The 71265-nt window shown below is 47.7% G+C and overlaps 1 protein-coding gene across 1 annotated transcript; it reads left to right on the forward strand.

Moving 5' to 3' along the window:
• Positions 1-17231: 17231 nt before the first annotated feature.
• On the forward strand, positions 17232-50117 carry DRGX (dorsal root ganglia homeobox). The gene is made up of 7 exons (XM_010382849.2): positions 17232-17386; positions 17803-17917; positions 22059-22156; positions 23083-23184; positions 26943-27121; positions 27211-27323; positions 47794-50117. The coding sequence occupies exons 2-7, from the start codon at positions 17884-17886 to the stop codon at positions 48057-48059; spliced, it is 792 nt and encodes a 263-aa protein (XP_010381151.1). The 5' UTR covers positions 17232-17386; positions 17803-17883; the 3' UTR covers positions 48060-50117.
• The last annotated feature ends 21148 nt before the right edge of the window (positions 50118-71265 follow it).

Consider the following 71265-nt stretch of genomic DNA (forward strand, 5'->3'; position numbering starts at 1 on the left):
GCCTGACTTCTGGTTGTGTTACTTGTGGCCATGAGGCAAGGAAAAGGTGGGACCACCTGGAAGGCAGGAGTCGTTCTTGGTTGGCCAGTAAAGCTTTGCCTGTGAGGCCAGGAGTGGTGTGCAAGGACTGGGGCACAGGCAGAGGGAGCTGGGGTGCAGGGCAGGGTCAAGTGCGGATGGTCATACTGAGCCCCCTCTGATGCTCTCCACTGCTGTGCAGCTGCCCTTGGGGCTGTAGCATCTGCCCCAGTGGGAGCCATCTCCAGACATCACCCCCAGCCATCCCGGATGTCTGAGGAGTGTGAGACACAAAGTGGACTTCCGGAACATTGGCTGAGTCTTCCTGCCACCCACCAAGCTACAAAGTCAATTACTGCAAGGGTCAGTGTGTCTTCCCAGTGGGCCACAAGAACAATGCCTCCCATCACACCTCCCTCGTGTCCTTCCTCTCTCACTTCAAGTGAACCCTGACATCTCCAACTCATCTTATGTCCCCACCAAGCTCCACTCCACCAGACTCCTTTACTTGGACTCACAGAAGACGGTCGTGCTGAGGCAGTGTGCAAACATGGCACTGGAGAGTGTGGCTGTGGTGACAGTCTCACCCTGGCATGAACTTCTCTTGACTTTTCATAACTGCTGAGTAGGGTGAGCAGTGAGAATGGTGTGGGAAGAAATGATATCCACTTGGGAGCTCAGAGCACCAGATCTCATTTAATGATGACATTGAGGTCCCTGTGTGATCTTGGGTGAGGTGTAGATTCTCCCTAAGCCTCAGTTTATCCATCCTGGAATTGTGCTAGCTGAGTGGAGGTATGGGGGCCAGTTTAGGCGGGACTGTTGCCTCCTGTATTATTCTATTCCATAAAAACTTACAGCTGGGTCCCCAGGGCAACACTGGCCCAGCACAGAGACAGCCCTTGGTATTTATTGAATGAATAATGAATGGATCAGAGGTTTCTCTTGTCATTCTTTTTCTTTTTAAGTTTTTTTTTTTCCACTTAAAGCCCAGTGTCATCATATCTAGCTATTCCTCTCACAAGGCTATGTCCTGTTTTTAAGACAGGAGGAAGAGTTTTATAGCTTTATTGCCTTCCCCAACCTCCTTCCCAGCTTAGGTACAGAAGTCCTGGTTAAGGGCGGAACATAAACTCTCCTGGCTGGCTGACTGGGAGATGGTGGAATTGGTCAGCTTTAGCAGGTGATCAGCAGTGGAATTTATAAAGCTTAGGGAAGCAGGTCACTGGCAGAGCTGAGACCCTGCACAGCTGGAGGCCAGTGGCACCTGTGTTTCTGTACCACTGGGACAGAGTGGTGGAGGGAAAATCCTTTTTAATCTTCACTCTGCTTGACCACCCCCCTGGAGCCCAAGTGAGAGCATTTGAGATCTAATGAAATCAGAACAAGAGCCCTGCCATGCCAGTAAGCTACCACTCTCAATCAGGTAGTGGAAAGAGGACAATTTCCTGTCATCTATTGTGGATGTGTGGTACTGCTTAGATTAAAATGAAACAAACCTATCCATCCATCCTTCCATCCATCCATCCTTCCATCCATCCATCCATCCATCCATCCATCCATCTATCCATCCAAATTATGGTGAAGACATTGAAGATGATGTTTATAGCAAGATGTTCAACAACATTGTTTGATTCAAAAAGCTGATCACAGAAGTCTTCACAATATGATCCTATTTTTGTTTACAACTATTTGCATAGAATAAACACCAGACAGAAATACATTACAGTCAACACTAGAAAGCTTTTCTCTTGTTAGTGAGATCTTGTGTGGTTTTTATTTTCTTCTTATTTAGCTATGTTTTCTACATTTTCTTCAGTGAAGATATATTAATTTTATTTGAAAGAAAAAACCCAACTGATTTAAAAAGAGAGCAGATGTGTTCTGTGTGTTCTTTGGATCTGACTGGGAGATGGGGTGTCCACGGCGGGAAGGTGGGGAGAGCCAGGCAGGGGCATCTTCAGGCTTCACTTGCCAGGTACTGGTGGGCTCCTACCTGGCATGAATGAGGTTCTGGTGACCTCTGAGGCCTCACCCAACTCAGGGTTCCTAGATCAGCCTAAGGTGCCATTCAAGGACAGCCTCTTGGTGCCCTGCAGACCTAAGGTGTGGAGAGGTGAAGGCAGTCCCATCCCAGCCCTCCGTGAACCGAGGATATGTTCAAAGTCCCACATTTGGACCTGGCTCTGTCCCTGGCCACCTATCTGTGTGACCTTAGGAAAATTCCCTCACCTCTGTGAGTGGCAGCCTTCTCATCTGCGAAGAATGGAGAATACCACATCTCTTAAAGGGCTTTTGGGGGAATAAATGGCACAGTAAGCAAATAGAAAGCAAGAGACACTCCTCCCTAGTGAGGAGATGAGATAAACACTAGTTCACGTAAAAGCCAGCCAAGAAGATTGTGTAGGGCTGGGATGGGGGCACCCGGGAGCTGATTTTGCCAGCCCTCCTTTGCAGTGCCCAGGCCTGGCAGAGAGCTGGTGTTAGGAACATGTCTGCTACTTAATGAAGATGAGGGGGAGGTAACAGGACCGCAGGAATGAATCTATAAAAGCACAGGCTGCTGGCAGCAGCAAAATGGGAATAAACTCCTTAGTGTACCTGCGGAGCCTGCTGTCCCATCACTACGCAGGTGCCCCACAGCAGGACAGCCCTGGGAACGCCTGGAACCCTCTGGCCTGGCAACAGTTTGTTGACTGAATAGATGGCAGCATGTGCAAGACCCACTTTCTTCCAATAATCCCAGGACCATAATTAGGAGTCAGATCAGCCCACTGCTCGCCTCAGCTCCCCTCTGGTTTTTTGTGCGCCCAGGACCAATCCCAGGCTGAGCCAGGGAATCCCAGAGAGGGGAGTCTGCCACTTCTTCCTGGGGCTCTCTGGGCTCTCTATGGTCAAGGGCAGTGAGTGAGGAGCCTGATGTGGGCCTGCAGAGCCCAGCTTCACTTGTGGCAGTCTCAAAGGTCCTTCCACCTTGTCTGCTGTTGGCATAGCCTCCCCCAGTCCTACTGTCTAGTGCTCCTTTGATAATGGTGAATTCTGGAAGGAGTCCCACCTGCAGACCTGGGGAGGGCCACAGGATTTAGAAGACTTTCTGAGAAAACACACAGATGAAGTCCAGCTGTGCTGCTGGATGCGCTCCTGAACTGTGTGGCTTTCTTACAGATTTCTTTCCCCCTTCTTCCTTCTTTGGTGTCCCAGGGTTGTTTCGTCCTCCCCTAGTCCCTTCCTAAGTAGAAACAAAGACTCAAAAGAGCCAGGAGCTGAATGCAAGGCAGGAATAAAGTGAGGCTGAAAAGCCAGGGATGCAGGAGGGCAGCAAGGAGGAGGGCCCCTGGGGGGCAGATGAGTGAGACGGGCCCTCCTGGGGGCTGGCAAGGAGGGGGTCTCTCTTCTTGGGTAGCCAGAGAATCAGTGCTGTGTGCTACCTTGCCCAACTGGTGGAGCTCTGATGTTCCTGCCGCAGGGACCTTGTGGGAGAATGGGGCCTTGGGGGCTGAATCTCACCCTCACCAAGACTAAAAGGGCCAAGGAAGTTGAGATTGTCATGTGAGTGGACACACAGCCACTGCCACACAAGAAACTAGGAAAAACATCTGTGTCATCGATGACAAATGGAAGATGAAAGCCTTATGACATTAAAAGCTCTCACAAGTCATGAACCTTTCAATAAGAAAACAAGCAGAGAAGAGAAAGTCCCCCCACCTTGCCCCGGCACAAACAACTTAAAAGAAATACAATATAGTCGATATACGTACGATAAACTGTTTTAGCCTGTAAGAACGGAAAAAAGAAAAAACCCTGAGATAAAACAAAATGCCTTTTTGTGTGGCTTGTCAAAGCCTGGCACCTGGCATGTGGGGAACTTCCACCATCCACAAGGTCCCTGGGTTTTGGATTGCTCTCCAGGAGGGCGGACATCCTGCCCCGGTGGTGGGCTCAGAGCCAAAGGCAAGGCGGATAAATAAGTGATGGGATTTCTGGGCACAGAGAGGCAGCTGGGATTACGGTAAATGAAACCTGAACATCGAGGCTCCCACTCACCACTGGCCCTGCACAGGTGGATACTCCAAATGATCTCCTTTTGTGCACCCTCACTATAGTTTCATTATGGTCCATTAAACAGCAATAATTAAAACAAAATATATTGGATTTGTTTATCCTGGACTTTGCAAGGAAATGAGATTTGCAATTGTGTTGGTGCACAGTTGAGGACTACAGGACTTGTAATTAGTAGGGCAATTAAGGAGATGTTGCCTTTTTACTGCGATGGTGTACTTCTCAGGGATAATGAACTCTCCTGTTGGAGGGGAGTCTGGCTGGGGGTAGCCACGGGGACCAGGGGCTGCCTATTGCTGGTCCAGCCAGTGGGGGAGCTGGGGCTCATTTATGTAACAAAATGCTGCATGCCAGATGCTGTTCTAGAAGCCAGGGTGCACTGTGGAGCTTGCATGTGAGCACCCAGACAGACACCAAGCATGTGCCAATAAAGCATTCGAGAAGGACTTAACAGCTAAGCAGGAAACCAAAGCAGGAATAAAGGTAGAGAGTGGTGGGGATGAGAAACGGGCTTCTATCGTCTCAGAAGTCTTCTCTTAAAGAGATGACTTTAAGCCGAGATTGGGATGAAGTGAGGGTAGAGTCTTGAAGGCCACCCAGGGGCAGCTTTCCAGACAAGGGGAAGGGCAAGGACTGGTGGGAAGGTGGGTGATGGTGTCTGGCCAGGCTGGGGTGGGAACTGGGTACAGACAGGAAGGGTTTTTTTCCCCGATTGCCCCTGGTGTGATGCAGAGTGTGAGGACACCCCAGTGACCTCTTGCTCTCTACCCCGTGACACAGAGGGCAGATCTTATCCCCACTAATTTGTTCAATAAAGGCCCTCTCGGCCGGGCGCGGTGGCTCAAGCCTGTAATCCCAGCACTTTGGGAGGCCGAGACGGGCGGATCACGAGGTCAGCAGATCGGGACCATCCTGGCTAACACGGTGAAACCCCGTCTCTACTAAAAAATACAAAAAACTAGCCGGGCGAGGTGGCGGGCGCCTGTAGTCCCAGCTACTCAGGAGGCTGAGGCTGGAGAATGGCGTAAACCCGGGAGGCGGAGCTTGCAGTGAGCTGAGATCCGGCCACTGCACTCCAGCCCGGGCGACAGAGCGAGACTCTATCTCAAAAAAAAAAAAAAAAAAAAGCCCTCTCTCCAGGCTGTGTACCTCAGCTGGAGGCAGAGGCACCTGGGAGGGCATATTCTTGAGTTGGAGTTCATTTTGAGGTCCAGGGCACATCTCCAGCTTTACCTGTGGTTTCCACTTAAAAGAGAAGGGGTGCCCGGCTCCTGTGGGGCTAGGGAGGTAGAATGAACTCCATCATCTGTCCCTTCATCCATCTATTTGTTCATTCCTCCTTCCTCTTTCCTCCTTCCATCCACCCACCTATCCATCCATTCTCCAACCAGCAGGCATTTGCAATTTCTGAGACCCCAGGCTGTTCCAGGGCCTTAGTAGGAGCAGGAACACCCAGATAGATCGGTCCTGGCTCCTGCTATCCACGTGAAGCTGTCTCTCCAGTGGAAAAGGAGCTACTCTGCAGTTTGGTGCCACCTGGTGGCAGCTGTTGGCTCTGGCTGAAATCAGTGAGGATGATTCTGGGCTGGGTAGCTCTGTGCAACTTCAGGACAGCAGCAGCTGTTTCAGAAAGTACCAAGTGGGTTAATGCCTCTTCTCATCCCAGTCTGAGGAAGTTGAGCTGGGAGAATGCTGGGAAGGCAGAGACCCCTCCCTGCCGTCACTTCCCTTTTCCCACGATTGGTGGCAGGTTACCTGGTTTCCCGCTGTTTACCCTGTTCTCCCTTGGAAGCAGTGGTTTCTACTCTGAATTTACATTTGTATGGAGTGTAAAGTTCTGTTCAGTGACCCAGAAAGTATGGTCACTGAGGAGTTTCTCTGTAGGGCTGTAGGCAGAGAGTCCCATCTGTTGCAGACAGCCGTCTGAGACTGTGGGTGGAGCCAAGTGGGTTCAGGGGAGGCTCTGAGGACCACCATATGCCACATGCTAGATGACCCTGCCTGGGAGAAACAGCCAGCGGCCTTGACCTTGACATCTTTACTATCTGAACTTGTGAGTATCTTTTTTCCTGGCCACGGAAAACAGACCCCTGACCTGATGCCTGATTGTCCCAGGACCTGCCTCTACAGCCTTCCAGCTCCACCCCAGAGACATTTGACCGTGGGCTACCTGCTTATGACCTCTTCCTCCAGCCAGCCTCTTTATTGAAGCATCTATCTGGAGGCTCAGGGCTTCCCTACAGACCTCTGTCCCTGGCCTGGGTCCTCACAAAAATGTCCAACATCTCAGGCCGTCCCTGAGACCCTGCCTGGCTCTAACTTTGCCACCACTGACTAGAGTGGCTGACTAGAGGCCTGTGGGATTTGCATGATGAATGTAGTTTTCCACTTGGGGCTATGCTCGTGGGTGTTTCACCATCCACAAGGATGGGCCACTTGGTTAAGGAGGGAACGTTGAAGGGTGCTCAAGGTGGACGTGAAGCTGAAGAGAAAAATACTTGCATGCCACTGGTCACGGATGGGCTTTCACAGAAATGGGAAGCAGTGTGAGTAAATTGAGGCATCTGCAATATGCTTATTCTTTGATCAAATCATTTATCTACTGAAAGTTTAAGAAAATAACGAAAATTAGCCCAGCGAATTTTTGTATTTTTCGTACAGATGGGGTTTTGCCATGTTATCCAGGCTGGTCTTGAACTCCTGGGCCTGCCTTAGCCTCCCAAAGTGCTGGGACTACAGGCATGAGCCACCACTCACTGCTAGTTTTAATTTTTTGTCTTATGTGCTTCCTTAAAATTTTTTTAAACATTTAATTCATTGATTGATTGATTTTCCTTTAGACAACTTTTTCTGAAGAGCATAATAAAAGGAAAGTCAGCCATAAACAAACCACTTAAAAAAATCCATTCAGGGATTGTAAGTTCAGCTGCCTTCAGACATGAGGCAGAAAGTATCCTGGTGTGAGGGGTGAGACGTTCCAACGGACCAGGACCTCGGCCAGATGCATTCCATGCAATTGTTTTCACATTTTAGAAAATATAAAACAACACTAATACTGACACTGGCCAAACAACACAACTCTCACCCTGGCTGGACAGCCAGAAGGTGGTAACCTTTGCCCAAAGTAAGAAATGAGGGTCCCCTCTCCTTCACCCCTTCTGCATTCCTACCCCCCAAACTCCAGACACAATTTTCTGGTTAAAGGGGTGAGGCCATGAGAGCCAAGGCAGGTGCACCTGGGAGAGCCATCGCAGGGAATGGGGAATAGACATTACTTGGACACAGCAGAGTTCAGCATAGGTGTTGCCAGACAGAGCCTGGACCTGGGTGGGGACAGGTAGGAGGAGAAGGAAAAGGAGGAAGAGGGACAGAAGGGAGGGGAGAGAGAAAGGGATGAGGAGAGAGGGAGAGGGAGTGGGAGGGAAGGGAAAGAGGAAGGGAAGGAGGGAGTGGAGGGGAGAGTAGGCAGAGAGGGTGGGAAGAAGGGAAGAGGAGGGAGAGGAGAAAGAAAAGGAGGGAGGGGAGAGAGAGAGAGAGAGGGGGGCATTTCAGGATTGAGGACAGATATGCAGATGTGGAAGGGCTACCCTGCCTCCTCTGTTTTCTGAAAGGCTGTCACACTTGCTAGTCACCACCACCAGCTGTGGAAAATGTTACCATTTCATACAGCAGTTCTTCCATGACGGGAATCCTTTTGGCTTTGCAGATGGGAAAAATGACGCTCAAAAAACTAAGACAACCCAAGAGCTGGAAAGCAGCAACACGGATTTGGGACATGAAGCCCCATATCCATTCTATGACTTTGGCTGCAGCATGCGGGGAGGGTAGCCATTGGGATGGTTTGTGGGTGCAGTCAAGAGAAGCAGGCTAGGGAGAAGTGCCTTCCCACTGCTGCAGCCTTTCCAGTAAGACTGGACAGGGTGTCCACCTGGCTCGCACACCCAATGACCATGTAGGAGGTGACTCTCCAAAGGCCCTTAGCAACCTTTAGTAACAGATACTGGAAAGAAGAGACGATTGATTGTCCCTCTTTAATTAATGCGATTATTCAAGGCCTGACTTTTTCCAGAGAGCACTGAAGGACACCAGCCCAGCACTGCAGGGAGGCACTGGCTTTGTTCGCTGTCTGAGGCACTTATCTCCAAATGCTTTGTTCACGGCTATGTCCTCTGTGACTTGAAGCTGTAGATCTTGTCTTATTAATGTATGCATTGAACAGATCTTTATTTTATGCCTACTAGGTGCCAGGCACTGCTAAGCCCATGCTGACCTGCTGTTTACAGTCAGCATTTACAATCTAGTTGGGGAAATAATATGGGTAAACACACATATACGAACACACACAAATATTATATTAAAAGTTTTAAACATCATGAAGGAAATGACATCTCTTTTCTTTTGTCCCCGTGTAAGGCTGGCACGAACAGGGTTCTCAGTGAGCGTCTATTGAAGAAATGAGTGGGGAAGGGAGAAGAAGAATATGCAGGCTACAGGAGGAGCCTCCATTCTCCAGCAAAAGGGAGGCCTGGTCCTGAGCTGGGCTGGTGCGGCTAGGGAGTGAAGACGCCATGGCCACCCTGGCTGGCTGGGACTCCCTGAGCCCAAGCTGCCAGGGCTGAGGGGCTGCCTTGAACAGCTGAGGTCCCCTTCAGGGCTGCATCCAGGGGACATGCTGCCTGTTGCTGGAGGTCTCGATTTGGCAAGCTTTGTTACAATGGCTGTATGAGGCCCTCCCAATACCCCAACCTCCCCAGGTCCCCAGGTACATCTGCTGAATGTTACCTGACCACAGAACCAGGGCTGCACAGCTGTTCGAATAATGGATGAGGAGGCGGATGGATCAGTGGGCAAAGGGGCATGCCCCCTGTGTATTACCTTGTCTCTTGCCAGGCTGGTCTGTGGAGGGTGTGGGCTGACTGGGGATGGGGCTGAAAGGTGGGAATTGCCTGAGCCAGCTTTGCTTAGACAACAGGCAATTTCATGCAATAAAAATTTCTGTTGGGATCTAAGAGTGCTCGGAGAGTCTGCTGTTGAGTGAGGCTGAGGCCATGGGGAGGAGAGGGAGGCAGTGCCCCACCCCTGGGAAATGTGCTGAGGAGTCCCTGTTATAGCCTGGCTATGCCAGGCAAGGTGATGGCCAACCAAGTCACTAAGAGCAGAGCAGTGAGACGTTGGGGAGGGCCAGAGGGCAGTCCTGGTGAGGTGGGACCAATGTGGATGGGAGTGGGCTGGTCAGGTGGGGAGACAGAGGGCCCTGCCGATCCAGGATTCCAAGAGCATGACAGTGAAGTCACAGCTGAGAAGTACTCACTGTGTGTGTCTTTGTGTGTATGAGAGAGTAGGAGAGAGAGAGAGAGAGGAGAGAGAGAAAGAAGGGAGGGAGAGAAAGAGAAAGGGAAAGAAAGAAGGAGAGAGAGAAAAGGAGAGAGAGAAAGAAGGAGAGAAAGGAGAGACAGAAGGGGAGAGAGAAAGAAGGAAAGAAAGGAGAGACAGAAGGGGAGAGAAAAAAGGGGAGAGAGAGAAAGGAGAGAGACAGAAAGAAGGAAGAGAAAGGAGAGAATGAGAGAGAAAGAAGGAGAGAAAGAAGAGAGGGAGAGGGAGAGGGACAGAAGGAGAGAAATAGCAAGAGAGAGAGGGAGAGAAAAAAGAGGAAGGGAGAGAGGGCTGGGAAGAGAAAGGAAGAAGTGGTGAAAGGAAGAGAGAGGGATGGGGATAGAGAAAGAGAGAAAGAAGAGAGAGTGGTGGGGAGCAGCAAGAATAACCTACTGATGCCTGGATCAAGTACTGACAGGCGGGCCTTGTCAACAGGGAGGTTTAAGAGGCCAGACTTGACCCCAAGTTCACCTGGTTGAAAACCTGTACCCCTCCTGCTGCAGCTATGTACATAATGCAAGTCTCAGAAATGGAAAAGATTCATTGTGTTTACTAATTATTCATGTAGCAAACTTACTTCATTCCTTCCATAGTCATTTCCATTAAATTCCGCACATTTATCGAGCACTTAATATGGGCAATCAAATGTGCATTTTGTTTGAGGGAAGCCACGTCCTATTTAGGAGGGAGCAGCCAGGGATGTTGTGCTGGGGATCAGTAGGACTGGCCGCCAACCCTGCCTCTGCTGTTTCCAGTCCCTTCTCCATGTGCCACAGCTCCATTCAAGTCGTATGAATGCACCCAAAGAGCTTTGCACCCAAGAGCTGACCTTGAAAGCTATTTTTTTGTCTAGAGATTTATTGGTGAAATGATTTAGACTTGGAGACTGAGATCTTTCTTCTATTTCTGGTGGGTCCCAATTTGAGATTTCCTTCGATTGATTTAGGTTTCTTATTAGCAATTCATTGCTACATGTTAATAATAGCTAGACTTACCAACTAAATACTTATAAAAGTATTTTGCTTCAAGTCAGTGACTCCAGTGAGTCAATTAGAGCAGTCTTGGATGCTGGGATCTTAGAAATTGAACCTGTGGGTGTACCCGGAGGAGGTCTCCCAGACCAATGTGGGGTCCAGCCCCTCAAGATTGTCCCATTAGGAGGCTGATGGCTGATGCTTAGCCCTGTCATGACCCCTTGACAAGACTCAGGTGAGAACTCTGGGACAGAGGAGATACTGTGTCTTTGGGCTCTTCTCCATTGGAAGCTGCAGGAGAGCACATAAGGACAGGAACTCCTCCCCAGGTGGAGGTGAGCTATGTTCTCAGAGCTGCCCATCCAGAAGTTCCTCTAGGGTGGTAGAGACAAGGTCCAGTGGATCTAATACTTTTGGGTATGGTTTCCATGTGGTACCAGTTTCCTTTCCCTCTGTGTCCCCATCTCTTTCCCTAGCCAGAATCCCTAGGGGCTGGTTCCCCAGGGCTGTGAGCTCAGATCTGCATCCCCTGGCATAGCACAGAGTAGGTGCTAGATATCCGAAAGGAGGGGAGAGAAAGAAGGAGAGACAGAGGAAGGAGAGAGAGAGAGAGAGAGAGAGAGAGAGAGAGAGAGAGAGAGAGAGAGAAAGAAAGAAAGAAAGAGAGAAAGGAGAGAGACAGAGAGTGAGAGAGAAAGAAGGAGAGAGAGAAAGCAAGAAGGGAGGAGAGAAGGGTTGAAATGGACTGAACGAGACCCTGAAATGCTAGAAGCTGAGGACTTGGCCTCCCTCAACACGCCCCTTTCTTATCCTAACACTTGACAAAAAGTCATTATCAGTCTGAAAATAATGATAGACTCACACAGAATTTATGTCAAGGGTTGGAAAGACAGATAACTGCAGGAGCCAGGGGGGTTACACAACCTGGAGAGAGGAAAGTAGTAGGGAATAGTGAGGTATGTGACCAAGTAAAGTTGACATGCCCAATCTAAAGTCAATGGATTTAAATTTCTAAAACATTTCTATTAACTGGATAAGATGCCTTTGATCCAGCTCAAAGGACCTTTGTTTAGGTTTTCTAGCAAAATAGGTGTTTTGAGTACAGTTCAACAAACCAGGCAATTAAGTGTGAAGAACAAAAAATGGTAAGGAAGTAAGTTAAGTGTGGCAGACAGGCAAGTGCGAGCTCTCCCAAGGATGTTGTGGCTTTGGCCTGGTGGGGGATGGGGCTAATTTAGGAGACCACCAGAAGATTCAGGTGCCATCTGTAAGTTCCCAAAACAGCTCACAAGAGCATCTCTCCAGGAACGTGGCCCTAGCAGCAAGACAATAATAATAATGATAATGCCACAGTTGCAGCTGATGTTCACAGGGCAGTTGCTACGTGCTGGGCATTGTGTTCAGCACTGTCTTTAAAATTTTTTAATTTTTAAAATAGACTTTATTTTGTAGAGGAGTTTTCTATGCACTGCAGAATTGAGCAGGAAGTGCAGCGAGTTCCCATATATCCACCCCCAGCCTCCTCAACTGTTAACATTAGCACCAGAGTGGCCCATTTATTACAGTGGGTGAACCTGCATTGACATGTCATGATCACCCAGAGGCCACCATTTACATTAGGGTTCATCTTGGTGTTGTGCATTCTATGAGTTTAGACAAATGTCAAATGACGTATATCTGCCATTAAAATAGTTTTAACTGTCCTAAAAGTCCTTTAGCACTTTTTTTTTTTTTTTTTTTTTTTTTTTTTTTTTGATACGGTGTCTTACTCTGTCAACAGGCTGGAGTCCAGTGGCGAAATCTTGGCTCACTGCAACCTCTGCCTCCCAGGTTCAAGTGATTCTTCTACCTCAGCCTCACAAGTAATTGGGACTAGAGGCATGCACCACCACGCCCAGCTAATTTTTGTATTTTTGTTAGAGACGGGGTTTCACCATGTTGGCCAGGATGGTCTCGATCTCTAGATCTTGTGATCTGCCTACCTCGGCCTCCCAAAGTGTTGGGATTACAGGCGTGAGCCACTGCACCAGGCCAGCACTGTCTTTTAATCCTCCCTCCAGCACTTGATGTGGCATTGTTGTCCCATGTCACACAATGAGACAGGGAGGTCCTGAGAGAATAAGTAACCTGCTCAAGCTCATTCTCCTGAGGACCTGAAGCCTGCTTGAATGGAGGCAGAGGTGAAGACTCCTCAGGTGGTGGGCCTTCCTCCTGGGCTGTGCTCTCTTTCTTTGTGAGAATTAGGAGGCCATGGGCAACCCTCCAAGCTCTGCAGCAAACACAGGGTCAAAGGTTGAAGCTGAGCTCTGAGATCCCTGGGAACCACATGGGAATATACTTTGTCCTGTGGTCACTGAACAGTAACAGGTGAAGTTATTGGAAGCTGGCTTGCATTTGAGGAGCTACCATGTTTTATATGACAGTAGAACTAGTGAATTACAGGGAATTTTCAGGATGATAAAAATGCATGTCTACCCCTTGTTGTATATATGCATTTTCTGTTTCCACGTCCCCAGGAAATCTGGAATTTCAATTAACTGCTATGTTCTTCACATATTCTCTCATGTTTAGCTTAGCTAAGCTAAGTTTTTTGGCAATTTCCAAAACTGCAATATAACAATAGATTTGCTGACAAGTAGAGAACATGCAATATTCACACTGAGATGTGTCCACCAGGGATTATGCTAGAGAGCCTTTAAAACATTTGTAAAAATATCAAAATGACAGCACAAATAACCTGAGCCCTTCCAAAACATATACTTAGAAATTCAGTGTGGTTTTTTCCTCCCTGATAATTTAAGTATTTTACCTGCTTTACCTTGTTGCTATGGGTTTGAGCCATGTGTACTGAAATCATTTCTGCTAAGTAAAGTTTTAAAAGGGAGGTTGTGAAAATCCCTTCTGAGCACAATTAAGATGTCAAATCCAACACATATTTTTGTATTTGGCCTCAAAAGATGAGGACAGTGGTGTCTCCAAATATTTTTCTAATTTTCCTAAAACAAACCAAACAGTAAGAAATGAATACTATGCATGGTATTTAAGACCTCAACTCGGAGCCTTCAAACCCCTACATTTTCTAAGGATTTGGAATTCTTTTCAGGAATCAATTTAAAATGATTCATAATTCAACCGAAAACAATTGAGGGCTTAGATAGACGCTCGCATTTCCAGCTTTTTATTGCTGCTCTTAGTGTTTCTGAGATGACAGTTTTCCTTTCATAGAACCAGCTTAAAATTAGAAAAATCAAACACCCGTTAGAGAAAGCAGATTTACTCTGCTATTAATTGATATAGAGATGTAAAGCTTCCATCACCTGGGCAGAAGTCTAGCGCATTCCTGCAGACAGTTGCAGTGGCTAGAACCTGGGGGGTCTGCATCCCACTCACTGGGCCTGAGTCGGAGCTGTCAGCCTTTAGGAGCCAAGCTTTGAATTTTCAGCACTAAGACATGCGACACTGGGGGAGCTGCCTCTGTAACAACATCTGCATGCCAGTCTTGAGGGGTGTGTGTTACTGTCTTCCCATTTTATTTTTAAAAACATGAACATCCTTGAAAGTTGAACTCCCCACCCTGAGCTGGCTTCTCTCTTTCCTATGGGACAGGAGGCAAATTAGCACACCCTGTTTAGCAACCAGGAAATGATTCTCGGGAATGCAGATGCTGTGGCTGCGGGTATGAGATGCGGAGACAAGGGGCACTGAGAACCCAGGATTGTGTCTCCCTACAGAGGCTGGAGGCAGCCTAGGTGAGGGCCGGGAGCGGGGGACTGTGAATCTGCTGAAATAAGACTCCCGCGGTTTTAACTTTAAATAAGCATTTCCATCCTAGTGGAAGCCCCTCTAATGTCTCCTGCAGCTTTGATTTTGGAACACGTCACATTCCTCATTAAAGCAATCACTGTTAAAACATAAAGCAACACAGGATTTATTTCTTCATTAAACTGATGATCCGTATATGAAGCCAATTAACATTATGAGTCTGGTGAACATCAAGTGTAAAGAGGTTAGAGAAAATTAAAAGCAGTCACCTTGGTCTTTAGATAAAGAAAGTACACTTTTAGATTGTAAATTATCAGAGTGTCCAAGCGGGACAGATAGGAGAATTTGGTTAATTGGAAAATGCATTTTACCGCACAAGAATTAAGGAAAAATAACCTTTTCGTTGCTAAAGCCCTTTTTTAGGGGGAGGGGGACCGTAGCGAACACCTATTAGTCACCTTCTCCCAGGTGTCGGAGACATTCGGAAAAAAAGGGGGCTAGCGTCATCAAAGTTTGCCGTAGCCTTTCGTTTCTAAGGTTGTTTGGTTGTTTGTTTAGTCGCTGTTTTGCCAAGAGGAAGGAGCCCAGCCTAGCGGCTCCGTGAGAGGGGCGCCGGGCGAGGTGAGGCCGAGGGTCCCGAGCCGGCTTGGAATCCCGCGAGCTGGGTGTGTTACCGGAGCTCGGCTGGTTATCTAGCAAGGGAAGCCGCCGGACTCGCCGTGGGGGCCGCGGGATGGTTTCCGGCTGCAGCCGCCGGGTAAGAGCGGCGCGTGGGACCGCGGAGAAGGGAGTTTTGTCCCTGTTGCCAGCACTGAGTGCGTGTCCGGAGTAACTTTCGCAGGTTTGGACTGGGAGAGGATTGGGGTCGGTCCCCGGACACCTGGGGTCCGGCCGGGCGGATCCCACTCCTGAGCAGAGAGGGGCCCCGACTGGGCTCCCCGGACCGGCTTCTTTCTCCGCAGCAGCCGGGGGTGGGCGGGGTGGGGAAACCGGCGCCGCTGTCCAGGGTTCTGACCTTGCCGGGAGGCTCGGCGAGCGCTCTGTCCTCAGACCCCGGACGCGCCTGTCTCGTCCCGGGGTCATCTCTGGGCCTTAATAGGAATCTGCCTCGGTCGATGTCAGGGACGGGGAGCTGAGACTGGCGTTTGGACCTCACTGGTTTCTGGGGCCAACGCAGCACCCTGCGCTGGTCTGCTGCCGCTGAGGGTTCCCGCACAGACCCCCAGGTGCGCCTGAATATCTTGGCCGGGGCGGCCCAGACGCTGTCCGCACCTCGCTTCACCGCCACCGGGCTCCCAGAGCGCACAGTCAGGGAACTGCTGCCTAGGGCAGGAGGGAACCCGAGGGGACTTTCGGCAGACCTAGGCAGCAAGAGGAGCTTCGGGCTCTTGTCAAGAGCTCCAGAGAGCAAGGGCCCTCTGAGGGAGACAGGGAGACAGACAGAGCGCGCGAGCCGGTCTCTTGACCTGGGATAAGGGAGGATCAGCGCCAGGGGCTCCCAACCCTCTTGGCATGTCGTATGGAAGACCCTCAGCTGCCATGCCGGCCCCCGCCTGTCACCGCACCCGCCTCCGGGACCTGCCAGCTGCTCCTCCCGGGCCGGCTGCCTGGACACTCGGAGTCCGTGGCCCCGGCGTCGCTGGCGTCGCCGGCGTCGGCGGCGTCGCGAGCTCTCTCCCCTCTGAACCTAGCGGGACTTTCCTGTGATTCTTTCCCCGAGGCAGAGCAGACTCTTCTCTGGAGCGACTGAGCCCAGGAAGGGCCGCTTCACTGAAATAGGTCCTGACTTGCCTCGGCCGGAGAGGGACTGGTCTTCCTCCAGGCTGTTTTCTAAGGGGCGTCGACGGCGGCCGGGACCCAGCGCTCTGTCCCGCAGCAAGATGCTCCTCGCCCAGCGCTGGTGTCCAGCGGCTGGCCTGCCAGGCCTTTTGTTTCCGAAGCGCTGTGTCTTTAAGATGAAGGCTGGATCCTGGGTCGTGCAGGGACCCGACCCACCACCTTGCCAAGGCTCCCTAACGCAGCATTAGAATGTTTATAAAATATTCAATTTATGTAGTCTGTCCAAGAAGCCATCGTCCCAAAATAAAATCAGCAGTCTAGACGGAGCACAGACACCAGAACTTATCAACAGTTGTCTGACTTGCATCTTCTGATGCATCTTGAGTGGGTCATAATACCAACTTTATTTTCAGTGGTGCATAAATTAATTACACGCATTTAATAACCAAAATATCATTATATTCCCCCTTTAATATCATAAAGGCTTTCCGCCAGGGAAGCACTTAATAGTGCAGGGGGCCGTAACGGGCTATTATCCTGGTGTAATGCTATTACAGAACCAATTATGCGCCATTAGACTTGCTTTTTTTGCAGTTTATGTGATTTGATCCAATCCCGCGCCCCTGACTTGAAAATTTCAGCCCGGTACTTTAGAGTTTAATTTTCACCCAGGCAGAGAGAAGGGCGGTCTCTCTCCGTTGAGTGTCTGCCTCCGATGCATTTTAAAAGTAATTGCAAAGGGTCCCACCGCATATCATTTGCATCGAGAAGCGAACATAAATTCAGGGACCCCTTGCTGAGAACAAAATCAAACTTTCCTTTTGTATGATCGCTTGGAAAGGGAAGCCGTGTGCAAAGAGTCCCCCCAAAACCCATCCGGCGGCGACAATTAGCAGCGCTTTGTCAATTTGCAGCCCGGGAGTCGCCAGGCCTTTGACAAGGGCAGCCCAAACCAGGCGCTCGCTCTCGGAGAAAGGTTTGCCTCTGAGGGGACATGAGGTGGGGGGTGGGGCCTAGTGTATTTTCGGAAAATGTATTTTTTGGGAGTGGTGGTGGTGGTTGTTGTATCGTTCTGTTTTAAAAGAGGAAAAAACATTCCTGATGTTTGCTGAGAAATGACGGATTTTTTTTTTAAAACACCACGTGGGCCATTTGTAAGGCCCAATAGACCTATCCAAGTTACTCGCTGTAGACAGCGCTGGAAATAATCAGATTAAGGCCAATTATGCGTGAGATTATAAAGGCGAGTGCTGAGCGGCGGCGCGCGCTGCAGACAGACAGCAAGACATCTGGCCACTTCCCGAGTCACTTCTTTGGTCCTGCGGGCGCCAGCCACGCCGAGCCCCGCCCGCCGCCAGCCAAGCAGGGCGTGCGGACCGGAGGCGGTCACGCTCCGGCCTCCTCTACCACCGCCCACCGAGGTATGCTCGGCTCCGGACCCACTCGCCAGTCCCCGAGCGCCGGGCCTTGGGGCTCGGCTGCCTTCCTGGCCTGAGCTGCAGCGCGCAGATGGCCTTGCGCGCTAGCCGGACCTGGCTGCGGTGGCCCGGGTGCAGGGCTTCTGGACGGGACCCCGGAGAGCCAGAAACTACGCCGCGAGGGTTTGGTGCTGGGTCTAGGGTGAGGGCACGGCACTTCAGGAGGTGGACACACCCGAAGGACTGCCCCGTGGGGTTGCCGCTTGCGACGTGGCTGACGCCTTCCCTCCTGTCTCCCGCAGTGAGGTGAAGGCATTGGGAAGGGTTTTCCAGGAGGGGAGCGCCCCGGGTGCGCCCTAGGGCAGGGCGGGAGCGCTGGCAGAGGGAGACTTGAGGCTCTATCGCTGTTTGCTTTGCAGCCAGGCAGGAGCAAGGCGCGCCGGTCCGTTCCGCTGCCACCCTCCCAGGTCTTGGCCGTCCAGCCGATCTGACAGCCGGCGATGTTTTATTTCCACTGCCCGCCACAGCTAGAGGGTAAGTAAGCGCCGCGCCCCAGGCTCTCCATGAAGCCAGAGCCGGCCAGAAAGGGCCGGAGCGGCAGCAGGGTTGGCGGGTGGCGGGGTCTCCGCCCTGCGGGGAGCGCAGCCCCCTGCCGGTGATTAGGGGTGCCCCTGTCCCCCTCCCTACACCCCACTGCAGCCTCGCTCCAGCTCCCCGCCCCGTCGCCACCTGCCTCCCACCTCCCTCCCCGCCTGGGCCAGGACGCCCCGGGCTATGCGTGCTGTGGGGACCGGCCGAATCCTCCCAGCACAGATGCTGGTGTCACGCCTCTAATTGGGGCTCCCCAACCCAGGGGGCCGCATCAATCTTTCACGGTGCTTTTGCAAACATCCCAGAAAACGAAGGCGAGTGAGCCCGCCGCGTCCTGGCCCCGATCACGAGCTGCGCGAGGCTAGAAGGGCCCATCGCTGGGCTGCTCTCACTGGGGCCGCTGGCGAGAGCGCTGTAGGGGCCTCGTCCGCCCTGGATTCTGGGCAGCTCAATTGGCTTGCTGGCCGCCTGGCTGTCCCTGGAACCAGGTGGCCCTGCCCACCACCTGCCGGGACTGACCTAGCGTGGCTCCTTCTCTGTGACTCACTAACCCTAAATGTCGAGCATTCCCCACTCCCCAGGGCCAGAATTTCCATCTTTGAGGGTCTCCAGGCCTGAGAAGAAATTTCCCTTCAGGATCCCCAGTCTGGCTTCCGCAGTCAGTTGTTAGGGGGGTGTGGGTTGGTGAGAAGGGGACAGTTGGGACCTCCTGCATGCCCCCTGCTCAGGACCCGGGGGATCCAAGATGGGGTCTTCACATCAGGGGGCCAATTAGTAGCCATCAGGTGAGCCACACTGTGGGTTTTAATGGGGCCTTCTGCAGAGCAGCAGTCTCAGCCCTGGGGTATTGGGACTTTTGTAACCGTGGGAGTGGCATTTGGCAACCTACTCCTTTGATTTATTATTGTGGTGGGAGAATTTGGGGAGCCAAGTAGTTGTGGGAGACAAGGGGCAAGGTAAATGTTGTGAGGCCCTGGGAGACCTGAGACTTCAGGTGATACTTGTCAGTCTTGCCACAGGCTGCCCTGAACAGTGGCTGAGCCTCAGAAAGTTTGTTTTTGTTATTCTCATAAAAGCTCTTAAGAGTCCAGTAGGATTTTCTAAAGGAAGCTAATGAGGACCAGTGTTTAAGCCCTGCTAGCTCTGTCAGCATTGCTAGGAAGGGAAGGCCACACATTTGCCTGCATTTCACCTCCTTTTATCCCCAAGGTCCCATGCAGGGTGAGTTTTATGGAAGGGTGGGAGATGTGCACCCCCTGACAGTGTACCCTAGGGGTTGAGGGAGTCTCTCTTATGCTGAGGGTGCCTTCTCTGTGCATCTGAACCAGGGGTCCAGACTAATTGCCAGCTAGTGTCCCACCCTTCTGGTCAAAGTTGGGGAAGGCAGAGGTTTGGGCATTTGGCAGGTAGGGGACATTATGAATGTCTGTGTGCAGGGTGGGCTGCAGGAGTGACTTAGGGAGAGTCCTGGCCTGGCCTGCCATGACCCCAGCTCTCAGCCCAGCTTAGCGGGCTTACTGTGCTCCCCACACCCTGGGCACATCCCACCTCAGTGCTGACTCTGTGATACAACCAGAAGAAGAGCAGATGGGTCTTTCAGAGTCTTTCTTCCCTTTGTAGATGTGTTTCTATGCCAGTTTTGCAGAAAGGAGTAATTTAGTTTAGTTGAGTGTTGCCGGGTGAAAGGGATCTCCTGAGAATGGAAAAGTTGAGAACAGACCTTTGGAACATGACGTAATTATAGTCTATCATCTTTTTTATTTTAATTTTTTTTTGCTAATCTAGAGAGACATAAAGAAGAAAAGACAGAAAGGCTCATAATCTTACTTGTCAGATAATTTTGCTGATGTTACATTAAAAAGTACCACTGGCACCTGCCTGAGAAGTTTGAATACAACAGAAACTTACACATTGAAAAGTAAAATCCTCCTTTTCCACTTCTTTTCCTAAAAGTATCTGTTATTTTTTTTGTGATTCCGTCAAGAAAACATGATTTAATTCTCATTTATGTATTTTTAAAATACATGTTTTGCCTTATTTGCACTGAAATTATGTTGCTACATCATTCTGTACTTTGCTTTTTTCAGTTTGTAATGTATCTTGGAGATTTGTTCATGTCAATATGTATCGATCTACTGATTTCTTTTAAACTGCTGTGTAGTATTCCATTCTATGTTGTGGAGAAAGTGTCTGCTGATGGGCATTTTGGTTGTTTTCCTTTTTTTTTCAACTATGGTGTTTCCAGAAACACATTTTTTTCTATTTTGGCACACGTTACAAATATATTCAGAGATTAAATACCTGTATGTGTACTTAAATGTTTGATGGATGTTGTCAAATTACCTTCTAATAAGGCTGCACCTGATTTGTACTCCTACAAATGGTGAATGCACCTGCACATCTTATGACACTCATATCTGTAATGGGTGTCTTTATTCACTTCATTATTTCACCAAAATGTTGAAAATAATATTTCATTGTTCTGTTGTGTTTGGTTGAATTATCTTTAAGGCTTAACATTTTCATAATATCGACTATCCTACTTATTTTTAAGTAAAATAGCTATTCTCATTTTTTCTTCTTTTCTATTAGCTTGTCAATCTTTTATTAATTTGGTGAACTGTCATCCTTTTTTAGGATTCAGTTTGACATGCAGTGTTTCACTTAAAGATTCTGCATGTACACGTTGTGAGCCACTTTGGGACCATGAGGTATAAATTAGAAGACTGAGGGAAATTGTGATTGGAGATCCTCAGAGATTGTATTCCATCCTCACCAGTCAAGTGCACTGTTTCAAAAAAAGACAATTTGTTTTCATGCAAAGTAATGAAAATAAGACTGCATTGAGGCCATTCCTTTTAAGTTTCCATTGAACTGGAGAGAAATAACTGTAACTAGGGTTTTGAGGAACAATGCAATTTGGATAGGAAGATAGAAGGAGAACACTTTAGCAGAGAGTCAGGGTGTTTGGCAAAGGATGTGGCCCTGGAGGGTGAAAGAATAACTAGAAGGAACTTCCTCTAGTAGACAGAATTTTAAGAAGCCCAAAGGACTTTCAATCTTTGAGACTGAGGCCCTTCTGAGGGTCCTTGTCTGGGACAGTGTAGCTCCTGAACCCCTAATGCCGTGATTCTGAGAACAGAGCCCATAGCAGGTAAAGTATTCACTGGTTAATGGCAAGTTGCTCATTTGTTTTCCTAAGAAGCCATTGTGGACTATCAAGTAAATAGAGCACATTTGGAAAATGATCTGAATGCACGTTTGGGGCCAAACTCTGTTCTGGGTTTATAGCGAGTTTTGAAGCCTGCTGGGGAGGACAACGTCTTTCTTTTGTGGGGAAGTAGAAGCAATAGGTGCTTTATAAGGCCTGGCCAGAGGGCGGGGTGCCCTTTGAGAGTGGCCTTGTTCAAGTCTGCTTGGCATTCAGGACAGTCACTATTGGTGCAGATCTCCTGTTAATTGACATCTATATAACAGATCCACTATGGTGCTGATGAGCTGTGACCAACAGTAATTAATATTCATTTATAAACTTCTTACCTCCTTGCGTTCTGCACTTCTAGGAGAAAAGTGCTGTGAAAAGCTCTTGGTGTTTTCTTTCCTCCCCCAGCCTCTTCCCACTCCCAGATTTTAATTCTTATTTATAGAAATAAGGGAAAGTAAACTACCAGATGAGCCAAAGGGAGACACACAGGCTTCTATTAAAGGATCTGGAGTAGGGGTGAGATAAAGGCACATTGAACAGGGGTGGAGCCGGGAGCTAGAGAGCAGGTGAAGGCTCTGCCTCAAGTCAGTGACCCTTCCTGGTTCAGAGTCCAGAATTTCACAAGAATTGAACTTGGCCATCTTGGGGATTAAGGTCACCACCTGCCCTGTGTAATAGGGATAACTGGGTTTAAAGTCAGAGGTTTTGGGGACAGAGTGGAAAAGAGGGGGATTTAATAGGAGGAACAGAAAAATATCCTTTGGGACAAACAGGGCTGCTTGTCTGGTGGGTCAGGTGTGTGCCCTCTGAACTGTGTCCGGGGGCGGTCTGAGGACTGGGGCCCCTTCCAGCCCAGGCTGATCACTTTGCTCTTGGTAGGCACTGCACCCTTTGGCAACCACTCTTCGGGGGATTTTGACGATGGGTTTCTACGCAGAAAACAGCGCCGGAACCGGACGACGTTCACTCTTCAGCAGGTACCAATGCTGATTCTCCTTTCAAACATCAGCTACTTCCTACCTCCCCCAAATCAGAGTTGAGCAACTCTTCTTTGTCTTTTAAAATAAGACCAATTGATTATGTTAACTGAATCTTTCTGTTTTCTTGAACAACTTACGTGCCAAGGAATCTGTTTAAGGGAGAGTGCAGATGACTAACCTTGTAATCCCAGATGAGAGAAGAAGCAACAATGTTCTCTCCCACTTGCCTTAGGTTGATAGTTTGGGGAACACTTCCATGTCAGCAATATCATTTGAACCTCACAGTGACCCTCTGAGGAAGGCAGGTCAGACATTCTCATTCTCAGTACAGAGATGAAAACCCAGATCCCTGGAAGTTGGCTGACTTGGACAAGGTATAGTTGCCCATAAGTGGAAGGGCTACAACTGGGACCTTGATACTGTGTTTCCCAGAGCTGGGCTCTTTCTCCTCAATCAGCCTGTGTCCCACTCTTGGAGTGAACTGGAGTGGTTGCGAAGGTGACCAAATATCCCTATGGCATTTTGTGGGATGACACCATGAGGGCTTCTGCAAGTTGTTTCTGTTCCCTGGCTTCCTATGGTGAAAGCGATACCAATTACTGTAACTGTTCATAAGGTGACCATTAGGTTTTTTTGATTCCTATGACAATACTTAAATGTAAAAGCATATAAATATTCACACCTCTCTTATTTCTACTTCTTGCCAGAGCACTGAGGTTGCCAGTAAGCTGTAGCTCCTAAGTCATCCGCGGTTGAAATTCTCATTCTGTGGGATCCTTCCAAAGAGCTCCTTTCTCCCTGTCCTTCCTTGATTTGATGTGTGAAACTGCTTCCTCACCACTCATAGGAGATTTGAAATATGCATCTGCTTCCCCTCACCTAGCCACAGCCTCTCACCAGTACATAATTTTTCCTTTTACCAGCTGGAAGCTCTCGAGGCCGTTTTTGCCCAAACACACTATCCAGATGTCTTCACCAGAGAAGAGCTCGCCATGAAAATAAACCTCACAGAAGCCAGAGTGCAGGTAAACCTTCTTTTTAATTATTTAACTCTCTAATATTAAAACTGGCAAACTTTTTTTTTGACATCATGACTGCAGAGTGCACATTTGGCCAAAGAAAGCAAATGAAGACTATCTGTCATTTTCATGATGCACTTTAATAACATCAACATAATGTGGAATATTAGATTAGGTTGATTAATCGGTCATTCATAATTAACTAGTGATAATGTTCTACACTAATTTGTCCGCGTCTCTAAGGTACTAAATTACATCAATGCACATCCATTTCCTTGCTTTGGAAAAAAAATAAAAAAAGAAAGAAAGAAAAGAGCTGAGATGCTATTCTCAAAGCAGCTCTGACCGCTCTGGGGTAAGGCCGGTCAATTGCACAGATGGGCCGCGTTTTCAGATGGGAAGCAGGGTAGGATCTGCTTTCCAGAAATTGCATCATGTCCAACTTTTCCCCTGCTCTCTGAATCTTTCAACAAAGTGGATCGGAGGAAGATGTGCAATTTAAAAATCTTGAAACAGCAAAAGTGATAGGGCTGCTTCAGAGATGAGCATGGCCCACGGTGGGCGTCTCTAAACAGGATTTCTGTTTAGCAGCTACACAGTGATTACGTTTAGGTGCACAAACCCGCCCGCCAAACCCAGCAGATGTGCTTGAGTGCGAGAGGAAGGGATTCACAGTGCTGCCTCTCTGGGCGAGCTGTTCTTGAGCACAATTATATATTCATTTTATTTATGGGGTTTCCTCCATGCTGTTTCTGTTCTTTTTTATGTAGGGGCTTGGGGTTAAGACTATGCAAAGATCTAATTGTAGGAAATATAATAGTTTGCTTTCGGTTCCCCTGGGTCATGTTAGTATCTCTTAAAAACCAATGGCTGAAGAGAGATAATGGAATTCTGAGCAGTAAATTGGGGGTTGTAAACAAATTATTTCCCCTATAATCAGATTATGTGATCCTGATTATTAAATCTGAACATGAATCATTGGTCATATGCAGGCAAATTAAACTGATTATTATTTGGAAATGAAAATCTCCTTTGGCCAGGATACCGTCTATCCTTTCTTTTTTTAATGCCAGCTTGCCAATAGCTGCCTAAAGACTGAACTGCAAATTGAGATAAATGACACAATTATTGAGCATTCAGAAGTGGAAGATCATAACTTCTCCCTGAAAGGTGCAAGGGTAAGATAGGGGTGGTGACAATTAAAGCCGGGAATTGTTGTTCAGGCTGTTGTTGGCTATTATGCAGAGAGACAATGGCTGTGAAGCGTTTGTTTAGTGAACCTCCGTGTGGGGACATGGGCTTCGGTGGCGGGAAGGGAGATGTGTTTACATTTATACCCCTTGCTCATTCAAATATGATTAATGTTCTATAAAGCAGGGTCTTAATCGAAGCTGATGTTGTCAAACAATAACTAAATAGGGAAATAAACGACTCCATCATGCTCTTTCCTCAGAAGCAGGAGAACTGTCAGTGCAAAGTCATTAAAATATGATAATGAAAAATAGCTCAATTAAATGTTGTTATAGCTGTGACCTTCATTCAATTAAGACGCAAGAAAGTGTCTGCATTTTGCTTTGCATTTAACTGCCCTAAATTTAGAATATAGATAAAATCATTATTCAATGGTTGCTGATATGTGCAATTAAAAGCCAAGTAGATTAGAAAAGGAAGAAAGAAACCCAGTTAAAAGAGAATGAAAATTAAGAGATAGGGTGGGCCAGCCCAGCAGAGGGCTCAGCCTCAAGGACCCTAGGCTCTCTCTGGGGCCAGCCTGCCAGCAGCCAGGGGAGGAGGAGAGGATGCGCTGGGGAATTGAAGGGAGGTCTCGTCAAGCATTTTTTTTTTTTTTTTTTTTTGTAGTCAGGAATTATCTCCCAGGAGGGGAGGGAAGAGGTTTTGCTGGAAGGAGTAAACAGAAGCAGGATTTCACTGACCTCTGGAAACTCCTTGAACCTGGGCTGCCCGGCTTCCATGAGGCTGTCCTGCAGAATATAGTTTTGGTTTCTAAGGCTTAAAGAACCCTGCACCTGACTCTAAGAACGTGCTTAGGTCAAGATGAATCACCAGCCTTTTTGTAACCTGAGGGTGATGGAGATGACATGAGTGCATGTTTACTGAGTGGTGGATGGCTATGCATCAGGCCCTGTGCTCAGTGTTTTGCAGGCATGCCAATCTTCCTAACAAGGCTTACGGGGTGGCCACAGTTATTACCCCCAAACAGTTTGAATCACAGTTCCCAGCCAAGCCAGTGGGCTTCAAACTATGGATCTGCCATTTACCACCTGGATGGCCTTAGGCAAGTTAATTAACCTCTCTGCACTTAATTTTCTCATCTGTAAAATAGGGATAGCAGGACTACTTACCTCATAGGGATGCAGTGGATTCTAAACCAGATTTACTGAGGTCCCAAATTCTATGCCATGGCTGGATCCAGAGTCAGTGTTTCTTTCCGTCCTTCCCTTTTTTCCTTCCCTCCCTTCCTTCCCTTCCTTCCCTTTTTTCCCTTCCTTCCTTCCTTCCTTCCTTCCTTCCTTCTTCCTTCCTTCCTTCCTTCCTCCTTCCTTCCTTCCTTCTTTCCTTCTTTCCTCCTTCTTTCCTTCTTTCCTTCTTTTCTTTCTTTCTTCTTTCTTTCTTTCTTCTTTCTTTCTTTCTTTCTTTCTTTCTTTCTTTCTTTCTTTCTTTCTTCTTCTTTCTTTTCTCCTTCCTTCCTTCCTTCCTTCCTTCCTTCCTTCCTTCCTTCCTTCCTTCCTTCCTTCCTTCCTTCCTTCCTTCCTTCCTTCCTTCCTTCCTTCCTTCCTTCCTTCCTTCCTTCCTTCCTTCCTTTCTTTCTTTCTTTCTTTCTTTCTTTCTTTCTTTCTTTCTTTCTTTCTTTCTTTCTTTCTTTCTTTCTTTCTTTCTTTCTTTCTTTCTTTCTTTCTTTCTTTCTTTCTTTCTTTCTTTCTTTCTTTCTTTCCTTCTTTCCTGGAGTCTCACTGTGTCACCCAGCCTGAAGTGCTGTGGCATGATCTCAGTTCACTGCAATCTCTGCCTCCCAGGTTCAAGTGATTATCTTGCCTCCACCTCCTGAGTAGCTGGGATTACAGGCATGTACCACCACACCCAGCTAACTTTTTGTATTTTTACAAAAAGAGACGGGGTTTCGCCATGTTGGCCAGGCTGGTCTCAAACTCCCAACCTCAAGTGATCCACCCACCTCGGCCTCCCAAACTGCTGGGACTGCAGGCCTGAGCCACCACACCTGACCCAGAGTCAATGTTTCTAATGGGTACACTGGGCTGCTGATCACGAATATGTCATGATGTGTATCCAGATGATATCATAGATGTGAGGCCAGACCAGACACACCCAGGTACCCAGACCACAGCTGTCGGAAGAGCTAGTGAGTCTTTGTGATGAGGAAGCCCCGGGTTAGGTTTCATTAGCTGCTTTGCTGGTGATCCTCCACCTCCAGTAGGAAATACATTTCACATCAAATAAATGAACTTGCGTGTGACTCAACGTTAAGGATTTCCACAAGACAGTGCTTTTACCCTTATTATGGGCATTCGGATACTTTCTATTATTTAACGTTCATTAAAAAATGTCTGTCCTAACCTCTTCAGTGGATCTTCTGACCCCTCTGTGGGCCTGACACTGCAGTTCAGAGGGCGTGGTGTGGAGAGGAGGCTGCAGGGTGAGCTGTGAGTGCCAGCACTGTGTCCAGGGTTCTGGCTCCCTCCTCCTGTCTGATTTTCACTGGGTGCATGTTTCCATCGGGGATTCAGGTTTGGTTCCAGAACAGAAGAGCCAAATGGAGGAAGACAGAGAGAGGGGCCTCGGACCAGGAGCCAGGAGCCAAGGAGCCCACGGCAGAGGTGACGCCTCCTCCAGTGAGAAACATCAACTCCCCGCCCCCTGGGGACCAAGCCCGGAGCAAGAAGGAGGTGCTGGAGGCCCAGCAGAGGTGAGACTGTGGGTCTCTAGGCCCGGTGGGCCATGGGCAGCACTGCAGACATAGGGTGAGACCTCAATGTGATCTCCTTCCTTTGCCAGCCTAGGGCGAACGGTAGGTCCTGCAGGGCCTTTCTTCCCCTCCTGCTTGCCGGGGACTCTCCTGAACACAGCCACCTACGCCCAGGCCTTGTCCCATGTGGCCTCCCTCAAAGGTGAGTTTGGGTTCGGCTGGGCTGGTGGGCATGACCTTGTGGGGGTGGTGGAGGTTGTGTGACCAGCCTGGGTCTCAGCTTGGCCATCCTTGCACCTGGGCCTGTGCAGCTTCCTCGCCTCCTGTCAGTCACAGCCAGGGCCACTGGTGCTGTCCAGTGCTATCTTGATTGCTTCCTACATGCGGCCTGAGCATGGAGAGAATGTCCTAAGCATCATTCCACCCACAGAGAGCTGGTCCTAGAGGAGACTGCCCCACAGTGACTTCCATGTTCGCAGCTTTCTCCTGCTCCCTGGTAACAGTGTTAGGTGCCAACCTGCAGCTCATGGGTGGGGCCTGGGTGGGGCAATCATCCCTGCTCCCAGCTCTCTCTCCATGTGTGCAGCCGGCCCACTTGCTTTCCTCAGGTCTCCTGATGCTAGAGGTCTGAGCTATTAGGATTTGTGGTTTTCCAGGATGTACTCTCTTCTCAGTAGCTGTTGTCTCGTCTGAAGGATGGAAATTGTTAGGGACATTTTGTCAGACTCAGAGAAAGGAGTTCCTATGGGGTTGGCCCTTGGGATTTCTGAGCAGCCTCACTGGAATGGGCTCATCCAGTGTTTCTCAGATACTGGCCCCAAACCTATTCCTTCAGTGATCAGGCTATGCAGCTGTGTTGGCCAGGAGCAGAGCTGGGTCCCAACGTGGGTCTGGGGGAGTGTTAGGGGGCTCGTTTGTCACAGGGGGTCTGGGAGGTGGGGGCACAGGGGTAGGCTATAGGCTTTTTTTCTGATAATAGGAAGTAGGAGACACACCCTTAGGGTGTCCCCTGCATGTTCTGCTAAGGCCTGAGGTCTCCCTGCTCTCGAGGAGGGTCCCTCTCCAGCAGGTGGGACACACACACACACACACACACACACACACACACACACACACAGTGTGGCAATCTGTGTTGCAAAGGCGGTTTCTGGAGACAGAAGGAGAATATGATGGAGTCTCCCTAGACAGTGTCCAGGAAGAAGGAGGGAAGGTATTCTGGGTGTAGGGAACAGCATATGCAAAGAGTTCCAGGGGCAAGGAGGGTGCCCATGGGAGAGTGCCCAGAGATCGGGTGAGGGTGCCTAGCGGGGGCCAGAGCTTGATGGCCCTGGATGCCAGGATCCTGAGTCTGGACTTCCCACTGCAGGAGGTGGAGCCCTTTTAGCCTGGGACTGCTTCTGAGTGGTCCAGGCAGCTGGGTGCATCCCCTGGCTCAGTTGGCTGATGTCGACAAGACTTAGCTCAGTACCTTCTCCTGGTACTTCCTTCAGCTCCAGGGTCCAGGTGCTCGGGGGGCCACATAGAACCCACCCCCACTCCCCAACCCCATAGAGAAAACTTGGGACATGTTTACAAGACACAGTGGGCTGCTCGGGGGCTAGAGGGGTGCAGGCAACCAATTAGAAGGGGAATCCAGAAGATTACCAGTGGGATGCGGGCATCATCCAAGGGGCTGGGGCTTGGCAAAGGAGCAGTCAATCCTGTGTCCACCCAGCACTGTCTGCTTCGGCAAGGGCCAGGTCAGGAAAGTCATCTTCTCTTTTACAAATGAGGGTTGCTCACCCTACTCTGGCCTCATGAATAGGAATTGATTCCCACAGCATCTCTGATAGGCTGAGCTGAGTCCCCATTGGACGCCAGCAGTGGCTGAATGGGGCTTGAGGACTAGACTGCAGCCAGGACAGTGGGGAGGCTGAGGGCAGTGTGTGAGAGGGGGACAGAGCTGGGCTTGTGGCTCCCACACCCTGGGGGTGCTCCCAGCTCAGCACCAACCTACGACAGAGGCTGGTGCAGACAGGAGGGGGTGGTGCTGAACTGGACCAACTGGCCCGAGTGAACGTGGCCACAAACATCTGTCCACTCTCCTCCTCTCCCCTCCACCCCTTTCCTAAGCCCTTCTGGCTGGGCTGTGATCTGCCCCCACCTTCCCCGGAGCCTGCCCCATGCCTGCCTTGCTGGAGATGGACTTTCCTGTGTTGCTGCCTTTCTTGCTAGACCTTGGGGACTACAGGGCCCTGTGGAGGTGGCAGGAATCACAGTGTGCTCATCAAACTTGGACGTGTCTTTGTGCACTGTAGGGGCCCTTCAGGGGCAGACAGCACACCCCTGTGAGATCCCCTTCATGTCTAATCAGGGGCGTGGCGGGCCCTTGAGGTCGGCGATATACCGTGTTTCCAGAGCCAGGCAAGGTGGGCGCAAAGTGAGCATGTGCAGGTGTTGTCTTTTTTTCCCCAGTTACAAATGAGCTCTTGCTCCCTTTTCTTGAAACAGGAGGCCCTCTGGGTCTGTTTGTCATTTTCCCACTCTGAGAGAGGCCTGGGTAAAATGCACATGTCGCTACCACCAGAAGCAGCTATGCGAGGAGCCTTGCTGGGGGCACCCTCAGATTAGGGTTGGGCAGAGGCAGAATGGGGGGCCTTTGCCCACTCAAGGGGCAGCTGTTGCTCTGCCAGCTGATTGTGGCTGTGTGGGAATGTGGATTCTGTGTTGCCAGAATTGCTGCATTTTCCAGAGAAGCTGGAGATTTGTATTTACATTCAAAGTATTCCTGTCTTAGTTGGTTCAGGCTGCTATAACGCACTGCCCTATGCTGAGTGGCTTAGACACAGAAGTTTATGTCTCACAGTGCTGGAGGCTGGAAGTCTGCGATCAGGATGCCAGCAGGGTTGGGTTCTGGTGAGGGCCCTCTTTGGGGGCTGCAGGCTTCTGACTGCTCCTTGTGGAAAGAGAGCAAGGTCCTCTAGGACTCTTCTTAAGAGGGCATGAGTCCCATTCACGAAGGCTCCGCCCTCATAGCCGAAGTCCTCCCAAAGGCCCTGCTTCTGAACACCATCACAAGATTTCAACCTACGAATTTTGAGGGGGACACAAGCATTCAGTCCATAACAATTTCCATCTTTTAAATGTTGCCTCCAAGTCTTTGGGCCAAATTGGCAGGTCCTTGGTTCGACCTGCCATGGCCCTGCCATTTTGTGACACCCCCTGGGCTGTGAGGGGATGTCCCATTTCTGCTTTCTGAGTTCTCTCTGCATACCTGCCTCCTGTCCCCAGCAAAGCTCTGCTCCCTGGGCTCATCCTGACACCTTTCCCTTCCATGGCCCACTCCTGCCTGGTCTCTCTGAGCAGTGGCTTTTAAATCTCCGACAAGCTAAGTTGTGTTGGAAAGGGAGGCAAGTGACTGATTATGGAAACTTCTCCTGTGCTCTACCAGGCAACCTGCCACTCAATTCTCACAGTAGTGTGGTCAGCATTATAGCAAGAGGGGGTCTGTAGTTGTACAACCAGTGGGTGAAGCTGGGCTTGCTTATGTGGGTCGTGGCAGCTTTGCATTCTAAAAGCGCCTGGCTCCAACGTGGGACACTTCTGGAAGTGAGGTCTTCTGAGCTGCCAGTCCCTGGGGCTGCCTTGGAGTCAGCAGGTCAGCACTGACTCACTCTTGGAAGTGTGTGGGGATCTCTGTTCCAGGACCCTGGATGGGGGTGGGAGGTGTGTGCCTGCAGCACGGTCAGCTTCTAACACCCCCGGGGTTCAATTATCCCCGGGGTCCCTCTCCAGTAGGTGGGACACACACGTACACACACACAGTGTGTTTCAAAGGTGGTTTCTGGAGACAGAAGGAGAATATGATAGAGTCTCCCTAGATAGTGTCCAGGAAGAAAGAGGGAAGGGATTCTGGGTGTAGGAAATGGCATAGGCAAAGCATTCCAGGGGCCAGTAGAAGAACCAGATCCCTCTGGAGAATGGTTGGTGTGTTGGGTGCCCATGGGAGGGTGCCCAGAGATAGAGTGAGGGTGGAACACGTGGTATGTGGCTTGGGGCCGCACAGGTTTCTGGCTTTTGCAGCCCAGTCTTCTCCTTCTTTTAGGTTTCCCCAAGCTGCAGAAATTAAGCACACAGCCCAATGTAAGCCTGGGCAAGGAATGACCCCAATTTTTTAGGTCCTAGCTCAGTTTGAGGAGCTCTGAGCTATGACATAACCTCCCTCATCTTCCTGCATCCCCAGAGGTGGCTGGGCACAGCTATTGGCTGAACCAGTTCTCCTTTTCTCAGGCCTGAATCCTGCTCCCTAGGGGCTGCTAGTCAACTAGGGGACTAGCACAGCATGCATGCCCGTGCTAGAAGGCACCTGACTGAGCTCTTTTTATAAATGAGAAACCAAGGCTTGGGGAGGGGAAGTCGCTTGCTCACACATCACTGATTTGGGTGGGTCACCCCCTTGGGATGGAGGCTGCTGTCCTCGGGTTCCCGATGTGTCCCTCCCTCCCTGCCTGGCACTACCAGACACCACTTTTTCATTCATTCCTCTGGATGAGCACCGCTGGTTGGGGGACAATGAGAGGACTTGGACATCCCCCTTTGCTGCTCCCCAGCAAGTGAGAACAGTCATAAGTCTACTGGGGGAGGGGCTGGACTTGCCCAGTACCACAGAGACCAGAACCAATGTGGGCTGAGCCCTGGGGCCCCTTCTAGCCCAGACATCCCAACCACTTCTCCAAGCAGCTTGCAATTCACCCAGAAGAAATGAATCAAAGTTATTTTCAGCTACCAGACCCAAATCAGTGCTAGTCTCTTTCCCCAGGCTTTGTGGTCTTACTGGTATCACACAGCCCTGGACCAAAGACAACAAATGTCTCTGGGTAGGCCACGGAGGTTTGGGCCCAGCCCTGGATACCCTCTGAGTGCTGCTCTCCTGTGACTGAGGATCCACGCAAAGGCTGTTCCGTGCTGCACCAGCCCCCAGCTAGAACGTGAGGTCGATGCAGGGCTCCGAATGCCCCAGGGCAAGACCTGTTTTCCCAGTGAGCAATTGGGGTACCGCTGAGAGCATTATGTGTGGTTACACATCAGAGGACTCTGAACTGACGGTCCTGGTCTTTTGGTTCTGGGCATGGTTGCCATGGATGTGAAGTCCTTGTCTTGCACATATTGAGAGACCCTCCACATACTGAGAGAGCTGGCGATGCTAGCCCAGCAGGGTTGGTGCTGGGGCCTGTGGGGCAGCAAGTGCACGAGAAAGATGTGGCTGCCAAGGTCAGCAGGGCTGCTTGGGCCAGAGGGAGCCGGGCAAGGGTTGGAGGTGGGATGTGGGAGATGGCAGCCCTTTTTGGGAAGGAATTCCTGGCTGCTCCAGTGAGGCTGGCCAGGTGGAGTGTCCACGGGTGCAGGTGTGGCAGACCAGCCTGCAGTGTTACCAGGAGGGTGCCTGGATGGCCATCGGGCTGACCCCATCAGGCAGTGAGGCAACTGGTTGCCTCGAGTCAGGAAGCTGCCCACCAGAGACAGAGCTAGGCAATCAGAAACCAGACTCTTGCGGGTATTTCCTCCTTTAATTCTGAAGCAGCTGACTAGCACAGTGGCTTCCAGCAAGGGCCTGCTGGTGTGAACCGTAGTTCTCCCATTCTGTAGCCATGCACATCTTGAGTAAATCACCGAAACACTCTGTGCTTCTGCCCGCTCATCTGCAGAATGGGGATCTAGATCACGATAGCACTGAATTCGTAAGACTGAATGAGGAGAACACGAGCTAGAGCATTTGAGGCCTTCAGGACAGTGTGTAGCATGTGGGAGGCAACACTATCACTAACCATCATTGAACACCAGCTACTATTGCTGACCAGTCCTCCATTCTCATGTCCAGCTGCAGTCCCTAGACCCCATTCACTTTTAAAGGACTCAGTAAAGTATCTTCTTCTCTAAAACTTCTCCCATTTCTGAAACTTTATTGCTACTGAAATTTACCCTTTCCTTGTAACCCTTGTTGCTCCAATTTTTGACCCTGTTGAGATGTCCTTTGTAGGATTTCGTGGTTGGGCCTCCCTAGGGCTTCATGCAGTGATGTGCTTTGTCCTCTGGGATGGCCAGGCAGGCTTGCTGGGCTCACTGTGGGCATGTTTTATTTTATGGAAACTCTCAAATAAGAAGAGAGCTGGACCCTACTCCTGTGCAGAGAGGATTAACATGACAATAATGGGTGTCTAGAAAAAAATCTGTCCCAATACAAATAATTTTCTTAGGCTGTCTTAATGGCCAGGATTGCATTCACAATTCATTAATGCAGAGGAGGTTATTAATGGCCAGGGAGGCGCTTGGGTTTGTTCCGGGGAAGTGCTGGCCACAGGCCGGGTGGGAGCAGCTGGGGCTGGAGAGTCACAGTGGAGGAGGTGCTCTCCCCACTTAGCTGGTCTGCCTCTAACCTGTGATTCACAGAGCTGGGTGTGAGGTGGGACATAATTACAGCTGCCAGGGGAAAGCTTTCATAACTCACTGCATGCTCATGCTGCAGGAGTCACAGCAACCCCCTGTACCCGGCAGGGCAGCCTGCTGAGTGGCAGCATCATAGCTGAACTTCCCAGGTGGGAGGGGTCAGCCTTCTGGGCAAGGTGGACATGATGGGGACCCTTGTCCTCAGTGTGGTTGCCTAGAGTCAGAGCCCGAGGCCAGAGAACAGCGGCAGGACAATGGAGTAAGATCTGACTCCTTCTTGCCTTCCTCCTCATCCCCTCTGGAGAGGTGAGATGGTTCCAGCCAGTTGCAGGTAAGGCCCAGGCTGGGAGGAAGTCTGGGGACAGAAAGGCTGGAGTCTGGCCCCATCTTCCCCGCAGACACCTTGGACGCTGTGAGGACTGAAGGAGCTGCTGTAGGTCATGTGCCCCGCGTTGTGCAGGCATGCAATGGCACTCACTAGACACGAGCAATTGAGCGGCAGTCCTGGTCCTGCACAGAGTACGTGAGGATGAGGGGAAGGATGTGCAGGGGAAGGGAGTGCTAGCAGAGGTCTGGCCATGGCCTTCCTAAGGGTATGGCCCCTGCATTAGTTAAGAATGTTTTGCTTTGCTTTGGTCTTTGCCCTTGGGCTTCCAGGCTGAAATGTCCAGCTTCTGAGGGCTGTATTGGCCGTAGCATTTGTCCACAAAGGCTGATGTAAGAGTCAGAAGTGACCTCTTCCTCCTCTGAGGCCCCCTGAAACCATCTTTCCCCTTTTCTTCTTTAATGATGTTTTCCTTTTTTAAGAAATTGTGATGTTTTAAAAAATTTTTTAATTTTTTAATAATGGTTGTATTGTAAAATAGGATATTCATTAGAAAAATGCAAGAAGCATGCACCTAGGACTTCATTAATGGTTTCAAGCATCCAGATTACCTTGCTTGCACTCCACACTCCCAACTCCATGTGACTTGTTTTACTCACGTCACTTTTCCTCTTAGCAAAAGACACCACTCTGCTGACTTTAATGATGATATAACTTTACCACTGAAGTAGGCACTGAAACACTGTACCGGTTAGTATCCCTTATCCACAGTGCTTGGACCAGAAGTGTTTGTGATTTTTTTTTTTTTTTTTGGATTTCAGAATATTTGCATTTTACTTAGTGGTTGAGCATCCCAAGTCTAAAAATCCTAAATCTGAAACACTCCAATGAGCATTTTATTTGGGTGTCGTGTTGGCATGCAAAAGCTTTAGATTTACAGCATTTCAAATTTTGGACTCGGGGAGCTCAATCTATAGTCTTGACTTTTTTGAACTTCACATATACATACATGTACTTATATATATTAAATATATAGCACACAAAAATATATACACACATATACATGGAGTCCTACAGTATGTATTTTTTTGTGTCTGAGTTCTTTGGCTGAGCATTATGTTTACCAGATTTGTTGCAATTAGGTTTAGTCATAGATTCTTTATGATGTTGTATGTACACAAGCATGTCTATAAAGATTGTTTGTCTATTCTTTTCCAAGCTTATACTTTTCAATTTCTTTTTCTTGTGGGACTGTGCTGGCTAGAACCTCTAGTACAGTATTGAACAGAAGTGGTGAAAACAGGCATCTGGCCTTATTCTTTTTTTTTTTAAGCTTTATTGAGATGTAATTCACATTCTATATGATTCATCCATTAAAGTGTACAATTCAATAACTTTTAGAATATTCACCATTTGAGTGTTCACCATCGCTACAATCAATTTTAGAACATTTTCACCACTCTGTATCCATTATCAGTCACTGGCACTTTCTCCATTTTGCACAGCCCAGGGCAACCCTGACCCTGCCCTCTGTCTCTGTAGATTGTGGACATCTCATGTGAATGGAATCATGTCATACGTGGTGTGTGTGACCTGCTGTTGCTTTATTGATTTCATGAGGAAGCTCTTAGGGTTTGACAGTTGTGTTTGCTGCCTGCTTTTTTTTTTAAATATACTCTTTATCAATTAAATATATTTTCTTCTTGTCCTAGTTTTCTAAGAATTTTTTCTTGATTATCATTTTTAAAAATTGCTAATATTAATGAATATTGAATTTCATCACTTCTTCTGTAGCTGTTGAGCTGATTGTATGATTTTTTTCTTTCTCAATATATTAGTAGGATGAATTATATATTTGTTTTTTTTTTTTTTTTGAGACGGAGTCTCGCTCTGTTGCCCAGGCTGGAGTGCAGTGGCCGGATCTCGGCTCACTGCAAGCTCCGCCTCCCAGGTTTATGCCAGTTCTCCTGCCTCAGCCTCCTGAGTAGCTGGGACTACAGGCGCCCGCCACCTCGCCCGGCTAGTTTTTTTGCATTTTTTTTTTTTAGTAGAGACGGGGCTTCAACGTGTTAGCCAGGATGGTCTCGATCTCCTGACCTCGTGATCCGCCCGTCTCGGCCTCCCAAAGTGCTGGGATTACAGGCTTGAGCCACCGCGCCCGGTGGATGAATTATATTGATTCTTTTTTGTAAATGTTAAAACAACTGCACATTCCTGGAATAGACCCAAATTAGATGTGACATGCTATTCTTTTTACATATTACTGAATTTGGTTTGCTAATGTTTTCTTTAGGGTGTTTGCAGCTATGATCATGAGGAGATGGACTTTTTTTTTTTTTTTTCTTATAACCTCCATTCCAGGTTTTGGTATGGTTTTACTTAACTGTGGTTGCCCCAAAGGTTAGTATTATAAAATAGCAACTGTTTTGTTATCTCTCATCATTCTGAGGACTGGCTGGGCTCAACTGGTCAGTTCTTCGGCTGCTTTTCCTTAGGATCTTTTGTGAGGTTGCAGTCAGATGGCAGCTAGGCCTGGTATATACAAGATGGCATTACTTAGGTGTCTGGTGCTTTTACAGAGATGCTGGGAGGCTGAACCTCTCCCTCTTTCTCCACATGGTCTCTCCTATGGTTAGCTTGGGGTGGGGTTGAGTGGTGGTTGGGTACCAAGAGTATAAAGCAGAAGATGCCAGGCCTTCTTAAGGGTCACACCCAGAATGCGTATAGTGTCACTGCTGCTGCATCCTATTAAAGCCAATCGCTGGGCCAGTCCAGACTCAGGCAGAGGGGACTGCATGTGGGCGTGAGTCCTGGGAGGTGTGGTCCATTGAGACTGACTGTAGACACTAACTGCCACAAGTATCAAGGTTATGCTGGCCCCTGCCATGAGTTGGGGTGTTTGTTTTTGATCACCCGTACTTCCAGTTGTGACTATTTACACTTTAAGGGCACTGGTCACATCCAACGCACCTCTGGATCCTTCCACCTACCTCTGCCCCAGCACAGAGTCTGGTGCAGAGTAAAATGTAATGCAGTCTGGGAAAAGAAGGAAAGAATCTTGTGCTGCTCTGGGCCTGAGAGAAGGTCCTCTCTTAGGAGATTCCAAAGATATTGGCACCTGGCTTTGCACTGCTGGCCACCTGCTGGACTCCAGAGATGAGGCTTTCCTGTTCTTCATTCAGCACCCACTGAGTAGCTACACTTTGCCAGACTCTGAACCACAGGTTGAGCACTTAGCAATGAATTAGACCAATGAATTAGACTATCCCTACCCAAAGGGTCTGGCGGTTTCAGGAGGTAGGCTTGGAGAAACAGACAGGTCCACCAAGAATCCCAGTTCAGGTGACAGTCATGTACTCTCATAGAAGCAAACAAGGGCATACAAGGTATGGGGAAGCCCAGAGGAGGGAGGAACTTTCTTCACAGGAAGAAGTCTTTCCAGAGAAGATGCTTAAGCTGTGAGTGGGTGAGAGACCGCAGGCAGAGAGAAACATGAACACAGGGAAGGAACCTGGCAGTGCTGCCTCTTTCTTGACACTGGGTCACCTTGGGGTGGATGCTAGGCTCCTCACCTGTGAAACAAAGACTGTAATGGCCATACCTAATGGTGCCCATGTATCCGGCACATCCAAATCCACCTAAGTGCTTGTAATTGTTGTTAGAGTCAGGATGTTGAGGCCAAAAAGTCACTTGGAATCTGATTAGGGCTTGGGTTTGGATCACCGGGGCAGAGGTTTCTGCTTCCTGCAAGCATTTACTCTCCCATGGGAGGGTCTCCCAGTACCCAGTGCATGGTGACTGGGCTTCGTGGTGTGTGGGCAGCACATGGGGCTCCAGGAAAACAACACAGTCTCCCAGGGCCCTTGGCTCGTTTCTGAGGATACAGGCATTTGGGGAGCAGAGGACTCAAGGGACAGAAGTGGTCATTCCTCATGGGGAAAATGACTAGGTCAACTCTGGCCCCTCCATGCCTAGCTGATGTCAGGAAGACAGGTGGAGAATCCTGGCACTTAAGATTTGTAAGGAATCTCTTTGACAAGCATGTTACCACTGCTTCTGCAGAATATAGTGGGGGAACCTGAAGGCCTGGAGAAGAGATAGAACTGTCCAAGGTCACATAGCATGAATGTCAGAGGCACAACAATTCAGGGACCTGGGTGTGCCACCTTCCAGCCCCCTACACCCTGTATTGATTCTGTTCCTTTGACAGGCACCTTCTGTCATCTTCTGACTTGAAAACCTGCAACTCACTTTCCAGAAGCCATTTCCTATGGGTGCTGATGGGTTTGCCCTTCCTGCTAATCAATGGGGCCCTGGAGTGCACAGAGCTGAGCAGAAGGCTCTGGCTGGTGCCAGAGGCAGCAGGAGAAGCAGCCTGCCCATGCCGAGCTCTGGCTGCCACTGAAAGGAGGGAGGGTTGTGTGAATTGGCATCTGACTGCCAGGAACATGTGTCCCTGTGGCTGTTCTGGCTGTGCTGAGGGTCCTTAGATCTGGGGGCCACTGTCATTATTTGTTTGACCCTGCGGAGACATCCAAGCAGAAATAGAACATGTGCACTGGCCCTGAGACTGTGTCAGAACACAAAGCTCTGGTTGGAATGGTCAGGTGAGTTGGCCCCCATCAATGAATGTTTGCTGAGTGCATAAGTAATTGTCGAGACAAAGGCCTTACATGTAATAGGTGAAATTAAGGGACAAGTGGGATTTAGAGCTGATTCCACCAAAACCCCTTCCAAATTAGCCCAGGGATTTTGACATTAATCAGATTGGGTAACTTTGTTAAGAATACAGTTTTTCTTTCCATGGGGTATTGAGGAAGCTTAGAACTCAGGAGATGGCAACTTTGAAGAACTAAAATATGCCAACTCGGTCAAGAAAGATAGATTCTCTCTCCTTTTCTCCCTTCACTAAATATTCACGGAATGTTTACTTTGTACCAAAATGGGACAGTTTTGTTCTGCAATCAGGGCTGTGAGATTGGATGGGGGAGGCACATACATCAAGCTTGGGAGGTGAGGTGTGTACGAAAACAAACACGGCTCATGGTGAAAAGACAGGAAATAAGCCATAAAACAAGAGGAGGAGAAAGTACTTCAGGAGTTCCATTAGGAGAAGACAGTGTGTCCAGGTGTGAATTTGGCCTTGTTTTTTGTTTGATTATTGGTGACTGCACTTAAACACAGCAGCTAAAAATACGCTTAAATATTGTAGACATCTACCAATATTCCCACTTAAACTCTCCATGTGAGCTATAAGGAAATGGTGTGATGACTCACAGAATGTTTATCAGTTCATTTATTTTACTATAAAGTGAAAAGAAGTGAACTATGCTGTTTACACTAGATGTCTCATAAATCCATGCATTCATTTTCTGTTCAACTCTTGTTACCCTAACCTGAATGTTCAACAGGAAAACGGGGTGTGAGAGCTCTCCTTGTCACCAGCATTGGAGTCCACATACCTTTATGATGAAAATGTGCTATTGGCAGAGACGAGACAGAGCTAACTTAATTTTTCCTGTCAGTCTTGGTAGTAGATCAATTAAACTGCCAAGGAGATCAAATATTTCAGACTGTATTTATTACATTAAGTATTTATATTCAGACCAAACCTTTAAAGCATGATGTCATATAGGAATGGAGGCCGATTAGATCAATTCAGCAGAATTTGCTGTAAGTTAATGGAAATCAAATTGTGTGTTTTAATTTAGTGTCCAGGAGGTAGTAGCATGTTCTCAGACTGCATTTAAGGACCAGAGGGCTCTTGCATAGACTTTTGTGATGGCACAAGTCTGCCAGGGGGAGGGAGGGAGTCATGGCCTTTTAGGGGTTTCATGGGGTGGGGGCGGGCAGGAAGGGACTCACTGACTTTGGTCCACACAAATGAGAGGGGAGATGAATAGAAGGTTGCTGGTGAATCTCGTGGCACACCCTCAGCCCTGTGTTTGCTGTCAATACCCTGAGTACAGACGGATGCCATTAGTCATCTTGGAGTCTTCACTGGGTGGTGAAGACATGGTCTTTATCCCTTAGCAACCTATGGGGGACTCTGTGCTGAAGGAGAACATCTGTCACCATCTCTGAATGAGAGAAGACAGGAAATCACAAACCCCAAGGAGATTACTCCTTCTATGAGAGTAATACCTGGTCAGTTTAGAAAGAGCAAAACTTACAATAAAACACAAATAAAAAAATTCATAGCCTCAACACCCAGAACCAGATACTGTGAATATTTTGGTATTGGAACATTTTAAGATGTCACTTATGAATATATATATATATATATATATATATATCTAATAAACATATATTTAATAACTTACAAATTAAAAAGTTTAAATTAAGAATTGAAATTTATACATTTTTCTATTTCTAAGTAAATTTATATTTACATACATATACCTATGATGCTAGATTGATGTGGTCTATGGCTATACATATATATATGTACACTATGTGCATATATGTGTGTTAGTATATGTGGATATGGATCATCTTAGTCGGTTTGGGCTGCTATAACTAAATATCATAAACCCAGGGGCTTATAAACAATGGAAATTTATTTCTCACAGTTCTGGAGGCTGGGAAGTCTAAGATCAAGGTGCTGGCAGACTCAGTGTCTTGTGAGGGCACTGGATTCATAGATGGTGTCTTGTTGCTGTGTCCTTGTATAGTGGAAGAGGAAGAGACAGGGCGACCCTCTGGGGTCTCTTATGTAAGGACATTAGTCCCTGAGAGATCTATACTCATGACTTAATCATCTTCCAAAAGCCCCACCTCCCAAACCTTGGGGTTTAGGATTTCAACATATGAATTTTGGGGTGGGGGGACATCAACATTCAGTCTATCACATGTGTATGTATTATACACATGCATATGTATTCCAAAATGTATGCATGTTGACTTATTGATGACTTGTTGTTTATTTACTGCTCCTTTACTGATTCTTTAAATGTCTTATTTCATTAGTATCTTTTTCATGGTACTAAATATCCTCCTTTAATATAATTTGTCATAGTTCTAGTGTGTTCTATATGGGTATAACTTATTCAGCTAGTTCCCTATTATTGGACCATTGGTAGATTCATGTTTTTTGTTGTTGTTATATGCACACAAGTATGACTTCCTTAGTAGCTAATTCAATTTTTAGCCCATTAATACTAGCTTAAACTTTTTTATTTAAATTTTTATCTTTAAAAAATATTATTTGCTTATCTTCTCTTTATTGTTCCAATTTTAGTGTATGCGCTGCTGAAGTGAGCACGTGATAGCTTTTTGACAAATTAAAAAAAACAAAAACAAAAAGTACTCTTCTATTCCCTTCTAGAGCCCCATGTGTAGAAATCAAGTAATGAAGAAGGGGGTTTTGAAAGTTTGTTTGGCTCACTCTTCAAAATTCTCTTGGCAGTATAAATTACTTTTTGGCCAGATGGGAAGATTTCACTGAGGAACAAATACAGCTGTGAAAAGGCGTTCGGCTTGTGCCAAAGGCAGGGTAGCCACGCAGTGCCGGTGAGCGCAGTCACTGCATATACCCTATGTGCACGTATGTAGTGTTACGTGTGTGTGCATGAGTATGGTTGCAGGTCTCGTGTCCATCATGGCGTCCTCTGGGGGATACTCGGGACAACTTGGGTTCTTCAGCTGGTCATGGAATTGAACCAGAAATTGGAATAAGCTGTGGATTGTGACTTAGAATTGTCCTTTCATTTGTATGGGGTTGAGGAAATAATTGTTTGAGGATTAAGTACCAGTTGCTTTATAGGATTTATCACCAAAGTAGGTGTGCTAAGGCGCAGAAGCTGAAGCTTGAGTGGATGAAGGCGGGTCCTGTGTCTGGTTAACAGTGGGGTCAGGGGTCAGACTTCTTCCGACCACCTTCTTCTGACCACCTTCTTCTGACCACCTTCTTCTTTTCATCACCTTCTTCTGCCCTACACAGATGCACTGGGCTTTCTGGCCCCAGAGACGTCCTATTGCCACTTGTTTATAGGGTTTCCATAATGATGACTTGGTTTTAGGGTAGACTTTTTCTAAGTGTGTTTGTCACTTTATGATGTAATAAAGAGGCAGAGTCTAGCTCCTCTCATGACCAACTCAGTGGCCCCATGACTAATAGTCACAGGCTTGGTGCAGTTTTCAAAGCCCTGTCAAACATCATACCTTGAGACCCACAGTGGCCACTGCGATGGCTTTGGGCCATCCCAGGATTCTGCTCTGCTTGCCTCTGTGCAAATGGCTCCAGTTTATTGTGCATTTGGAGGGTTTTTGGCTGTTTTATAACATTTTGTCTCTTTTCTCAGTATTAACCATCAATGGGTCTGCCACTAGTAGCCACATTTCTTTCCAGTTTGTGGCAGTCTTGGAAATCATACAACTTATGTTAGAAATAGAAATGCACTTTGCACATAGGAGAATCTTTAAGCATTTGGTGAAGGTCCTAGTAGCTGGGACTACAGCAGTGTGCTACCACACCCGGCTTTTTTTTTTTTTTTTTTTTTTTTTTTTTTTTTTAGATGGAGTCTCATTCTGTTGTCCGGGCTGGAGTACAGTGGCATGATCTCAGTTCACTGCAACCTCCACCTCCTGGGTTCAAGCAATTCCCCTGCCTTAGCCTCCAGAGCACCTGGGATTACAGGCACACACCATCATGCCTGGCTAATTTTTGTATTTTCAGTGGAGATGGGGTTTCGCCATGTTGGCCAGGCTGGTCTTGAACTTCTGAACTCAGGTGATCCACCTGCCTTGGCCTTCCAAAGTGCTGGGATTACAGGCATCTGCCACCACACCTGGCTAATTTTTTTGTATATTTTGTAGAGACAGGGTTTTGCTATGTTGCCCAGGCTGGTCTCAAACTCCTGGGCTCAAGTGATTCCACCTGCCTCAGCCTCCCAAAGTGCTGGGATTACAGGTGCGAGCCACTGTACCCGGCCTCTACTTGAGCACATGTTTCATGGCCAAAGTGCAGTGAGCTTTGGGTCTGGATTTTTACTCAGTAACTATTTACTAATGAATCACCCTGGGAACTAAATATCCTCCTTTAATATAATTTGTCATAGTCGCAGTGTGTTCTATATGGAGGATGAAGCTCCATCATGTTATTTCAAGTTCTCAAAAGTGTTCAGGGTCCATGAAGTTGTTTGTGCAGGCAGCATATTGGTACTGTCAGATCACTGAGAAATCAAAATCATTTTTTTCCTTTGCAAAAAATGGCTATAGAATTCAAGGGAGATGCTGGTTGTTGGACAATTTAAGTTAACATGTGTATGTGCCCAGATCACTGTATTTCCTATCCCCTCAACTGCTTTTCTCTTTAGGGTGATGACAGAAGTGTCTGTTGATGGGAGACATAAGGCAGGGTGTGACCATCACACAAGATAGAAGGACTTTACCTTTCCTTTTTCTGCAGGTTCTGCCTCTGTTAAGGCAACCCACAACCCTGTGGGATGGCCGTGAAGTTACTGTGAAGTCGTATTGACCACACATGATTGATCACTGAGCCATGTCTCCTTTGTGCAGATGGATCCTTGGATGCAGATTATAGACTTTATACTTTTCCTTGTTAACCATCTCACCAGATTTGTCCCCTGTTTGCTTTTAATCTTGTTTCTTACATAGTGGCCTCTTTCAATCTTGTCCATACCTCTGTCTTGGATCCACACATCTTCCCAGTTCTCATTCAGGTATGGGCAAGTTCAGGGGAAGCCCCTTTGGCAGCCTCTGAGGACTTCCCTTCAGATGGCCAGGGCTCATTTGCCACATTCCTGGGTGTGGCTGTTACTGTGTTTTTGTGTCCACCTGCAGGCTTCCGCCCCCTTTGACGGACGCTTTAGCTGCAGTTCAGGCTTGGGGTGCAGATGAAGAAAGGGTGCAGATGAGGAAAGGGAGTGATGGCACGTGTCGGGCTGTGTGCCCAAGGCTCTTTTTTTTTTTCTTTGAGAAGGAGTCTCACTCTTTCACCCAGACTGGAGTGCAGTGGCACGATCTTGGCTCACCGCAACCTCCGCCTCCTGGGTTCAAGCAATTCTCCTGTCTCAGCCTCCGGAGTAGCTGGGACTACAAGTGCATGCCACCACATCCGGCTAATTTTTGTATTAGTAGAGACGGGGTTTCACCATATTGGTCAGGCTGGTCTCGAACTCATGACCACAGGTGATCCACTCTCCTAGGCCTCCCAAAGTGCTGGTTTTACAGGTGTGAGCCACTGTGCTGGGCCCCAAGACTCTTGTTGGTCAGTGCGCACCTATCGGAGTCAGCTGCCTGCTGAGGAATTCCACTCCCCCCTGCCCCTGCCACCAATGGTCAGGAACTGGAGGGATGTGTGAAAACTCTGCAAAGCTTCCTTAGGCAAAGGCCCAGTGAGTGCAGTCGGTTGAGAGTGCCAGCCCCATGGACATGGGACTGGGTGTGGCTGGGTGAGTGTTTGGCAGCTGGAGGGGCTTTGGAGATTCTTGCTCACTGAAGGAGTAAAAACAGACCTGGCTACCCTGTGCACACTTCACCTTCCTGGATCACTTTGCCCTCAACTCACCTCTGGCCAAAAAACAAACAAACAAAAACTATCTTATTTTCTTTTTGATTATGGTAAAATACGCTAACATAAAATTTACCATCTTAACCATTTTTAAGTGTGTGACTCAGTTGTATTAAGCACATTCCTGTTGATGTGCAGCCAATCTCCTGAACCCTTCATCTTGCAAACTTCCCACTTCCCCCATCTTCCCACTTCCCCTCCCCCGCCCCAGGTCTGTGTCATTCTACTTCTGTCTCTGGGAATTGGAGTACTCTGGGGACCTCACAGAAGAGGACTCCTGCAGGATTTTTTCTTTTAGTGACTGGCTTATTTCACTTAGCATAATTTCTTCAAGGTTGACCCCTGTTGGAGCCAGTGTCAAAATTCCCTTCCTTTTGAGTCATATTCCAAGGTATGTACAGTCCTTAACGTTTTTTTAACTACAGGGTCCTTGGCTTCACTTGGTCCTCAGTTTCCCATCAATCCAGTGCTGTGTGTGTATGTGCGTAGGGGGTGAGCTAGGCACACATAGACTCTTTACCCTGCTGCAGCCTTGGTTCTGTGAGTTAATTTATTCCTCTTAACTTCTAAGTTTGGGTTTTGAGGGCCAGCAGTATAGTTACGGGTGGCTTTCTTGGGGTCCGCTGCAGGTGTGACCTAGCGGCTGTAAGCTATGGCTCCAGGGGAAGGAGGTTCTGTCACTTATACGTCTGGTACATGGCTAGATTTCCCACTGAGTTACAGAACATTGAACTCACCATTGATGCTTACATTGAAGCAAGGCCTTGGCTGGGTTAATACCAGCCTGAGATGGATTGAGCCCATCTTTCTCATCTGGCCTGACCCAGGACCGGCTACCCAGGGCTAAGCCTGAGGACGGTGGCCCCTTCCAGGTCCTTGAGAGCCTATAGCCCTAACCAATCTCTGCTCTCAGATGTGCCTGCTGGGTCTGTCTTCAATCTTCCTTCTTTTTAACATTCATTTAAAATTAACATTATGTTTCTAAACTTAAATTCATTTTCACTGTAGAAAAACAAAAAAAATTCTAAATAGACATAGAGAGGAAAATACAAATCTACAGCATACCCGCTCCAAGGGGGACCACCATTCTTAATAACTTGGTGTCTTCACACCTTAGGTGCTCCTCACCAATGAGTGCCCTTGGGCAGGGAGACTTGGAGGAAGACAAGGGCCCCTGGGGGTGGGTTCTAACCATCAGGAAGGCCTGAGACTCATAGAAGGCATTGTTCCCAGCAAAAGCTGTCATTCCCTCTAACAGTCTCTCAGTGACTGGTGTCAGGGTGTGGCTATGCCTGTGTAAGAGCCCCTAGGGGAAGTGGAGCAGCCAGGCCCTAGGGTTTGACTAAACACATGACAGGCTGGAGGCCAGTGGGCCTGCAGGGCAGTGGGGCTGGTCCTAGAGCTCCCTTGCACACTCTGCATGTGTGCTGCCTCACACTCATTTTGGGATCTGCTGCCTACTGGATCAGCCACTCAGTCAAACTTGAGGCAGGAGGTGAAGCTGCATTTAAACCTCCCATTATGATACAGGAGAGGGAAAGGTCACCAGGAGGTTCTGGTCCCTTCTGTACAATAAACTGCAAATTTGGAGACTCAGTTTCCTTACCTGGAGAGGGGGATGAGCCACGCTTACAGTATGGGTGACCATAATGTGATAAGAGGAGCAGTGGGTGGTAAAGGTGAGCTTCCCTTTGTCTCTCAGCGGCTTGGCAAGGAAGAGGAGGATTCGTGAATGTGCTTGAGGGGAGCAGAAGGTACCCTGGCTTTGGCATTAGGAATGCTGTCTTGGGAAGGGAGGGTGGGGACGTCCCAGCTGCTGGAAAAGCTGGTGCAGCTGCAGCTGCCCCTGAGGTTAATCTCTAAAAGTGGATGCCGGGCCTGAGTGGCCTTCCAGGCTCCAGAGAGCATAGGCATTTGTCTCACGATTACTGCCCCTTGGTGGTTCGAGGAAGGACTCCAGAGCATGCTTAGAAAGGCAGGACAGCAGCTCAAGGCTCACTCGCAGCCTGTGGACATGTCCAGGACTGCAAGGGAGGTGGGACACAAGGGTGCTGACCTTGGTGCTGACCTTGCTGCAGACCTCAGCCTTGGCTGGGACCACATGAAGAAATTCCATCTTCTCCATGTTTTCCATTATCACCAGCCAAGAGGCAACACATGGGTGAGAAAGATTGACCTGGGCTTGAACCCACACTAAGCACTTTCCAAATTGGTTCCCTCTGAGGTTCTCAAACCTCAGTTCACGACACCCCCTGGACCATAAGCAATATATAACAGTTAACAGTTCTGTTAATTCAATGGTTAGGTCCAAGCAGCTCACTAAGTATGTCCTGACAACTTAGTAGCTATTTGAAAAATAATACTTATAAAATGAAAGAAAAATAATGTTTTTCTTTTCTTTTTCTTTTTATTATTATTGTTTTTAGAGACAGGGACTTGCTCTGTTGCCCAGGCTAGAGTGCACTGATGCAATCATGGCTCACTGCACCCTTGAACTCCTAGGCTCAAGTGATCTTCCTGCCTCAGCCTCCCGAATAGCTAGGACTATCGGCACATATGACTGTGCTTGGTTAATTTATTTTTTATTTTTATTTTGTAGCGATAGAGTCTCACTATGTTGCCCATGCTGGTCTTGAACTCTTGGGCTTAAGCGATCCTCCTACCTCAGACTCCCAAACTGTTGGGATTATAGGTGTGAGCCACTGCACCTGACTGCTTTCATTTTTAAATAGCCACTATTCCTTTCTAAGGGGCTTATGTGCCTTATAAGCTTTGTACAGCTTCTCTAATCTTGGAATTCTTTTAGACTCTGCCACCCACATTTTATATTCCAATGTGGAATTTTGTGTGGTACTTGCAAATCCAGCTTCACAAAGCGATAACATTCTTGACAGGAATGCAGCAGGATCTCGTGGTTAAGCCGGGAACTGCCTGCAGCCAGCAGCTTGCCTGGCACCTGACACGTGTGGCTGGGTTTCCCTCCATTTAAGGTATCCCCCAGTACCCCAGTGAGTTCTTAGGGGTGCTTGACACAGTTTGGGAATGTGGAATGACTTAATGGGATCCTCCTTATAATCCTGCGATGTAGGTATTACCCCATTTTACAGAAGTAGAGACTGAAGCTCAGAGAAGCCAAGATATTGGCCTAAGGCCACACAGCTCCTTGGCAAGGGAGCCAGGACTGACCGGGTGTTCCTGATGCTCTGACAAACCTTTGAACGATTAACTAGGTCCCTTTGAGGTTCTGAGCACTTGTCTTTCTCCCTTTAGTATCTGGCGCCAGAGGGAATCAATCTTTCTGTCCTTCAGAACTCAGACCGTTCCCTGTCACCCAGCCCTGAGAGGCAGAAAGTAGACAGTGATGGGAGCCTGTTGTTTTTCCTTTTCCAGGGGGCCCACTGTGCTCTTGCTGCGTCCCAGACCCCATGGGACTCTCTTTCCTTCCCACCTACGGCTGCCAGAGTAACCGCACGGCCAGCGTGGCCGCCCTGCGCATGAAAGCCCGTGAGCACTCAGAAGCCGTCCTGCAGTCAGCCAACCTCCTGCCTTCCACCAGCAGCAGCCCCGGCCCTGTCGCCAAGCCGGCGCCCCCAGATGGCAGCCAGGACAAGATCTCTCCCACCAAGGAACAGAGCGAGGCAGAGAAGAGTGTATGAGGGTCTACAGTGCCCTGTCTGGCGTGCCCTCCTCCCGCCCCTGCTTCTCCCAGCCTCAGACCCTACAGAAAACTCTCCAAATAGCAAGGAGAAGCCTGCAGCCCCAGGGCCTCTGCATGGACCCAGGACGGGCAAGTGAGACCCACAGCTCCCTTGGCACCTGGAGGGTCCCTCTGGAGTCCCACCAGCGCAGCTGTATTGTGGTGGCTTCTTTGGCAACAGATCCCGATGGCACTTGGTGGCAGCAGAGCCCTCTCTGTGAGGAGCCTCCCTGGGATTTCCATCCAGGCCCAGAGTCTCAGAGGGAGGTAGATTCCTCATCCATTACCCTTCCTATTTCCCCCCTGGGCTGCCTTTGAAGGTCTTGTCAACCCCAGGAACTGTGGCATGGGCTGAAGTTTCATGATAAGAAAAGGGCCTGTCCCCCTTACATTGTTTGATAACTGGGGAACCAGTGGAATCCCAAGCGGCTCTTGCTCCCCTGGGCCAAGACAAGCAGTAGTGCCCTTTCTCTTGTTGGAGAATATTGGTTGTGGGCTTGGTTAGAAAGTGAGAAGATGTAGCGTAGGGAGGGGCCAACACGACACAGCCTGTCCCAGAGGTCCACGGTGGCTCTGACCCAGGAGATTTCACTGGCACATCTGGCCAGGGGTACTGGGCTAATCACCCAGACCATCTGCTCCATGAACTGGGGTCTGCCGTCTTGACACTGTGGGTGTGGAACCAGTGTGGCCCCGGTACCTGAAGCACTCACCTGCAAGCCCTTCCTCTCTCCCAAATAGACCTGTGGGTTAATGGGAAGTGAAGCAACTGAAAAGCAGCTCTTTGGTCCAGGGGGCCTAAGGGCCCTTGGAGAGGGAAGAAGCCCTTCAGGAACGCCTCTGAAATAATTGCGCATATGGATGAACTACCTTTCCCCAGGTACCTGGCATGTAGAGGGGGCTCTTCAGTGCTGGTGTTTTTTACTGAGGGAAAAAAAGTAGGAAAGGAGACAGGAACGGCGTATGTGCAGAAATGGAGCATGGGGAAGACAGCTTTCTCATGGTGTGCAGAGCATTAATTCCAAAGGGCCAAATTTCACAGAGATTTCTGTTTTGGTCTAGTGTGGCTGTTTTCTCTGGTGTGGATGGTGACCTGGAGGAGATCCAAGGGGAACGTGCAATAGCATAAGCTCTGCCGCTTTCTGGCAGGGGCGCCCAGCACCTGAAAGGTTGCAGTCTTTGGTGGCTTTTGCTGATGGTGTTTCCATGCGGATAGTTATTGCCTTCATGATGGTTATTTTGGTTTCAGTTATTATCATCGAAAGATTCTACTTTCACATTTCCTGTTCCCTTTTTACCTTCCCCCACTCCATGACCCCCAAATAATACTCCTGAGTGTATCATGCCTCGTCTATGATCACCATGAAGCATTTGATAAAACACACTGTCTCCTTTAAAGAAAAAAAAAATCAAATCCTTCTTCCTGCTGTATTTTGCTTGTTGAGTATAAAGATGAAACGATTTGCCAAAAAGCGGCAAAGTTGCTTCCGTTTCCCTGTAATTACGAATGTTTGGTTGAAGGATGTGAGCTCAAGCCCTTATGTACACTAACTCTTCAATCTAATTGTTTGATTAAACTCGTATTTCCTCCAGAAAGGTACATAAATAAGTGAACTGTTGAGCAAATTAAGAATACTTAACAGCATTGCATCTGAAAAGTAGTTATGCTGATTAAATTTTGTGTCCTTGAGGACTTTCAGGAAATTACTTTTGATCGTCAATAACACAATTAAGTAAACTACACACACATTAGCATGAATAATTGATAAGAAATTATGTATTACCACGAAGCACTGATTTAATAATTCATGATGCGACACTCTAGTGACTGTGCAAAACTGGATCATATCGAAAAGTCTGCCTGATGTTACTGAAAGAAAGGAAAAAAAAAGGAGCACCAAACCTCTGCAGAGATATTGAGTACTTAGTTTTGTTGTACAAAGGCAAAAAGTAACGATGCATGATGTAGTTTCTGTTTGTTTAAATACCCAAATAAATTTAGAGGAGTTAAAAGAAAGACCGGAAAAGCTCAGGTCCTCTCTTTGTTCCTCCCAGCCCTGAGGCTACAGGGCTGGGTGGAGTCTGCGCTCTTCAATCTTCCACTTTGGCCAATGTGCAAATGGAAACCTGGAAACTTCCAGGAGGAGGGCATTGAGGCCTTGGCTCAGGAACCTTTTAGTGGATGCTGGGACAAGATAGGGTCCTCTGTGCAGATCAGAGTCCTCCCCAAGTCATTGACAAGCACTGTCTTGCAGGGTCGTTCTTCCTGGAGCCCCCCATAGGTTGCCCTGTCTGCAGGAGTTCATCACGTGACTGTAAAAGGCAGCTGGGCTTCAGTGTGGGAAGGAGGCTGGGGCCCCAGGGATTGATTGATTAATTAATTATTATTATTCATTTATTAGTTGAGGCACAATGAAGTCCATTCCTTAATGCATTCTAGGTTAGGGTAGAAACCACTCAAGTTGTGACTGTGACTGGGGCAGCAGCCTGGCCTTGTTGGGGATGACAGCCTGCCCAGAGGAGGAGCAACTGTGGCATGGCAGGGAGTCAGGGCAGGCATCCCTGGCATAGGACTTGGGGGACTTGGGGGCTCCTCCTCCATTTCTCGGTGGGTGCCCAGTGTCTGATCTCTCAGTTGGGTAGAAAGAACTTCCTTTGACTCTGCCACTGTCTCATTTCCTGGAAACTTTACATAGGTTAGCATATTTAATTCCAATGATGAACCCACAATGTAAGTCCTACTATTCCCGTTTCACAGTTAAGGAAACCGAGGCACAGTTAGATCGGACAACTTCTGTGAAGCTACATAGTTGATAGCCTTTGATAGGAAGAGGGAAAGCTCGACTTCATTGGCTGTCACACAGAGAGTGGTTAATAAATGACTTGATGAGATCAACTGGGCTCAGTCTTCAAGGCCAGGAGCACCATGGAGGCATATGAGGACCCATTGGTCCCAGCAGGTTTCACAGATGGTGAGTCATGGTTTGCCTTTGCTCACTGTCTTTTGGGTTCTGTCCTGGGTGGGCCTGTGGGAGGGGAGGATGAACCACCCCAGCACCCTGTCAGATGTCTCCCTCCCCTGGGTCCCGCCTGGCTGGGGCAGGGGCCAGCCTGCCCCCGTTTTATCTGCACCTGGCCTTCAGGTGTGTGCCTGTCTAAGAGCAGGCCCAGCAACAATCCCTGAACTCAGTGGTGACCAGAGCTTCTGGGCCCCTCCAATGGATATAGCAAGACAGGACACCAAGAAGGTGCCTGAGACTCAACCAGTCCACTTAATGGAAACTCTCTTTCTTCCTAATTTTCTGGCTTCACCAGAAAAAGTGAAGCCTTTACAAATTCAGAGCTTGGTTGAAGTTGGTTAAGAGCATGTTTCCCTTGTTCAGAATCCTAGCCCTAAGGGCTGTGTGACTCTGGGTGAGTCACCTAACCTCTCTGTGCTTCAGTCATCTCCTACGTAATAATGGCACCAGCCTCCCGGGGCTCTTTGGAGATTAAATGAATGGATAGCTACATGGTGCCTGGCATGGATGAACTGCAGTATAAAAGCCAGCTCTTGTTCCACCAAGCCTCACACATGTCAAAGGCTTGAAGACCTTTTTCAGGTGAAAACCTCACTTTCTCAAGAAGGAAACGATGGAATGGCTCTCAGCTGCGCCTGAGCCGACAGAGGGAGTTGAGGGAGTTGGGATTGCCACACCCTTCCCTGAGCAAATTGTGTGGGCTGTAGGAGGGGTTGATTTTCAAGAGGATGCGTGTGCCCAGGCACTTGAGCTTGGAAGGGAATCTGCGGTGCCCAGAGGCAGGGGTGGGCATGAAGGCTGGGGTAGGGGGAATGTCTCAGAGAGAGCTCTTCTAGTGGCAAGTACTGGGAAGCACTGAAACCAGTTTATGTCAAAAAGTGCCTTTAGGAGGAGGATACCAAGTGATCTCATGGAACTCAGGATGGCTGAGACTCTAGTCCTGGGACCCCAGTGAGACAGGTACCAAGAAGTAGGGGGTTGTCAGGAACCTCCTTCATTTTCCCCTGCAGCGCGGCCTTCTCTGCTCTCTCACAGCCATCAGCCAGGCAGGGATCGCTGTGGCTTTCCAGCCTCAGCCACACCCCTTGGGGACTTGAGCCAGCAGACCCCTCTGGTCTCATCAGGAGTGGTCAATCATGGCCACTCTGGCCCTGCCCTGCCCTGGGGAGTGGACATGGCTCTAAGTCTCTGGGCTGGGGATCTGGGCCGACACCTAGCATATACCCCCATCAGCCCCACGGGGATGGCACCAGAGGCAGAGAAGGGCGCAGATGTGGAAAACACAGTCCCTGCTGAGGCAAGTTAAACCAAAGGATGATAGGTTTCCCTGAGACAGGGACTGTAAGGGCTTATATTTTCATTATTTTTAAATGATAATGCAGCTTCATTCTGGGCTCCACTCGTGAACACTGTCAACCTACTTTACAGAATTCCACATTTGGCTATTTTTCTCATCAAGACTTGGCCAAATACCTTCTACAGCAGCTCCAACAAACTCTTGTAGGAACAAAGCGTGTGCCCGCCGCACCCAGGAAGCTCAAAGGCCCTAGGGCTGTGGAACACTCAGCTGTCCCTTTGAGCCGTTCTCAGCTGCCCGCTTGTGTCCAGATCACACTTCCAATGACAACAAAGCCCTGGACTCCGAATTTGGACACCCTTGGCCCCAGCACCACCAACTGCTGTCTGAGGGGAATGACATAATTAGTGTCGGACCGGCAGGTGCTTGGGGCCTGCAGTCCTTGAGGCCAAGAGCAGTGGCCCCAACCTTCCTCCCAGCCTGAGCTGTTCTGGCAGAGCCGGGTCCCCGGCTCTCAGTCCCAAAGCAGGAGGCAGGGTAATGGGTTTGGATAAACCACAATCCATCCCCCAGCCCCCAGGAAGAGCATTTTAGAGAAGGTGGTTGCCTCTGCCCAGATATGGACTTTTCAGCTGCCTCTTTCTGAGCCACCTCAAGGCAAAGCGAGGCATCTTGGTGGAAAGCAGCTTTGACTGGTGCCCCGGAAGTGCCTAGGGCCTCTCCTACCCAGGTGCCCTGGAAGCGCCTAGGGCCTGTCCTGCACCCTGCTGGAGGGACCAAGGAGACTGGCCTGGGAGCCCAGCCTGTGCTTGCTGCTCCTGCCTGCCATCTGCTCACCGGCCTCTTAACTGACGGCAGAGCTCCTGCTGGGCAAAGCTGCTTCTTGTCAGAGCCTGGCTGTGTGCAGGATGGGCCATTGCCCTTTAGCACACCTCCTTAGGTCCTGGGCACCACCCCCTCCCTCTTGCTGGGTGCATTGTCAGACAACCCTGGAGTTGTGGCTGCCTGACCCTGGCCTGGTTCAGCTGGGTGCACCAGATGCCACAGCAACCCCTGTCTTGGGACCTCTGCTATGGCTGGGAGAGGAGGCTTGCCAGCTGTTGGAGGGCTGCCAACCCTGCCTGGGCTGCACAGCGGTGGGGGGTTGAGTGGGAGAGGGCACTCATCCATCCTGAGCCAGGGTCTAGAGAGCAAAGGAGGATGGTGCAGGAGGAAATTACCCAAGCTGGTGGCCCACCAGGTCAAGAGCTGCCTGGCAGCTGCCAAGGGGGCAAGGCATTCCTTGCAGTCTCTGGTGGCCTCATTCCTCCACTCAGCAGAGAGAAGCAGCCCTTGCCCTTGCCCTGGCCCTGGAGACCCTCCTCTGAGGTGGAGTTCCCCATGCATGGTAACACTTCAGCAGGGTTACCGCTGCCTGGGGCGGAGGAAGCATCACAGGCCTGGGAATCAGAGGCCTGACATTCCTAGCTATGTGACCGTGGGCAAGCCATTTAACCTCTCTGTGCCTCATTTCTTTATCTGTGTCATGGAAAGAATCATCCTAATTTTGAGTACAGAGGGTTATTGTGAGGAGTCAAGGAAATGATGCATGTGAAGGCAGTTTTTGAACCACTCTCAGGAGAACAAGGTCATTGGCAGCACATGATGCTGTCTGAAGCCGCCTCCTGCTGCATCAGTGTGGCCTGGCAAAATGCAATCTAAGAGCAGAGAGGAGGCAGCGCCAGGAAGTGAATTGTGTGGACTCTCCCCAGGGCTTTGCCTGCCTCAAGGCCCCTCCTCCTCCCAAGGTCTGGATGGGGCAGCGAGAGGGAGCTAAGTGATTGTGTAATGGCCACATCTGTCAGCACTGGCCAAATGTTTTTTTCAGGAGTCAGGGAGCTAATGGCCCTGCAGCCGGGAGAGAGTTTCTCCTAAGTGGAGCACTTTACCCGGGAACATAAGAGCAGCATGGCCTCAGGCCACAGGGACCCAGAGAACAGCTGCTCTGCTGCAGACTTGAATTAGTGCCCTTTCCCCACTGGCTTCCCTCACACCTGCTGCCAGAGGCCAGCCTGCAGGTGGCAGTCTGAGTGGTGGTGGTGGGGAGCGACGGCAGCCCAGTGGGGGTGTCACCAGACCCAGCCTTGAGTCCAGGATCCCACACAACCCACCTAAGCAAATCTCCTGCCCTCTCCAAGCCTCAGTTTCCTCATCTGTAAAATGGGGGCAGTGAGGATTAGGTGGGATGAGACAGTGAGGGGCACTGTGGCCAGCACTCAGTGAGGCTGCTGCTGCAGAGGAGGGTGTGAGCTGTCCTGAACAATGGCGAGCGGCTTCAAACTGAGGGAACTGGAGAAGAATCCTCTGGGCAGAGAGAAGCCTTGTAAGTGAGAGGGATGCAGAATTCCAGCGACTCTGGGTCACTGAGCATGTTGTGCTCCTGTTTTCACCAGGAGTGCACCTGGGATGATATGAAAGTCCTGTGTACAGAAGTCCAACAAGACCTTACACATGGTAAAGTGGCTTCTGTCTCCAAGGAGCTACAGAATATCACAAATTCTCCAACTATCGGATACATATTTTAATTTTTAATTTTTTAGAGTCAGGAAATAGTGGTACATATTTATAGGGTAAATGTGATATTTTAACACAAAAATATAATGTGTAATGATCAAATCAGGAATATCCATCACCCCAAATCAACTATTCTTTCTTTGTGTTGAGAACATTCCAAATCCATTCCTCAAGTTATTTTGAAATATACAATAAATTGTTGTCAATGATAGCTACCCTATTGTGCTACCAAACACTAGCTCTTACCTCTACCATCTAACTGTATTGTTGTACCCATTAACTAATCTCTCTTAATCCTGCCATCCTCACCACCCTTCTAAGCCTCTGGTAACCTTCATTGTACTCTCTACCTCCATGAGATCAATTTTTTTTTTTTAGCTCCCACATAAGAGATAATATGCAATATTTACCTTTCTGTGTCTGGCATGTTTAACTTGACATAATGTTCCCCAGTTCCATCCATGTTGATGCAAACAATAGAATTTCATTCTTTTTTATGACTGAATATTATTCCCTTGTGTACATATACCATGTTTCCTTTATCCATTCATCTGTTGATGGATATCAACAGTTGATATCCATCAAGTTGACTTCATATCTTGGCTATTGTGAATAGTGTTGCAATAAACACGGGAGGACAGATGTCTTTTTTCAATACACTGATGTTTTTTCTTTTGGATATATACCTAGTAGTGAAACTGCTGGATCATATGGTAGCTTCATTTTTGGTTTCTTGAGGAAACTCCATACTCTTTTCCTTGGTAGTGGTACTAGTTTATGTTCCCACCAACAGTGTACGAGTGTTCTCCTTTCTCCACATATATGCCATTACTAACTTTTAAAAAAAATCTTTTTGATAAAAGCTACTTTAACTGTGGATATATTTTAGAAGTCTTTTTATTTTGAAATAATTTTAGAATCACTTACAAGTTGCAAAAGTAGTACAGAGTTCTCATGTCCTTTTCACCCAACTTCTCCCAAAGAGAACACTGACATAACAATAGTACAATGATCAAAACTGAAAATGGACATTGCTACAATACTATTAACTAACCTACAGACCTTATTTGGATTTCATAAATTTTTACATATGCTCATTTTGGGGGAGGAAGGTAATGATTGCATGAAATGTCATCACATATACATTTTCCATCAGGATGCGGAACTGTTCCTTCATCTTCGAGAGATTCTCTCATGCTACTCTTTTGTAATCATACCCTCCCCAGATGTAACCCCTGGCAGTACTCATCTGTCTTCCATCATTATACTTTAAAAAATTTTAAGACTGTTATATACATGAGATCACACAGGGGTATATGTTTTTTAAAGAAGAGTGTTAAACATGATTGTTATTCATGGTGATTTAAGACATTAACTGTAGAGAGTAAACACTGACTACATATAACATGTATTAGTCAGTTTGGGCTGCTATAACAAAATACCACAGTCAGGATGGCTTATACAACAGAAATTAATTTTCTCCCACTTCTGGAGGCTGAAGTTTGGGATCATGGCAGCAGCAGTGTTGGTTCCTGGTGAGGGCTCTCTTCCAGGCTTGCAGACAGCAGCCTTCTTGCTGTGTCCTTAAGTAACCTTTCCTCATGGGATAGGGGAGGAGTGAGAGAACTCTCTGGTATCTCCTCTTATAAGGACACAAATCTTGTTGGATCAGGGCCCCAGCCTTATAATGTAATTTAATTTTAATTACTTCCTTTAGGCTACATCTCTAAATATAGCCACACTGGGGGATTGGGGCTTCAGCATATGAAGCCAGTGAATTGGGGGTGGGGACACAAGCATTCAGTCAACACAACATAACTTCTAAAATACTTTTGAAACACCTGAATCTAATTCTGCCAGATAGCATATAGTGACATTTATGAAACAGAAAAAACTTTTAAATTAAAAATATATTTTATTGTGGCAAAATACATATGATATAAAATTTACCATCTTGACCATTTCTAAGTATACAGATCAGTGGCATTAAGTTCATTGGCATTAATGTGCTACTATGACCAACATTCATCTCCAGAATTTCACATCTTGCAAAACTGAAACTCTGCACCCGTTAAATGATAACTCCCCAGTCCCTCCTATCCTTAGCCCTTGGCAACCACTATTCTACTTTCTGTTTCTGTGAGTTTGACTGCTCTAAGTACCTCATCTAAGTGGAATCATTCAGTATTTGCCTTTTTCTAAATGGCATATTTCACTTAGCGTCATGTCCTCAAGGCATTCATATTATAGCATGTGTCAGAATTTCCCTCCTTTCTAAGACTGGGTAATATTCCACTGTAAGTATACTCCACATTTAGCTTAACAATTCATCCCCCATGGATACTTGGATGAACAACCAAACGAGGGTTGCTTCTGCCTTTGGGCTGTTGTCATTTTTGAGACCCTGCTTTCAATTATTTTGGTGTATTTCCTATTCCCCAACGTGAGATTACTGGATTATATGGTAGTTCTGTTTTTAATTTTTTGAGGGACTACCATACTGTTTTCCATAGTGGCAGCATCATTTGATATTCCCACCAACAATGCACAAGGATTCTAGTTATTTTTTATTTTTTACAGTGACCCTTCTAACGGGAGTGAGATGACATCTCATTGTGGTGTTGATTTACATTTTCCTCAGGATTAGTGGTGTTGAGCATCTTTTCATGTGCTTATTGGAGGAAATTATTTCTGATGTGGAAAAAGCTTTGCTGATGGGGATTCTTTCAACGTGTACAGGATTGAGTAGGACAATGCAAAATTGACTTTGGTGATGTCTTATCAACTTTTGGGAACAATTTGTCAAGAGGAGATGCAATGCCAGCCTGCTTGTCTTGGTAGAGGAGTCTGTGGGAAGCCACAACGTAGCATATGGACTCATGAATCTTTTCTCCATTTGGATCTGTATACTACAACCTACTCATGTGGTAAGAAAAAAACAAGGAAGCCTGGTGAATTATGTTGGATGTTTTCTCCCCATTGCTAACTCCCCATTCTCTCTTCTGGGCTCTCTCCCTAAAGATGTCCTCTGCTACCAGGTTCCTCGTATCCACCCAGAGACTGTGTATATGCATATCTCTCATTCAAACAAATAGTGGCAAGTCACACACACTGTTGGGTCTTTGCTTTTTCCTTCTTAAATACATATTTTGGAGGGAGTCCTGTATCAGGGCCTAAGCTTCTGCTTCTGGAATGTTCTTTTGCAGTTCATTCTCAATCCATGCATCTCTATTCCCTCCATCCATGCACTTAAACTCTAGAAACTTCCTCTCTGCTTCCTCCTGACATCTGGCCGCTGCTCTTCTCCTGGTTTATTCCTTGCACAGATGGACACCTAGTGCCCAGACTGTTCCAGTGAACATCAGAGTGAAAGCAGTGGCTTGTTAGTAGCAGTGTGCCTCATGATTTATGTTTTTTTCTGCTTTAATTTCTCCTTTCTCACTTTTTAAAAAGATAATAAGGCCCAATAATCCGGTATAGCACCAACACTGTGGTATTGATAAAAATATGTTGACACTACAGCACTGACTATTTAGCTTAAAGTGTCCATGCACGGGCTGATGCTCTGAAGTCGAGCTGTGGTACCAGAAAGTTGACTTAGGGGTGCAGGTACAATGTTTGGAGACCCATTCTGTGGGAAAATTGATGTATTTATGTCAAGAGCCACTGTAGTCCCATCTGAGAAGAGCAAAGGTGTCCAGGGTGTGGTGGGGGAGGTCCAGAACACAGGCTTAGGCCAGAGGCCAGGGGCCTTGAGAAGCAGGGTAGGGGTCTGAGCTTTACACTGTAGGGGCTGCAAGGACGTTTTGGAATACCAAGGAAATTTTGGAATACCAAGGGTTGCTGGCCTGAATTTGTCTTTGATTATGAAAATAAAGATTATTTATGGATACCATCTATGTGCCAAGCATTCAGCCAGAGGCTTCTCACCTATTATTTCTGATGTACACATACATTTATAAGGCTGGCATTATTTTGTTTTTTACTTTACATCTGGAAGAAGCAGAGGCTCAAAGGGTTTAAGTGACTTACCTAGAGACAAAATGGCTAGTGATCAGCAGAGCCAAAATACATATGACATGGATGCCTAGGCTCCCTCCTTTCCTGGGAATTTGTCCCAAAGCAAAGGCATGGTCTGCCGGGATCAGCAACCTGTCCTGAGCTCCCCTACCCGCCCTGCTGGAGAGAGGTGGGCCTGCTGCTGTCTGCAGTGCTGTCAGTGGATTAGAAGCTTCTTCCCCAGGACTGCCAAGCTGAGGAACCCCTCAACCCTGCCCAGTCCAAGGCAGACAGCTTGAATCCCGACTGTCAACACAAGGAACCAGGCACCCCACTTCCTGTGCCCCAATGTGGCTGTAGGGATCATGCCCTGGCTGTAAGAACACTGGGTGTACCAGGCACAGTGCTGGAGCAGAGTGTGGGGAGTGCTGCATTCCTGGTATGAAAAACACTTAGATGGTTCCTGCATCAACACAGTTTTTATGTAGATGCGTATCCATGTTGACATGCATTAAGAAACAGATAACTGGCACAGCAAAACATTGAGATAAAGTTTCCTTTTAGAATATTTTAGAATATTTTAGTGGAATAAAAAAGGGAGTTGATTTAAAGAAAAAGTATTACATCAACTGTGGCCCTGAGAGTACTTGGCCGAGGCAGGTGAGTGACCAGACTGATCTAGAGAGAGGGTGCTCACCCAGAGAGCTGGGAGCGGGATGCTGACACTCCTGTTTGTACCTCTTGGCAGCTGTGTAGTAAAAACCCAGACCTAAGCAGCCAGATGGGGTCACAGGAGGAGATGTCACACTCATCGCAGCTTGTTGAGGCAGCCGGACATGTCCACACAGCTGTCAGATGGGCCTGACAGCTCATCTCATGGCCACTGGCACCTTCCTCCTTGTCTCTGTCCCATTCTCATTCCCACCCAGTCTCCACCAGCTCCCAGATCTGGACTGAGTCCACCCCATCTCCACCAGTCCTACAGGTGCCTTCCCATAGGTGGTTTCAAAGAACTTCATGGAGGGAGGGTTTTCAGGTGTGTAGGTGAAGCTGGCAACAGTGGGGAGCCATTACACCCCTGGGCCCAAGTGGACAAGGGTTCGCAGGGTCCCTGAGCCAGTGTGCCCTACCACTTGGAGGGGGGATGCTGGACAGGAGTCTTGGCCTGGGGAGAGGCATTCCACTACACTCAGCCCTGAGTTCCAGAGAGGGACAGGGAACACATATTTCTGCCAGGGTTTCCTCCTGCTTTGCTTCCCAGTCAATCCTGCACTGTCCATCACTGCAGTGGAGGGGGCTGGAGGGTGTGGGGAGGGATGCTGGAAGCCAGCTGGAGATGGGGCAGCAGGTCATCCTGTTGGTGTCTCAATACTGGGGCTGGGTTCTGCCTTCCAGCCTATCTTGGGGGGGAGTCCCTAGCTGTCACAACATGGGGAGGGAAACTTGACCCTAGGCCAGCCCTCCCCTGGCCAACTCAGAGGTGGATGGGAAAGTGGAGGAATTAGATGTGGGAGAAAGTGTGAGAGTTCAGGAAGTCCTGGGCAGAGTTAGGAGGCTATTGGGACAACTCTGCCCACCTTTGGGTGCCCTGAGGCTGTCTACATCCCTGGCTCTGTGAGCTTCTTGGAGCTCCAGCTCAAGTGGCCATCAGTGACTCAGCAAATGAGTGGTACCACCACTCTCACTTTCATTAATATCCAGATCTTTTTCTCCAGATGTCTGTACAGAGCTGGCTCCCTAGTGTTGGGCCTGAGTCAAAGACCAGTGTTCCTGGTGGGCTCCTCCCTCCCAGAAAGCAGGCACAGTAATGGCTGCTCTGGAACCAGTCTTGAGTGAGGCGAGGGAGATAGAGCCCCGAGCACAGGCGGGACCCCAAATGCAGTCCACATTGGGCATGTTTCTCTTATCCTGAAAAGGCCACCTGGTTCTTGGTTCCCATTTCTCTGTGGGCAGAGGAGTGCCAGGTGAGAAGAAGGTCACACATGACAGCCAGGCGTGGCTGCCAGTCATGCTCCGAGGAGCCCCCTCATGCTCCCTTTTTTGGTATCTGTGTCACCATGTGTATGAGGGGATTAAAAAGCAGATATGGGGTTGACACAAATTCTCAAATTCCTTTGTTCTTTTAGGATACTTTTTACCTCAGGGTTGTAGGGGGTGTAGGGGGAGAAGCAAACACAACTTGGGAGGAAATATTTCATCTTATTGATGAATATCCTGCCTCCCTCCATCCCTCCCTCACTCCCTGATACCTTCTTTGACTCTGAGGACCACCTGCCTCTCAGCTGGTCTTTTTGCCCACCACCCCCATATGTAGTAGGTGTGGTAAGCAGCTTCTAAAATGTCCCTCAGTGATTCCTGTAGCCCCCTCCCCTTGAGTGTGGACTGGATTTAGTAACTCATTTCTGATGAATAAAAGAAGCTATGGGATGCCACTTCCGAGATTAGGGTAGAAAATGATGGCAGCTTCCATCCTGGGTGCGTGCTCCCACTTTTTCTTGGATAGATCCCTCAGAAGAGGGTGGGTTCCCAGCTGACATATCATGAGGCAGGAACTGAGGGAGGCCTCATACCAACAGCCCCAGAGGAGCAGAGGCCCATATGCACGAGTTTGAAAGAGTGCCCTTCCCCAGCAGTCTTCGGATGAGACCGCAGCCCAGTTCAATAGCTTGACTGCAGCCTCATGAGACACTGAAGGCCAGAGACAGCCAGCTAGGCCATGCCCAATTCTCACCCAGAGAAACTGCAGGATAATAAGTGTTTGTTGTTTTAAGCTGCTAAGTTTCAGGATAATTTGTTATGCAACAGTAGTCAGGGGATGCTGTTATTACAACTGAGAAAGGAGGACCTGGACTTGGTGTGCTTGGCAGTGGGAGCCATCAGGGTCCTGCCTGTGACCCCAGGAGTGGGGCAGGGCAGCACATTCCCATACCTAGGAGCTCTTGTCAGTGCTCAGTGCTAGGGTTGAGAGCTGATGGAAGACTCCACTAGGGTGGAGGAGGCTGGGGTCCCCTCTTCTTTTATTATTGACTGAGCTCAATGACTATTTTATTAATAATACATGGCTGGCAGTGATGTCTGTGAACGCATGTTTGCCTCTCAAGCATAATTGTTCTGTCGGGCCTCCCTCCTGTAGATTTATCATTCCGTCTCTGTTCTTTATTTAGCAGTTTTATTGCCAGTGATTAGTAATGGCATCAGTTGGAGTCCCTCTTTATGGGGAAGATTCATCTCTGTTTACTCAGTGGGGTGACTTTGGAGGGTGGTGGTTTGTCAGAGCCTGGCGCCCCACTGGCCTCCCTCATCCAGCAGCTCCAGGTCTCCAGCACCTGCAGCACCTTCAGGCTGCCCCTGCCAGGCATTCACCCGCCTCTCCTGGCTTGGCCCAGATACCCCTGCAGGCTCGGCTCTGCCTCCTCATCAGGATGCCTCAGTGGGCAGGGGGTACTTGAACAGCTTCACACTTTACTCCCTGTATCCCCATTTAGAGGAATTTAGAATCATAACACCTTCTGAGTTCCCCTTCTGTCCCTCTAAGCACCACCTCCTAACATCCACTTCTTAGGAGGCTTTTGTGTTGGGAAAATGTTCCTGTAGTAGACCTGGGTCTGTGGGGAATTGGCTGTTGCCACCACCTGCAGATTCTTCATTGCCCCATTCACTATTGTTGCCCACCCCACGTGTGTTCCAGGCATGGAGCTTTCTAACTTTGGGTGAATCTGACCTTCCACTGTGGCAGCCCTCAATGACAGCTATGCCTCCAAACACTGCCTGAAGCCTGCAGAATCCAAGCTTTCAGGTTCACACCCTCATGATAACCTACCTGGCACAGGGCATCTCTCCCAGTGCACCTGTTCCCCATCTGATGAAGAGGACGTTCTTCTGCAGAAGGTATGTGAAGGGCTGCAAAGGCAAGGCAGGCTGGCAGCAGGGGTTCATGGGGAGGAGCATGTCTCTGAATGGATGTAGTCATGCCTGCTTGTGGAGGGAGTGGAGGCTTCCAGACAGGACTGGTCCAGGTCTCTGCAGGATGGGGACCTTGCCACGCATGGCCCCTGATGTGAGTTGGCCTCAGCTTGCCCCATGCAGGACTCCTCCCTGTTTCCTCCCACACTGCTGCAGTCTGCACAGCATGACGGGGCTCTTCCCTGATCATCCGTGGTGTTGGCACAGCTGCTTAGGTTTGCAGTTGGGGAAACCGAGGGCTCAGATCCCAGTTCCACTCCGTGTGGGCACAGTGACCTTGGTGCGCACTAAGCCTCAGGTTTTTCTTCAGCACAACGGAGAGAATAATTGCTATCAATAAGTGGCTTACCAGGCCTCTAAAACATGAGTCCTGCCTTTCAAGGCAAGGAGGGCTGGCTAGCCAGGGCTTACAGCCTCAACTTCTGCAATGGACGATTCCCTCCCTACTCTGTTACTAATCAGCCACCTCCTCCAAGCTGTCCCTGAGGGATGTGTCTCATCTGACCCAAGCACGGACATTCCATCTTTCCCCTATTCCCTATTGTATAGTGGAGCATGGTGGAGACCAGCTGGAATGTTCCATTGCTCTATTGCTGAGTGACAAATTATTTTAGAATCAGTGACTTAAGGCAACGCCAATGCTTTATTATATCTCTTGGGTCTGTGGGTCAGGCATTTGGGAATGGTTTGGCTGGTGGCTCTGGCACCAGACCTCTCATGTGGTTGTCCTGGGGTGATGGCTGGAGTTGGAAGGGCAAGAGCTGTGGCAGATCAGGGGAGATCCAGCATTTTGTCATGTAGTCTCAGGGCCTCTCCCTGTGGTCTGCCTATGTGAGCTAGTTGAGCTTCCTCACAGCATGGTGGCCTCAGACTTTTTACTTGCCCTGGGTTACAAAGAGAGAAACAGGTAGAAACTGTATCACCTTTTGTGACCCAGCCTCAGAAGTCACATAGGGTCACTTCCACTGTACTCAATGAGTGGAGGCAGTCACAGAGGCCCATCCAGGGGAAGGCAGGGGAAGAAACATAGACTCTGTCTCTTACTGTGGGAATGAAAAATTTCCAGGAGAGTATGTGGGATGGGAAATAATTTTGTAGCCTTTTGGAAAATACAATCTGTCACATTCATCCTACAGGGAAGTGGACTGCAAAGAGACCTATAACCCAGGGCCATCAGAGTACAGGGTACTGCACCTTCAGTTTGGAGGCCAGCATGGCTGCATCCTTCCTCTTTTTGCTCCACTTCTAACCTCCACCACAGGCAGCAGCTCAGCAATCCCCACTGAGGACAGTCTGTGTCCTCAGTCAAGGTCCCAGGAAATGAGATCTGAGACCCAGGCTGACCTGTCTCTCTGTCCCAGGCCTTCCTTTCAAGGTCACTTCCTGTCTAGAGATCCACCCCTTTTGCTATGATTGACACCAGGATCCCCCTCTACCCTTGCCCCTAGGAAGACCTGCTCTAGCCATGTACTGACACTGTGTTCCACGTCCAGGGAGTGCTGGTCCAGCAGCAGAGGCAGCTTCATCCTGGGGCCTACAGAGTGTGCTGACCCTCTTGCCTAACAAGTCCACAAGCAGTGAGCAGGGAGAAAAATTTCTTATTCCTTTGTTGTTCTGAGAGTTTCCCCAGTGACGTCCATTTTCTTCCCCCTCCCACCTGGCTCTGACTGTGAACTTCCTCACTAGCTCAGGGCATGTATCGGTGGGGGCATGACTGGCATGCCAAGCTGCTCCTTGGTTTCTTCATGAGCTCCAAGGGGCCTTGAACCCTGTTTTGTGACCGGTGGTCTACCATCTGATGCTAATCCAAACTCCTGTCTTTCTGCCTGCCGTCCTCCCTCCCTGTTCCCTCCCTCTCTCCTCCCCGTCTTCCAGATATGTTTACTGAGCATCTACTATGTTCCAGGTGCTTTGGATACAGCAGAGAACAAAACAGACAGAGATGCTTGCCTTTTTTTGGCTTGTATTCTTGTTGAGAGAAAAGAGACAATAAATGGTAGACTCAATTTAGCCCTAAATTATGGGGTGCTATGGCTTGGATGTTTGTCCCTTCCAAATCTCATGTTGAAATTTGATCCCAAAGTTGAAAATGGAGCCAAATGTGAGGTGTTTGGGTCATGAGGACAGGTCCCTCATGAAGAGATCAATGTTCTCCCTCCAGGATGAGTGAGTTCTTACTCTGTTTGTTCCAACAAGAGCTGGTTGTTGAAGAGCCTGGCACCTCCCCTTCTCTCTTGCTTCCTCTTTCACCAAGAGGTGAAAAGTCTGCAAAGTCTGGCTCCCCTTTGCCTTCTGCCATGAGTGGAAGCAGCCCAAGCCCCTCACCAGATGCAGATGTGCAATTTCAAACTTTCCAGCCTTCAGAATTGCGAGCTAAATAAACTTCTTCTCTTTATAAATTACCCAGTCTCAGGTGTTCTGTTGTAGCAACACAAACTAAGACACATGGTATGTTGACAGGTGATAAGCACCGGGAAAAAAGTAACGAAGAGGAATAGGGGAGGGGAGCCTGGCAGTGCTGGGATGATGGACTTGGGTGATAGGAGACAAAGAGGTGGTGAGGAATGGGAAGCCCTCATGGGTGGGGGATGCTGGTGGCCATTGCAAAGCCTGGTATGACACTTCCCATGCCAGGAACTCTAGGAGTCCCAATCCCTCTGACTTTTCTCACACAGGTGCTGTGCAGTCCAGGGCCTGCCTGGGAGCTTCAAGCAGAGCACCAGCCTATATCTTACAGCCAGCATTGCTCACAGACAGCATGAGGAGGTTTTCTGCTCAGGGTCTGAACCCTGAGCCTTGAACACCATCCCCAAAGCAGAGATGCTCCTCAGAGGCCATGGCCACTTCTGCCAAGATTGCTTCACCAGATTATGTTCTTGGAGTTGGTGCAAGGAAGGAGGGAGTAACTTTTTCCAATTAAGCCTCATTCACTTGGTCATCTGAATCCAATTCCCCTTCAGTCCTTCAGTCTAGGTGTTATCCTTTATTAAACTTGGGCCTTCCCTGTGCATGTGAGACTTCAACTGCAGCTGCTGCAGAATCCAGAGCCTCCACTGGGTGCTGAGAGGCCCTGTGCTCCTGGAGGTCTTCTTGCAACTTTTTCAGGCTTGTGTTGTGGGAGGAAATGCAGAGAGCAGTGACCTTCTCAGCCTCCAGGAATGGGAGGGGTCCTGCCCCTGACTCAGCCCTGCTAGGCTCTCAGTGCCATCACTGGACAATAAAACTCTGCTGAGCAGTGAGGGGCTGTGGCCAAACGAACCAGAAAGTGATGGTGACAGTGCCTGACACTTATGAACATTTAGTGGGTACCAGATCCTGGGCATACTAACTCACCTAATCCTCATTGCCATTGTATGAGGTTGGGATTAGAATGATCCTCATTTTACAGATGAAGATACTGAGGGTCAGAGTGGCCTGCCCAATCACTGAGTAAGTGGTGGTCCAGTGGGAATGTGAACCCAGACAATCTGATTCTAAGCCTGTGCCTTAGCTCCTCATAGGTGGGGCTTCTCTTTGGTAGTGACTGTGAGCTGCCTCTGTGGAGTAGGAGTTGGGTAATTGGTATGTTACTCTGGCATGCTTTGGTTGCATGTCTTGGGGGATCTCCTTCAGTGGGAGGTGGTGGTTGGGGGATACTTTCTCTCAGACCCCTTGACTGAGGAAGGCCAGACAAATGCTGCCCCAACAAATGCTGCCCCAGCTGACATCTTGCTTCAATCTCGTGAGTTACCCTAACCCAGAATATACAGCTAAGCCACTCTTGTATTTCTGACCCTTGGTAGTATGAGGAAATAAGGTGGCTTTTTTAAAAGCCACTATATTTTTGGTATTTTGTGATGTATCAGTAGATAACTAATACAGTGTTTGTATGAATTAATGTTCTCTCAAGCAGTCTACTAGAATTCCCATAACTCCCTATCCTTGTCAACACTTGGGATTGTCAGAATTGATTTTTCCAATCTGATGGGTAGGTGATACTGTTTTATTTAGACTTTAATTTGCTTCTTGAACTTTAGAGCTCTGTTGTTAGGCACATGCACATTCAGGATTGTTGTGTTTTCTTGATTAATTGTCTCCTTTATCATTCTGAAATGTCTCTATTTATTCCTTGTTCTAAAATCTACTTTTGCTCTTGCAAATGAGAGGAGCTCATTCTTTTTATGGCTGAATACTACTCCATCGTGTATAAGTGCCACATTTTGTTTATCCACTTGTCTGTTGACGGACACTTAAGTTTCTTCCAAATCTTGGCTATTGTGAACAGTGCTGCATTAAACATGGGAGTGCAGACATCATTTCAATACACTAATTTCCTTTCTTTTGGGTACATACCTAGCAGTGGGATTGCTGGATCGTACGGTAGTTCTTTTTTAGTTTTATGAGGTATCTTTAAACTCTTCTCTATAGTGGTTGTACTAATTTACATTCTCACCAACAGTGTACATGGGTTTCTTTTCTCCACATCCTTGTCAGCATCTGTTATTTCCTGTCTTTTGGATAAAAGCCATTTTACCTGGGGTGAGATGATACACCATTATAGTTTTTTGGTTTTTTTTTTTTTTTTGAGATGAAGTCTTGCTCTGTGGCCAGGCTGGAATGCAATGGCACGAGCTCTGCTCACTGCAATATCCACCTCCCTGGCTCAAGCAATTCTCCTACCTCAGCCTCCCGAGTAGCCGGTACTACAGGCACATGCCACCACACCCAACTAATTTTTGTATTTTTAGTAGGGATGGGGTTTCACCACATTGGCCAGGCTGGTCTCAAACTCCTGACCTCAGGTGATCCACCCACCTTGGCCTCCCAAAGTGCTAGGATGACAGGCGTGAGTCACTGCGCCTGGCATCACTGTAGTTTTGATTTGCATTTCTCTGATGATCAATGATATTGAGCACCTCTTCATATGCCTGCTTGCCATTTGTATGTCTTCTTTTGAGAAATGTCTATTCAGATCTCTTGCCCATTTTTTGATCAGATTATTAGATTGTTTCCTATAGCGTTGTTTGAGCTCTTTATATATTCTGCTTATTAATCCCCTGTCATATGGGTAGTTTGCAAATATTTTATCCCATTCTGTGGGTTTTTCTCTTCACTTTGTTGATTGTTTCCTTGCTGTGCAGAAGCTTTTTAATTTGATGTGATCTCATTTGTTCATTTTTGCTTTGGCTGCTTGCGCTCAAGAAATTTTTGCTCAGATCAATGTCCTGGAGATTTTCCCCAACATTTTCTTATAGTAGTTTCATAGTTTAAGGTCTTAGATTTAAATGTTTAATCAATTTTGATTTGATTTTTGTATATAGTGAGTGACAGGGGTCTAGTTTCATTCTTTTGCATATGGATATCCAGTTTTCCCAGCACCATTTATTGAAGAGACTGTCTTTTCCCCAGTGTATGTTCTTGTCACCTTTGTTAAAAATGAGTTCACTGTAGCTATGTGGATTTGTTTCTGGGTTTTATATTCTTTTCCCTTGATCTATGTGTCAGTTTTTATGCTAGTAGCATATTGTTTGGGTGACTATAGCTCTGTAGTATAATTTGAAGTCAGGTCATGTGATTCCTTCGGTTTTGTTCTTTTTGCTTAGGATAGATTTGGCTACTATGGATCTTTTGTGATTCCTTGTACATTTGAGGCTAGGTTTTTCTATATCTGTGAAGAATGCCATTGGTATTTTGATAAGGACTGCATTGAATCTGTACATTGCTTTGGGTAGTATGGATATTTTAACAGTATTGATTCTTCCAATTCACAAACATGGAATATTTTTCCATTTTTTGTGTCCTCTTCAATTTCTCTCATCAGTGTTCTATAGTTTTTGTTATAGAGATATTTCACTTCTTTGGTTAAGTTAATTCCTAGGTATATAATTTTATGTGTGGCTATTGTAAACAGGATTATTTTTTAAAATTTCCTTTTCACATTGTTCGCTATTGACATATAGAAATACTACTAATTTTTGTGTGTTGATTTTGTATCCTGCAACTTTAGTGGATCTGTTTATCAGTTCTAGTAGTTTTCTTGTGAAGTCTTTAGGTTTTTCCAAATATAAGACCATATCATCTACAAACAAGGATGATTTGACTTCCTTATTTCCAGTTTGGTTGCCCTTTATATCTTTCTCTTGTCTGACTGCTCTAGCTAGGACTTCTAGTACTGTGTTGAGTAATAGTGGTGACAGTGGACATCCTTGTTGTGTTCTAGATCTTAGAGGAAAGGCTTTCAGTTTTCCCCCATTCAGTATGATACTAGCTGTGGGTCTGTCACATATGGCTTTTATTATGTTGAGTTATGTTCCGTTTATGCTCAGTTTTTGAATTTTTATCATAAAAAGGTGTTTAATTTTATCAAATGCTTTTTCAGCATCAATTGAAATGATCAAATGGTTCTTATCCTTCATTCATTGATATGATGTATCACATTGATTGATTTATGTATGTTGAACCATCCTTGCATCCCAGAGATAAATCCCACTTGGTCATGATAAAGGATCTTTCTAACGCATTGTTGAATTCGATTTGCTAGTATTTTGTTGAGGATTTTTGCATCAATATTTATTAGAGATATGGGCCTGTAGTTTTCTTTTTTTGATGTGTCTTTGTCTGGTTTTGGTATTAAGGTAATACTGGCCTCATAGAATACATTTGGAAGTATTCCCTCCTCTATTTTTTGGAATAGTTTGAGTAAGATTGACATTATTTCTTTAAATGTTTGGTAGAATTCAGTAGTGAAGCCATCAGATCCTGGGGTTGTCTTTACTGGGATACTTTTTATTATGGCTTTGATGTCATTACTTATTATTGGTCTGTTCAGATTTTGGATTTATTCCTGATTCAGTCTTGGTAAGTTGTATGTATACAGGAATTTGTCCATTTATTCTAGATTTTCCAATTTATTGGTATATGGTATATGGTGAGCTCATAGTGGCCACTAATGATCCTTTGAATTTCTGCAGTATCGGTTGTAATGTTTCCTTTTTCATTTCCAATTTTATTTACTTGGATCTTGTCTTATTTTTTTCTTAGTTAGCCTGGCTAAAGGTTTGCCAATTTCATTTAACTTTTCAAAAAAATCAACTTTTTGTTTGATTAATGTTTTATATTTTTTCATTTCAGTTTCATTTATTTCTGCTCTGATCTTTATTATTTCTGTTCTTCTAATCTTGGGTTTGGTTTGCTCTTGTTTTTTTTGTTCTTTAAGATGCATCATTAGATTGTTTATTAGAAGTTTTCCTCTTTTTTGATGGAGCCACTTACAGCTATAAACTTTTCTCTTAGTGTTGTTTTCGCTATATTCCATAGGTTTTGATAGGTTGTGGTTCCACTATCATTTGTTTCAATACATTTTTCAAGTTCCTTCTTAATTTCTTCATTGACTCACAGACCATTCAGGAGCATGTTTAATTTCCATGAATTTGTGTAGTTTCCAAAATTTGTGTTGCTATTAATTTTTAGTTTTATTCCATTGTGGTCAGAGAAGATGTTTGATATTATTTCAATTTTTCTGAATGTTCTAAGACTTGTTTTGTGACCTAACATATGGTCTCTTGAGAATTATACATGTGCTGAGGAAAAGAATGTGTATTATGTAGCTCTTGGATAAAATGTTGTGTAAATATCTATTAGATCCATTTGGTCTATAGTGCAAATTAAGTCTGATGTTTATTTGTTGATTTTCTGTCTGGAACATCTGTCCAATGCTGAGAGTGGGGTGTTGAAGTCTCCAGCTATTATTGTATTGGGCTTCTCTCTCTCTTTATCTCATATTATACTTCCTTTATATATCTGATGCTCCTGTGTTAGATGACACTTCTCAAAAGAAGACATTCATACAGCCAACAGACACATGAAAAAATGCTCATCATCACTCGTCATCAGAGAAATGCAAATCAAAACCACAATGAGATACACCAGTTAGAATGGCAATCATTAAAAAATCAGGAAACAACAGGTGCTGAAGAGGATGTGGAGAAACAGGAACACTTTTACACTGTTGGTGGGACTGTAAACTGGTTCAACCATTGTGGAAAACAGTGTGGTGATTCCTCAAGGATCTAGAACTAGAAATATCATTTAACCCAGCCATTCCATTACTGGGGATATACCCAAAGGATTATAAATCATGCTGCTATAAAGACACATGCACATATATGTTTATTGTGGCACTATTCACAATAGCAAAGACTTGGAATCAACCCAAATGTCCATTAGTGACAGACTGGATTAAGAAAATGTGGCACATATACACCATGGAATACTATGCAACCATAAAAAAGGATGAGTTCGTGTCCTTTGTAGGGACACGGATGCAGCTGGAAACCATCATTCTCAGCAAACTA

Source organism: Rhinopithecus roxellana, chromosome 11 (assembly GCF_007565055.1).
Source record: "Rhinopithecus roxellana isolate Shanxi Qingling chromosome 11, ASM756505v1, whole genome shotgun sequence".
In the NCBI taxonomy this organism is placed as follows: Eukaryota; Metazoa; Chordata; class Mammalia; order Primates; family Cercopithecidae; genus Rhinopithecus; species Rhinopithecus roxellana.

Bases quoted from the DNA above. Each gene is read 5' to 3' on its own strand.
- DRGX (XM_010382849.2), top strand. From the start codon at position 17,884: ATGTTTTATTTCCACTGCCCGCCACAGCTAGAGG. The intron at 17,918-22,058 runs GTAAGTAAGCGC...TGCTCTTGGTAG, and splicing joins CTGCCCGCCACAGCTAGAGG to GCACTGCACCCTTTGGCAAC. The intron at 27,122-27,210 runs GTGAGACTGTGG...TTCCTTTGCCAG, and splicing joins GTGCTGGAGGCCCAGCAGAG to CCTAGGGCGAACGGTAGGTC.